Source organism: Oryzias latipes, chromosome 5 (assembly GCF_002234675.1).
Source record: "Oryzias latipes chromosome 5, ASM223467v1".
Lineage (NCBI taxonomy): Eukaryota > Metazoa > Chordata > Actinopteri > Beloniformes > Adrianichthyidae > Oryzias > Oryzias latipes.
The window spans coordinates 7,370,960-7,443,048 of record NC_019863.2 but is presented as its reverse complement, the minus strand read 5'-3'; the positions used below and the strand labels follow the sequence as shown (position 1 = coordinate 7,443,048).

General features: G+C 39.6%; 2 protein-coding genes across 6 annotated transcripts; both read right to left on the bottom strand.

Moving 5' to 3' along the window:
* Positions 1 to 12,273: 12,273 nt before the first annotated feature.
* Positions 12,274 to 34,535, bottom strand: LOC101163139 (RNA-binding protein 6). 4 transcript variants are annotated; one of them, XM_023954835.1, is made up of 23 exons: positions 34,399 to 34,535; positions 33,747 to 33,813; positions 31,441 to 32,920; positions 31,261 to 31,350; positions 31,087 to 31,156; positions 30,148 to 30,221; positions 27,500 to 27,574; positions 17,662 to 17,929; positions 17,423 to 17,577; positions 17,242 to 17,342; positions 17,084 to 17,150; positions 16,909 to 16,987; positions 16,752 to 16,810; positions 16,548 to 16,668; positions 15,339 to 15,436; positions 14,703 to 15,047; positions 14,481 to 14,630; positions 14,335 to 14,400; positions 13,992 to 14,219; positions 13,830 to 13,904; positions 13,649 to 13,746; positions 13,502 to 13,553; positions 12,274 to 13,407 (listed from the first exon to the last, which is right to left on the bottom strand). In XM_023954835.1, exons 2-23 carry the CDS (start codon positions 33,791 to 33,793, stop codon positions 13,315 to 13,317), a joined length of 3,891 nt encoding a protein of 1,296 aa, XP_023810603.1. In that variant the 5' UTR covers positions 33,794 to 33,813; positions 34,399 to 34,535; the 3' UTR covers positions 12,274 to 13,314. The 4 variants fall into 4 exon arrangements, with proteins under 4 accessions (XP_023810603.1, XP_023810601.1, XP_023810602.1 ...); XM_023954833.1 differs by having other exon boundaries at positions 12,274 to 13,410; positions 34,399 to 34,534; XM_023954834.1 differs by having other exon boundaries at positions 12,274 to 13,410; positions 16,909 to 16,984; positions 34,399 to 34,534.
* Positions 34,536 to 35,192: 657 nt separating this feature from the next.
* On the bottom strand, positions 35,193 to 66,202 carry LOC101175642 (caM kinase-like vesicle-associated protein). Of its 2 annotated transcripts, XM_023954832.1 has the most exons (12): positions 66,002 to 66,202; positions 57,168 to 57,460; positions 48,486 to 48,624; positions 48,267 to 48,398; positions 45,708 to 45,782; positions 45,457 to 45,595; positions 45,171 to 45,291; positions 44,957 to 45,032; positions 44,704 to 44,840; positions 44,526 to 44,604; positions 42,232 to 42,319; positions 35,193 to 36,573 (listed from the first exon to the last, which is right to left on the bottom strand). In XM_023954832.1, the coding sequence occupies exons 3-12, from the start codon at positions 48,578 to 48,580 to the stop codon at positions 36,259 to 36,261; spliced, it is 1,257 nt and encodes a 418-aa protein (XP_023810600.1). In that variant the 5' UTR covers positions 48,581 to 48,624; positions 57,168 to 57,460; positions 66,002 to 66,202; the 3' UTR covers positions 35,193 to 36,258. The 2 variants fall into 2 exon arrangements, with proteins under 2 accessions (XP_023810600.1, XP_023810599.1); XM_023954831.1 differs by lacking the exon at positions 57,168 to 57,460 and having other exon boundaries at positions 66,002 to 66,201.
* Between the last annotated feature and the right edge of the window lie 5,887 nt (positions 66,203 to 72,089).

The window sequence follows — 72,089 nt, the reverse complement described above, 5'->3', positions numbered from 1 at the left end:
AATTTTTTATATCACAGCAGCTCAATGTTGTTACCAAAGTCTTAAAGCGGCGACATGTACCGGGAATCACCATCCAATTCTGATAACTCTTTAGCTTGTTGCTGAGTCAGTATTGACTCCTGTCTTGTAACACCTCATCACAATAAACTTTCAGCCGCACTACATTAGCTGGACCTAAATGAGACCACTTTGGGGAGTAAAACCACTCCTGCTACGACCCCTTTGGCACGAGTTCACGCATCCTTCACATTCTGTCACGTCCTTGCAGTCCTTGCTAACAGACCCCAAAAGTGAAATAAAACACGTACTTCAGTGCCTGCTAGCATGTGTTTCTCATATCATTATTGTATCTATCTGCACACTGTAAGTTTAAACTGTGTTTTAAAGATTATCCTGTTTACTTAAGAAAATCTTACCAAAACTCTGTAATTATTTTGTAATAAGCTGTGTATTTGTCAAGAAAAATTAGCTTATGTTTAATTTGGTTAGTATGATAGATAACATTAAATAATGGTATATACGTTTGGTGGTTTAACTTCATATTATCATTCTGCATGATGTGGAATAAAGTTTTATTTGGTGCAAAAATGCCAAACTTTGCACATTAAAGAGCCTATTCAATTCTAAATCAATTTTTTGTGCTTTTAAGTGTATTAAAATGAGAAACCTAAAGGGGTATTTTGATCCATTCATGCATCTCTGAGTATTCCTCTAAAAACCTGCGCTCTTTTGTCAATGTTGAAGTGTGCCATGGCTCAAAAAAGGTTGAAAAACACTGATCTAAATTATAGATTACCAATGTTATTTGTCATGAAAAATGAATAACCATGCAAATGTTTCCATCACAGCATGTTTTGTGTGACACTTGACACTGTAAGGATGCCACAATTCTTGCTTCAAATCCTAACTTAGTATAAGACAACTAAACGGTTTTTCTACTTTGTTTGTTGCTCATTAGCAAATTAAAAAATGATTTTTCTGAAGTGATTGTCTTTTGCTGTACACCAATCATACTTCGAATTGAAACAAAACCAGGCCACAAAAATTAAGGTTTGAACCAAATGAAATAGAAGCGTTGCATCTCCAGTACCCTGTTCAGTCTTATTCTGAAGCAGACCCTAATGAAATAGATTAATTATAAACATTTCTTTTTCCACCTTCACCTGAACACGTTGTGTTTTTTCCCACATTATTCATAGCAGTCCTGAAAGGTTTATACGTAGAGGGCAGAAGTTCAGAGTCACACCACTTTCCAGCATGAAATGCTGATGAACCCACAGCAGTGAAGTCAGAGGCCAAGTGCAGGGTTGGCTGTGGAGAAGACTGGACAGAATCAGACACAGTTAGGTCGAGCCATTACTTCAGTTTTATTGCTTTTTAAGAGTGCATGCTGGAGAACACTGCACGTGCTTACTAATGAATCCCTGGTTAACAATTTCACCCTCAGTTCTATGTGATGAAAGATGCTTACAAATCTGGTCAAATCGGTCTTGTAAGAGTGAACAAGGCTTTAGTGCTTGGTGATCTGGAAACCTTCCTTCATGACTCAGTAGTTTGCTTTTTATTTTGTCAAACAAATGTAAGCTACTTCATGGAAAATTCATAAGAGAAGACCAAATCAAAATCTGTATTTTTTTATTTTTGGGGTTAGTGTGGGAGCAATTCATCATTTTTCTCCAGGAATGTAGATCAGAGTTAAAAACATGTCTGCTGTTTTGTTGCAAAAAGATGACTCAGCAGAAAATGTTTGTATGCTTAACTTTAAACTTGTAGAAATCCTGACTAAAGGGGTCGTTTTGCACTAACAAGGGCTTAGCCTTGGGTCTTGATGTCAGTGCTGCCTGCAGAGTCTTTGGTCACAAGCATGAGGACTCACTTAGCTCCTGCAGAGTTATATGGATGACCTTGCCAAAAATCTGTCCTCAGAGCCAGCCGTCCTTCATTAGCGAAGTTAACCTTCAAAATGCTCTGCTGTGTCTTGCTGTGCCCAGAGGTCTGTTATGGCTTTGAGGAAGTGGGTGCAAGACTTGTGTCAAATATGCTATCAACTCACTAACCAGGAACAGACTGTCCTGATCCAAGTGACAGAAGAGAGCCCGACAGGGATGAGAAATCTCTCTCTCTCTCTCTCTCTCTATTTATATATATATGTATATCAGATACCCTGCAGGGACAATAAGATGGGAAAAGGAAGAGATACAGATCACGAATGTTAAGACACGAAACCCCTCACCGTACATGCAAAACAGAGTGTCAGTATCCTGAGACTGTATGCTAGCCGCAAGGAAGGAGGCCGCGGACTAGTGAGCGTGGAAGCCACAATCCAGGATGAAACGTCCAAGCTACATGAATACATCAAGTTCAAGGCCCCAACTGACAGTGTGCTCAGTGAATGTCTCAGGCAATGGAGAGCAGAGGATATAGTGCTGGAGGACAGATCCTCATGGGAGGACAAACCCCTGCATGGGATGTACCACCTACCATAACTGAAGTGGCTGATATCAAGAAGTCCTACCAATGGCTAGAAAGGGCTGGCCTACAGGACAGCACTGAAGCCCTCATCCTGGCAGCTCAGGAACAAGCCCTGAGCACCAGACCCATGGAGGCTCAGATCTACCACACCAGACAAGACCCAAGGTGTCGGCTGTGCAAAGAAGCGCCTGAAACAATCCAGCACATAACTGCAGGATGTAAGATGCTGGCAGGGAAAGCATACATGGAGCGCCACAATCAAGTGGCTGGAATAACATACAGAAACATGTGTGCAGAATATGAACTGGAAACCCCAAGGTCAAAATGGGAAACACCTCCGAAGGTGGTAGAGAATGAGAGGGCAAAGATCCTGTGGGACTTCCAGATCCAGACTGATAGGATAGCAATGGCAAACCAACCAGACATTGTAGTGGTGGATAAAGAACAGAGGAAAGCCGTTGTGGTGGATGTGGCAGTGCCAAGCGATGGGAACATCAGGAAGAAGGAACATGAGAAACTGGAGAAATACCAGGGACTCAGAGAAGAACTGGAGAAAGCATGGAAAGTGAAGGTGACAGTGGTGCCTGTGGTAATTGGAGCACTCGGGGCAGTAACCCCCAAGCTGAAGGAGTGGCTACAACAGATACCTGGAAAGACCTCAGACCTCTCAGTCCAGAAAAGCGCAGTGCTAGGAACAGCTAAGATACTGCGCAGGACCCTCAAGCTCCCAGGCTTCTGGAAGAGGACGTATATAGACATACATATGTTTAATTTAAAAATATGAAAGGTCTTGCCCAAGGGCCATCACAGGATTTTGTGATCAGCTCACCATTGTTATGGTAATATCCCCATTAAAGTTTCATTCCGCCCTGCGAATCGAACCCTGGTTTCCTGAGCTATCCAGCCGCTATGTTTGCTGTATTTGCTCCATGCAGGTTTGGCTTAATCAGACGTTTTAATCAAAGGTTTCTGCCAAAAGATTTTTTTTGTTATCACATAATGATAAATAAGCTGTTATGTCCACAGCTTCATATACTTTGAACTACTTAAGAGGTTCCTTGCTCTAGCTATTAAATAACACATGGATCCATGTTTTCTGAAGCAACTCTGGCTCTTTACATAAGTAAGTATTTCAAGTCTTCTTTGTAAATCCTCACACACACACACACATATATATATATATATATATATATATATATATATATATATATATATATATATATATATATATATATATATATAAAAATATATATATATATATATATATATATATATATATATATATATATATATATATGTATGTATGTATAGTGAGTGATCATTCATCAAGTCATCATCAAGTCATCATCTTTAATGAGCGTTCATCCTGTACTTTTTATGGTTCATAAAGCTAGAGTAACTTCCGTTTCACATAATCCATCAGATTTTTACAGATTCTGTCAGCACCGTCTTCTGCTTTTGATTTTTCATTTACCCTGTCATTGTGAGTGCACACACTGCTGCATATACAAATATCTGTGCTCATATTCTCAAGTGCAATGAATGCATCCATACAAACATGAATAGGTGAGTAAAACTGGACTTCAAGGGTCAGGCATAGTTTGTTTTTCTGTGGTCACAGCAACTAATTTAAAGTCCAAATTGAACCGAGACAAATGTGATGGCGTGAGCTCCACTACAGTCGGATACTTGATGTTTATAATAGAAATTGTGTGAACCTCAAGAATATGTGGAAGCAACAAAACTCAAAATAAACTCAAAAATAGGCAAAAAACCTATATACCTGAGAGAAAATGACTTTGCATAACAGTTCAGTCATGATGATCCCACTGGTTATACTATTATTGGTGTAAAATTAGAGCGAAATGAGTGTCATTATTAAGCTGTTATCTCAGAACATTCAAATTTCATGGATAGTCTGATAATCGGGAAAACAGATAGAAATATGGATCATTTCTTGTAATTGCTTTGTGTTTCTTGTTTGTATTTAATTATCCATCACAGATCCCTTGACAAAAAAGTAATTTTACACAGTTGAACAGGGCAGCTGGGAGGCATGTGGTGTAATTTATCCAATTATCTTCTATTTGGTGAAATAATTCTCATGCGCCTTTGGGGAGAAACGGTGAGAGAAGACTATATTCCATAAGCTAATATATATGGATAGGTCAGTGAAATTGTAAAAGGGCATGTTTCCCTTCTCCATTTTATTCCCCACTCATTGTTTTATCAAAGGTTTATAAATCATGCCTGCTAGTATCACATGGTGGGGGTAAATAACATTTTAAATGTGGTTGTAGCACCTCATAACCCTCAGTAACTTGCTAAACAAAACACCATTATTTGCCATTTAATCCCTTGATGCCTGACTTTATTTCCAATTATATAAAAAATATTCGTCTTTGTTTGTTCCGTTCAAGGTGATGCTAAGTTAAGTGGAGTCCTAGATTTAATGGTAGGTTTCAAATTGGCGACACACGGCATGAAAGGGTTGAAACTTCAGACCACAATAGCCGCGGTTACATGTGCAAAATGTCTTGATCGGATCAATGGTCGGATTAGAATTCAACCGTGTACATGGGCCCAGAAAAACTTTTTCAAATAGAACAAACGTTTACATGCGCAGCACTTTCGGTCGGAATAAATCATTTGCACATACGCAGTTCTGTTTAAAATACCGGAAGAGGAAACGAGTCCCACTGTAAACAAGCCGAGCTGTCACATGCAGATATGTAGCAGCTCTGTAATATACCAGATGATCTTCTAAACATGCTTTTGTTAATGTTATAGTTATTATGAAGCGCCTGTTCGCTCATCATTTTATTTTTAATCCGTGTGGTCAGTGCTTTTTTGTGGAAGAACAGAGAACGAACGAAGAAGGGTTAGGAAAACACACACGCGCTAACAACATTTAGCCTGGATGAACTCAAAATCCATGTTAATGCTGCAATGTGCACCTTGGCTGAACGTAAATATGTGGGAATAACATCAGCCTTTATTTTGTCGGGACACGACTGGTAACACAATCCACGTGATTGTTTGAACGGTTTCTAAGGACTGAGCGACATTTCTGCTTTGAAAAGCTAACACACCGCCCCAAAGCCGCGGGGTGAGCTGGAAGTCAGAGTTCTGCTCGGAGACAGTTCTCCTGTATTCGGGTGCTCGTTCACTTAGAGCTGCAGGACGGATCACAGTCCGAAGCCTCCCACATGTAACAAAGCATCCTCCCCTATGCATGACGTTTAACCAGAGCAGTAGTGTGACACGATCAGAATGAACCGTTTACATGAACAACGATCGGATCAACAATTGGCATAACCCACCTATCTAAATCGGAAAGAAATTTGGATCCAAAAGAGTCTGATCAGGGTAGAGTATTCTGAACGGCGTGTTTTCATGACGCATTTTTCTTCCGATTACTTTTGTCCATGTAAACACAGCAATTGAGCAGCTTTCTGCTAATTGCTCAGTAAAATCAAAGATTTAGTCATTAGGATTTTCCTTTTACTCAACCTAGCTTGAACATATAAATAATACTATTAAAAATATAAATTTCAGGAGTCAATGCTCTGGTCACCGGCAGGAACCATCCCTAGACTACTGACTCACTACATCTCCCAGCTGCCCCAGCCTACCGTCCCCGGATGCGGCTCACCTCTCATTGACCATCACAAACCTGGGTCTTGAGAGCGCACCGAGCCTTGCTAAGTGCAAAGTATTGTTTGTGCCATCTTACCTGCATTACCAAGCGTTATTATTCTGACCTGACATTCTGTTTTCCTGCTCCGACTCAGTTTGTTTACTGCCTGCCCCGACCCACGCCTGAACTGTGATATCCGAAGTCTGATCCCTGAAACTCCTGTGCTTGTGATTGACTTCTGCCTGCCCAACCCTGCCTTAGCTTGACGGACTTTGATTTTTATCTGGCGCCTGCTCTGTCAACCCCTCTGTCTAATAAACCTGCTGCATTTGGATCCAGCCATATGCCTGCCTGTTTGTAACAGTAAAGTCTATGATCATGATCTCAGCTAGAGCTGCATGATATAAGGAAAGCTCGCGATTTGCGATGTCAATTATTAATATTGCGATGACGATGTAATTGCGACACATGAACAAACAGGAAAAGAAATAAATACATAATTTCCATTTCACTGAAACCATTTAATTAAAATAAAAGTCAACATACCTTAACTTATACTCCAAATGACCCTCGTCTACATATTAGGCAAGCATCTAACATGTAAGAGCTCCATCCGAATAGTCAACAACGTGAATGGGTCCATCCGATTGGTCAAATGCATAAAGGGATTAGTTTGATTCATTACATACTTCAAGCTGCAATAAGATTGTTTAAGCACATTTAAGGTTAGCATTTATTGCAATTTTTGCCGAATTTTGCGATATGCGTATTGCACAGCTATAACGATATAATTGTGATTTATTGTACAGGCCTAATATGCATACATACATATATTTACAATGTTAAATAATCATATTTTGCAAGCTGTTAAAGGAGGATCATTTTGTTTTTTTTATGGCTCTTTTGAGCTAAAAAAAAGGGATATTTTCACAAGGTTAAGATGGAAGAATTAAATAACTCCAACGTGAAGCTAAACAATTTTAGTTCAGAAGGCTGCCTTTGTACCATTTCTTTTGCTTTAAAGAATTTGAGCTAATAAAGGTTTTAATGGATCGTCTTTTTTTCAGAAGACAGTATTATTTCTTTTAAATTTTGTGTAGAAATCCAAATTGTTCTTTAGTGTTGGAGTGAAAAAAAATCATAATTCATGTTAACATAACATCTGCAAGTTTCAGATACTGGAGTTTGAGTTTGGAAAGGAAACTATACCTGGCTGTGCGTTTAAAATATTATTACTAAGAACTATAATAATAGTCAAAACAGCTTACGGCAGAGATACTTTACAAAACCACTAATTCAAGTTCCACTTTTTAAAAAAGGCTCAAAAATCCCATTCTGACTCATAAAAACATTAAATCTTTCTTATACATCTGACCTCTTTCAGCTGACTGTGTTTGAACACTTGTGATCCAAGGTAGAGCGGTACAGAGAGAAGAAAAGAGATAATTATTGGCTGTCAGAGGACATGGTGTGGATGCAGAACAATTACAGATGACATATAAATTGCTGTGTAATTTCACATCGGCATTTTTGCTTGAAGCAGACTCCTCTTGAATCACCTGGAAGATAGTTCTAAATGGAAGTCAAAACCAAAGGGATACGATGCTATTGTAGCTCCTCTTGACATGTTAAGGACATCTCCATTGTCCATCCCACTGAGAGATCAGAAACCTTCCAAGATCACAGGAAAAACACAGGAAGCCCTAAAAAAGACCCACAATCATAAACTCACTTTACAGGTTTTTGGAGATTACACATAATCTCCTAAAAGTTTTATTTTTCAAAGCAATTTAATTTGTGGCATTTGGTGTAATATTGAATTATGGGCTGTTTGTATATCTTCACTACTCACTACAGTGCACTATTGTGCATTCTCCATTTTGTAGTTATGTCCGAATCTACAATTCCAAAATTGAGTGCCCTAGAAATTTTTCTGCGAAAAACCAGTGTGCATCGATACTCACTAAATTGGCAAATATAGACCACAATGTAATAAGTTTGAAAAAATATTGCGAGAAAATGTATTAAAATGTTTGTTTGTTTTTTATAAACCATCAACATTTTCATCATCAGGACACATTGAATTCATGAATAGTCGTCGTAAGATGCTCATATGGATTAGATTTTCAATTCATGAAAAAAACAGTAGTGAGCATGGTGTCTGAATTGCTTTTAAAATGCAGGTCACTAGATTTTTGCAACGTACTTTAGAATTTTTTAGTATTTGAGGATTAGGGTGGGAATTTGGATGTAACCATTTTTTTTTTTACTTGATAATCTTGATCATGCAGAAAAATTAATACCAAATAACTTCATGTTCTATGCAGTTTTTATAAATAAAATCCTTAGTTATAGCATGTGGGGCCTTAAAGACATAAATATCTGTTATTGTTACTGGTTTGTGCCTCCAAGACAAGAAATAATTTCTGCTGCCGCTTCGAAAAAAAAACTGGCACCCGTGCAGGTGATTGTGTTACAACAATGCTGTCGTATGAAGAAAGCACAAAGTGTTGTAAAGCCAAGAAAAGAAATGAAAATATCCTGGAGCCAGTTGAGCGTGTATCGAGTGATGTTGGGTGAATGAGGAAAGAAAAGCAACTGCATGCATCCATGCATCCACCCTCTGATTCAGCACACATTTACCCACACAGAGGTAAAGGCTTTGAAAGCGTTGAGGCCACATCTGTCATTCTGTCAATAGCTCAAAATCTTATTTAGAAGGATCTGTTGGTTAACATTGGAGCAAAAAGGGAAAGCACAAGAAATATCCACTTAGGTCATTTCAATGTAACTCTACTGAGTGAAACATGGATCTTGGAGGCTTGATACTTTACTATAATGTTATGTCTAGGTGTCCTGATGGGACTGACAGATGTTTCAGTGAACTGGAACGTATGGTCCATGTCAGCAAGTCCTGGTACGGTGAGTGTTTTCTCTGCAGATGGTTTTTGCTATTGGCAGTGTCCTTGTTCCACTGAGACCTCTTGATGTGAAATTAGCATCAGAGTAATAATATTCTCACTGCACAATGTTGCTATTTCAAATGCAAGTAAACCATGCAGGAAAACGTAAAATTATTTCTAAAATGTCCTGCCCTCAAAAATGCAGCAACTCAAGTCATGAATGATGCCAGAAGAGCAGCAGAACAGTTCAAAGCCCCACTTATCTAAGTACCAATATTATACATGCTAAACTTTAATTCAAAATAATACAAATTTGATGCTTAGATCTACCGTACATTAAAAGTCTGCTTTTGTAAAAGGGGAAGAGCTGAAATTTAGCAAATAGATTTTTATTTCTTTACAAGATTGTAGTTTTTTTTTAAATCTCACTTTTACACATCAATGTAGATTAATTTGCTGCATATCTTTATGGGGAAACCTTTTACTTCTGTGTTGCTCCAGGTTTTGTTAAAATCCATTCATTTTTAGCTTAATATCGTAACCCTTGTGCTATCCTAGGCAAATTAACATTGGGAGTTGGGTCATCTAGACCCACTAGACAGTGCTATGAACCTTTTTTCTTCAATGATTTGTGATCCTCACTGGTGTCCATGAAATCTTTCCACCTTTGTCATGGTAGGGAGAACACGTCAATGTAAGGGTGGGGTCATCTAAGATAGCACAAGGGTTAAGGCTGATATCTTTATATTAGTAATATATATAGGAACGTCCCGTGCCACACCTTCCACGCCTTCAGGCTCTGTCCGTTCGGGTCGCAGTGCAGCTTCCTGCATATATATATATATATATATATATATATATATATATATACATATATATATATATATATATATACATATATACATATATATATATATATATATATATATATATATATATATATATATATATATATATATATATATACATATACATATATATATACATATATATATATATATATGCAAATTAGAAATTGCAAGTCAAAACTTTTAATTCTCTTTACAGTTCTCTCAAACAGATTTGATTTATGTTGTTTACAAAGACAATGAGGACAGACGTGCCAAATTCATTCAGATGGTGATTAAATGAAATTACTTCAAATTACACATAATTATGCAAAGAATTCTTTTAGTGTCTGAATGGAAAAAGAATGCAAAGAACGAACAGAAAATGTTGTACGTAAGTGACTGCCAACACAGCTGGAATGCAGTGTGGTTTCAGAGTTATTTAGGTTTACTTTCTGTGTCCATGACGGGTCATCTTCTGTTACAAATGCTGCTCCTAATTTCTTTAACTAGAGCTGTGGTCAGAAGGTTTCATGCCTGTCTGTCCTCAGAGACTGGAGGCTGGGTATCGAATACAGCCATCTTTTTTTTTTTTACCTCACACATGAAAGATTAAGCCAGATGGGGACATTTCTCAATGCGCTCATTCTGGCACCATGTCTTTACTTGAATTAGACAACCACAAAAAGTCCACTTGCATCAGAAATCTAGCACTTACCATTAAAAGATTTCATTTTACTCTTCTTTTACCTGTAGATTTCAAATAAATGCAGACAGACAGTGTTTCTCCCTCCTCTTCCTCCTCATCTCCCTTGTAGTCTGACAGCAGACCTCAACCTTTGCGAGTCCTTCTGTGTCCTTTTCTGTGCTGTCCCCAAGCTGTCCCCCCCCCCCGCTAGCTGCTAAAAGACCAAAGCTGGGATAATTGCTGCCCCTGTCAACTTCTTTTCTTTCCCATTCATGCAGCTTCCCTGTGCTGCACATGCACCATGACAGCTCTCTGAGCCCCGGCTTTCTGTTTGGGCTCTCATCTTCTCAGAGGAACTACACATCCATTTTCATCCCACAGACCATTAGCACTGAGTAATGATGACACCTGTCACTGGAAGACCAAGGTGTCTTTGGGGCCTTTAATTTAGACAGATGGAAATGAGTCCACCATAAATAAATGAAGAATAACACTCAAAATAGTCCTTTCTCTGCATCCCTTGTGATGTCAGTGCAAAGGATTGTGGGAGTTGGATAATCCTTCATCCAGTGACTTTACATAAGAGCCTCATATATCGCAATACTATTACTGTTGCTACTGCTTTATCATTGTTCTCTGTACATTTGGGACCAAAACAGAAAAATACACTATCTCCATCTGATAACTTACAGTAGAATGTATGGGAGCTTCAATAAAGACACTGCTGGAAAAAAACTACCTGCTTCCGTCTGTGCAAATCTTCAATTTCTATGTAAATACAGATCCTGGGTTAAATCCACTGCACTGAACACGTGTCACCATTAGACTGATGTCTCAGGATTGAGTGACCCACGACAATCTATCAGGGAAAATATGGGGGGAAAAATCCCAGCAAATTTGAAAACTTTCGGACTACTAATGATAATTTCTGTTTCCTTTTAGCCCTTGTGCTTTCCTAGGCACTTTAACGTTGGGAGTTGGGTCATCTAGACCCACTAGACAGTGCTCTGAACCTTTTTTCTTCAATGATTTGTGATCTTCACTGGTGTCCATGGATTACATGAAATCCTTCCACCTTTATCCACCTTTGTCATGGTAGGGAGAACACATCAAAGTAAGGGGGGGTCATCTAAGATAGCACAAGGGTTAAAATAAATGACTGAAACTTGTTCGGGACTACTAAAGACCACAAAAATGCTCATTTAAGGGCTGTCAATCATTTTCTTTTGGGAAGAATTTGCCTCGTTAAACGTTACTGAATGAAGAGATAAAAAAACAGAGTTTCTAATATGAGCAGCACTGTTTTTAACATCATAGTTGAGTTGAAGGTAACATTATTTTAGATAAATATTTGTCTAACTTGTCCTGTCCACCAGCTGAGTAAACATATGAGAGCTTAAAGCCTCTTTGTGTTAGACATATTTTAATGTTATGAATCTTCTGACACACAAGGTGTATATTTGAATAAACCCCTTTTGTAATTTAAACTTTATATTTGTTGCTGTATTTTTGTTTGACCGGACAGAAAAGAAGAGGGAAGAATTATATTTGGTACAATTTTCAATCGATTTAAAGAGATCACTTAAGACAACTGGATATTCAAGTAACACGTTTAATTTGCCAACATTTTTTTTAAATGTTATCTAAATTTTTTTTCTTTCAAAAAATGTTTTTCGAAAGATGTGAGTTTTATAAGGAATTTCCTAAACCTAAAAAAAATATTAAGGAATTTTCAGCCTCGAGTTTCATGGTTCAAAGGTTTATTGAGAGAGTCTGCTGTTCTGGATGGTCTATAGAAATATGACAGCGTTAAACTTAAGTTGCAAAAAGCCTAGAAACAAACAAACTAGTGGCTGGGAAACAAAAATATAATTTTGACTATGAGAATTACTGTACCTAAATGCAGAAAAGGTACCAAAATAAAAGCACATTTAGTTTTGGGTGAAGTGCCGTGCTCATTTCCTCGCGTCTCCTCAGATTTCTTGTTTGGGTTTTACGAGGACTCGGTTTGTCGGCTCATGATGCAATCTGTTTTATTCTTTCACCCCCAGGCGCTGGAAGCATGGGGACTTATATCTGCATTTCAGTAAAGGTCAAACAGAAGCACCTTAGGCTATATTTATAAAAGCAAAGCATCAAAGGAGCAGAACCCCACCAGGAGAAGGTTATTGAAAACCTAACATCTCTTTAAAAATGTTTTCCTCTCATTTACGTCATTAATACAAACATTAACAATGAACGTTTAGTTGATGGGATCTCTTTGTGGATACCAAATGTAAAATAATGTGGTTTTCTAGCGCCTTCTAGTGGCCATCTAGTAGATTTATTTATTGCACATTAAAAAACAACAACAAAGGTTAATTTTTCCCCCCTTTTTTACTAAAATGAACAGTTGATCCATGAAAATGAATACCTAAAATGTTTCAGTTACAAACAAAATGAGGCCAAACGTGATTGTACTGCTTGGAGAGGAAAACAAACAGACATTTCACAGTTAAATACACGGGCCACATGAAATTACTGACAAAAAAAAAAATAAAAAATTCAACATAATTATTTTCACTTTTTTGTACAAAGTTTGTGGTATAATTTCATTTTTTTTAACCAGTTTTAAGACAGCTTTAACTCACATAATTTGTCATTTTATGTGAACTGTACAAACGGAGTCTCTAATGTCAGAAGGTCCAAGGCAAACAAAAAGGGATTCCTTGTGTCAGCGCGGGCAAACATGTCACCAATATTTCACAATTCAGAAAACAAAAACAAAGATGAGTTCAGATGGTATCAGTCGAGCTCCTTGAACCGTGCAAACATGGCTTTGCGCACTGCTTGTTTGTAGGTGGCATGGTCCCAAACAACCGGCTCCTTCTTCTTCCTCTGCTAAAGAAAAAAAACAAAACAAATACAGCATCAATTTGGTTAAAAATGAAATATTTGATATTTCTTTGCATAAAATAAAAGTCATTCTTACTTGAACAGGTTCTGCCCCCAATCCAGGCCGTTCACTGACTTTGTTCATGTCTCTGAAAATGAGACAAAATGAACACTGGTTAACACAAAAGCAAATATTCCTCCCTTTGACTCCAGTCATCTTCCTTTGGGTTCCGTTTTAGCTCACCTAGAACTTCTCGCCCACGTGTTCTGATGCTGCACCTGCTGATGGTGGTGCTTCTTTCTTTTTGGTTCTGGTGATCTAGAGACTTCTCTGGCATTGAGCTACACAAGGTAAAAAAAAAACATCAAAGTAAAATATTTGCATATTTAAAAATATGGCAACAGTCTGTAAAGAAAACTCTTACTTCCTTTTCCTGGTTCTCCAAAGCTTCAAGCTCCTTCTTTGACCTCTTAATCTTGAGGTGGATCTCCATATTTTGCTGTTGAGCCAATAAAACAGGAATGAGAAGCCAGATAGCAGAGACTACTGTTGACTACTTTGAGTGTGTATTTTATAAAGGTAGTACTTTATGTAGGTCAGAAAGCTGCTGATGGCGAATCAGAGCATCCTTGTTGGGGAACTGTCTCCTGCACAGCAGACAAGCCATCTTCTTCCAGTCCGTCAGCTTGTCATCCTTCTCTTCAGGCCGGCAGGGCTGACTGACTTTTGCTGCTTCTTCATTATCTTCCTCCACCTCTTCATCACTTCCAGCTGCATAATCTGATGCCAGCAAACCCAAGGAGCCGATTGGCCGCTGAAGAACAGAGCACAGAGTGAATTCTTCAAATAGAAAATGTTTTTTATTGGGCCATGTAGTCAAAGACTCAGCTGCTCACATTGGTTATCATGTTTTCATCGTGTTAGCATACCTTTGACTTTTCGTCTTTCTTGGCAGGAGCTACAGGCTTCTTGAAAGGATCCTCACTACCTGAGATCTAAGACAGCAGAGGGACACATCAAAATGTTGTAGCTGCATATTCTCTAGGGTTGTGAATCCTGAAGAAGAGTCTCCCACCTTCCTCTCAAACACGGCAAAAGCCACATCTGCAGACTTGGACTGTCTCTTATCATCCTCCATCCCAGACTTCAGGACTGGAGATGGAGCACGACAGCTTTCCTTCTTTTGGTTCTGGATCTTCGCCCAGCGCTCCATATCTTTCATGATCTGTAAAAAGGCACCTAACATTTAATAATCCACCAATTGCATGTAAAAAGATCATGTTTTACTAAATCTTACCTTGACAGCTGCCAGGCTTTTTGGCTTTTCCTCTTTGTTGTCTCTCTCTTTATCCTTTTTAGCAGCTTCATCTTCTTCCTTCTTGTCTGGAGTCGCTGTGGCTGTTGTGCTGATCTCAGGAGGGGAGCTGGCAGCTACAACTGGAGCCAACAACGCTTCCGGAGACCCAGAGGGTTTCTTCATCTCCAGAGGAGCATCTGCTGCTGGGTTGGAAAGAATGGCCTGATCTTCAGCAGTCATCATCACAGGCTGGGTCTCTGCAGAGTAACCTCCAGGAACTGGGATGTAGGTCTTTGATGCCGCATCCCAGTACAGGTACTCCTGAGTCTGGGCGTTGTAGAAATACTGAAAAAAACAAAACAAAAGAGGATAAAGTAAACCACAACAATCTATCACTTCAAGAACAAAACTGTAATTAGAATCTCATTTGGAAGTACATCATATTTATCATCCATGTTTTATTTAACAGAACAAAAGACAAAACATAAAAGTGAGTGAAAGTTGACATAAACCCTGGAACTCACACATTCCTTTATTAAAACAAGGCCGTCAAAAAGGAGCTGCAGTTTAATCACACAAGCTCATTTTTTTCCATTGCTCCAAACAAGCATGTCTGAATCTGTATCCGACTCTCACCCTTGAGTGTGGATCGTAGTACAGTGTAGTTTCTGGATCGTAGTAGAAGCCTGAAGTGGAATCGTATAAGTAGCTGGACATGTCGGGGGTCTCTGAGCCTGGAGAAACAAGTTTCCACACACAGAAATAACTGCAAGGGCAAAAATAACCTCAAAGAATCTATTCTCACACACCTGCATATGTGCTAGTTTCTTAACTAAAGGCTGGGTTGATAAAATCAATTCATCGATCTGAATAGATCAAAGCTTGCTTGATCAATAATCCATCCATAAAAGTAGATATTGATCTCTTATGCCTTTCCTTTTCCGGTGACTTAAGGCATAGCAGCAGTAAAGCTAAAGTCCGCTAGCTTGATGCTAATGGAGTTTCCCATAGGACGGCTAATGCTAATGCTGGTCAACCTAAAAATACATTGCTGACTAAATGAACACTTTTATAGATTCACAGGCATGAATTTTTAAAACTTTTCAAAGGACCTTTTTCTTAAGTAGCCATTTGTCGTCTAAAGTGCCGTTTTTTGCTCAATAAAGTTTAATGCTGTAGCGTGAGCTCCACCTAGTGGCCAAACAGAAACTCTCTCCAGGAGAGGCAGAACGCAATGATCTGCAAATTTTTGTTGGAGCTTCTCCTTTTGAGAAACCACGTAAGACTGTATGGTGTTAATAATATCATTGGGTTTTTATTTGACTAATAATATTTACAGTGTGTGAGCTGCATAAGATTAATGTAAATATCACATCAAGATTATTATTGTGTTTCTAAGCAAATTTGTCTAAATGTGAAAACCCTGTACATTTAAAATTGAATAGAATCGAATCGAGTTGATCAAAAGAATAGAAAAAAATAGAATCGATCCAGGCTTTGGTTAATCGAATGAAATAGATTGAGGACATTATTAGTCATACCCAGCCCTACTACAGACTTACTTAAATGAAAATAATATTTTTAACGTGTTCTTGAGGTATTTTTCTGATAATTTAGTACATATATAAAGAAAACTGGAAAGTAGTGGTGTAGTGATGCTGCTAAAACAATGGGCAGGGCACAGGTTCCCTTCTCTGCTTCTTTCTGATGCTTCCACTATAGACAACTAGAAGCACGTACATGATCTTTCTCTTCAAAAGATGATCGGAGTAGGACTTTAATATGATGCTGAGGCGTTTACGAAGCTTCATCATTTCAACATGCTGAAAGTGAGGCTATTCCTACCGTAAATATACAGCTGCGATGCATCTGGGGTGGAGGCCACCCCAGCTGGGTCTTCAGGGACAGGAGCAGCACCGGCCTGGTAAAATGGAGCTACAGCTGCAGCTTCAGTGTAGCCAATTCCCTAAAAGTATTCAAGTAAAGTAAAAACTTTCAGATCTCCAATCCAATGTTCAGATCTCTGCTTTTTTTAAATGGGCCTCTTACCTGACTCATGCTGGAACTTGATGCCGGATCAGAACTATTGCTGCCACTCATCACATCGCCTGAAGAAAAACCTTTAATCAGTCATTAAGTAAAGTTCTTTCTTAGCTAGAGCTACTATGCGGTGATGGAGAAAGGTTCATTTCATAAGGAGAAATACCGTCTATTCTAGAAGTTGGATCCACAGGAGGCTGCAGAGGTGGCAGGAAGGGTGGAGGTTGTAAGTACGGCTGCTGCTGCTGAACCACACAAAGAAACATAAGATGTTGCTTCTCTTTAAATCAGCTAGATGAGATGCTACTGATGACATGTACACTACAGCAACATGCAGTTACCGAGATGCTGTTGTCAGGCGGGAACCCAAGGATGGAAGTGTTTGGTTTGTCTAACCCTCTTCTAAAACTGAAGGAAACCAAAAGAACAAAGTTCATGAGATTTCACTGCAAAGCATGGATTAAAGAAAAAAAAAAACATTTCATACACAACTCTTTACCTCTGGTTTTTCAAGGGTTTTGCTACCTCAGCATAAACTCGGACTCCGTCTATATAAAGGGGTTTGGGTTTTGTGAGCAGCTCTACCAGACGCGTCACTTGCTACAGAAATGAAAAGAGGTTATGGAACGAATTCAGCGGGTTTCAATGTTTGTGAAGGTTAACGGCTGTAAGGAGGTTACCTCATGGGAGTCCATGTCCACAAAGCAGAAGCATTTCATTAGACGAACGTTTTTCACCAGACGAACATTTCTCTCATCCAGATATGCAAACGGATCCAAAGCCTTGAGGATGGTCTCCACTGTGGTGGTGAACTTCACGTTCTTTATTATCATGGCTGTGATGACACATCAACAAAAATGCATCAGCAAAACCCAATGTTTATTGGAAGTGTTTTTTCTCTAAATTTTGGGCTGCGTACTTTTACTATCTCTGAATACCGACGGTGCCTGGTCTGAGCTGCTTTGAGGAAGGCTGCCGTCTGCAGTTTCCTCCAGCAGCTGCTGGTCCACCTGCTGCTGCCAGGCCTCCGGAGTCAAGTCAGAGCTCCGCTGCCACTGGTCCTGTGACGACTGCTCCATTTCATCTTTTGGGGCGGAGCCATTGAAGTTGTCATCCATCTCCTCTGAAGACTCATTTAATTTGGACAACTGGGGGTCCAGAGTTTGAGGTACTGCACGATTAGATTCCTTTGATTTTCCAGAAAGACAAAACAAAGGCATCAATGTCAAAGAGAAACAAATGTTAGAAAGAGACCAGATTAATGATTGACCTCTGACAAAACATCTCCACTCTCCTTATGAGGGTTTTTTATAATAATTTGGTGATGCAAACTGAATCTACGGTGGCCCTGAAGTGCAAATCACACAAAAAAAAAAATCACTCAACACAAAAGTATTAAAGATCACAGCGACAATTAAGAAAGCAAAACAAATAACATTTTAGAAATCAGAACTAAATTCCAGAAACCAAAACAATAAAAATAAAACAATGTTCATTTCCAGAAATTAACAAGAAATGTAAAAAAAGGAAACCAGTAAAACGAGGTACTCTGGGACTTCGCTGATTTGATTATGACGTTTGACTTTGTTGCATTTGAGTTTTCCAAATGCATCTTCAATAATAGTTTTATGATTAGTATGGAGCATATCCAGTATTGTTTCATGCCAATATATTTTGATTGAACTGATGGACAAACGTGATCTAATTAGCAATGCCTTACAGTATCTTTTTCGGTTTTCATTAAAAGAAAAACAAAAAAACTTCGGAAATCATAATTAAATGTTAAAAGTAAATGAAGCAAAAGAAAAACCAAGAAAAAAAGACGAGACATTGAGTGATTTGTTGATTTGCATTTCAGGGCCCCCATATGAATCCTCTCTGACAATGAGAGTTTAAAATGATTTTGTTAAACAATAATCTCACGTAAACTAATGGTCGACTATGCAGAGTTCCCTCGCTATATCGCTGTTTACTTTTCAGGGTCTTGTAGTTCTGTAGTTTTTTCTTCAGTGCAATTTTGAATGTTTTTAAAACAAAAAATCTTCAAACAACGCATTGCGTTTTGTTTCCTGATTGGCTGTTGACCTTGACACTCAATATTTTCTGTGGCATGTTTCCTGCACAGAGACGCTGCACGGTCTGCATCCGTGTTTTCATTCTATAGTCCTGGACTTATTTGTCAATAAAGGTTTGAGCTCAAGAGTTTAAACAAGAGAAAAGTCTGAAAATGTTCATGTCTGTCTGTGAAAAGTGAATAAAGTGTGTAGTGAGGAGTTTTACAGCCTTGATGTTTCCTTCGAGTTCATGTTTACAGCGGTTGGTACTTCTGAGTTTTAGAGCAGACGCCACCCACACGTCACCACTAAATCCAAGTCCTCCATTGGTCACAGTGCTGCGATTCAAACTGGAATGATTCTCCAGCGATAACAACAACGGTTACACCTGCACTGGAGCAACAGTCTAAACTACAAGAAGGAAATTCTGAGAATGTGCTTTCAGTTCCTAGCTTAGTCACAGGATGTTGATAAAAATGTTTGTCAATTTTATGTTTGTTCTGTAAAACTTGAAAACATGTGAATTTATTTGTAGAATTAATGTTTTGGTTTTAAATGAAACTGATCAAGCAGTTTAGCACTCTGTTTTATGTATGTTCTTTTTTGAAACTTGAAAGCTTTTGCTTTAATTTTGAGTTTAGTTTGTAATATATCTCCCTTTTCTCAGTTAACTAATAAATATTTAAATCTAAACAACCTCCTGATGGTTACACATTTCTCGGATGAGCAACAGAGGTTTCAAAATTGACAAATATAGTTATTTGGTTTATATCCTGCGTGATATTTTTTTCATGTCAGGCTATCGTCTGACATGAAAAACTATAATGTGATATCAAAAATTCTATATCGCTCAGCCCTATCCAGTACTATAGGATGGAAAAGACAGAAGCCTCAAAAGTAGCTGGTAGTAGATGAGTTTAATTTAGCTCCTTGCATCAAATAATCAGTATGTCATGCGATAATAAATCACATTTACTTTGACAATATTCCACTCATTTTGGAGAACTGTTTTCATGTTCCTCTACAGCAGGGGTCGGGAACCTTTTTGGCCGAGAGAGCCATAAACGCCACATATTTTTAAATGTAATTTCGAAAGAGCCATACAATAATGTAGTTTCCCTTTCCCACACTGAGGCACGGAGACTTAACCTCTTTTAAGGTTCTTTATTCTGGTGACTGCAGACCGCAACAAACGCCGAACAATTAATTCTGGTTTCAGGCTGTTACAAACTCTGTGAAATAATAGATAATAGTAAACTGAAAGTGCTGGCGCACATTTTTCTCTCCAAGCAACGCTACTACTGCACGCCTCTGGCATCGCATCGCGCCCGAGAGGGACTGGTCTAATGAAAAAAAAAGTATAATTAAAGATTTGTCTGCGAGCCACATGTGACCATCAAAAGAGCCATAAATGGCTCGCGAGCCATAGGTTCCCAACCCCTGCTCTACAGGAACAAGCGCTGAAACCATCAACACCACACACACACACATACACACGACTGTTAAATCCCATCCGTAGCCTTTAGCTGATGGAGCAGCTGGAACATGCAGCGATTTTTAACAGGATCCAGTCAGAACTGGAGGATAAAGCTGCTGTGCTTACAGCAGAAACCATCACATTTTAAAACGTGTCGTGACACTGCGTACACCATCATCCTGATCTAACCAGAGCCCTTCTGTGAAGTAGCTTTTACAATCAAGTAAGAATAGTGAAACTATGTCAACTAGTAAAAATAGTTAAATATTAAAACTGGTGATAATAAGTCATGTGGAGAAGCTTGGTCACTGAAGCTTTAGTATCCTCAGAGCAATCTTTCTGTCAAACTTCCATTCTTCTAAGATGGCGGCTGCTGCTGCTGCTGTGTCTGCCAACACTGGCGCGACTGCATCAACAAACGCCGACATACAGATCGCTAAGGTCGAAGAAAGATCTGTTGAATTCTTTGCTGGACCTGGCTCATGAACAGCCAATGCACATTGGCTCTCTGAAAGCAGCTGTGTGTGACACCGTTCATTGGGACCCTGACGCCCCACCATGGCCTTCCTTGAGCTCTAGACCCAAACCGCTTTGGTCTGAGGTGGTCAGCTGCAGGAAGAAAGCCTTGCACTGTGATGGCCTCATCCTCTCCAACTGTTTTGATGTTCTGTTGGGTCCAACATCTGACGGCGTGCTGGCAGCTGCTCCTCCACCAGGCGGTGAAAATCTTCGCCCTGTAGCTGTTTTTTGGACCAAGAGAAGGCCGCCCAGCATCTGGAGGTTCTTCTATTGCCCAAAACCGGTAGCTCCAGAGAGACGCACTGAGTAGACGCTTCTGACACTTGTCACCATCCGAACAAAATCCACACAATAATAGTCTACGGAGGAGAAATGACCTCAAGTTTCAGCAATCTGAGACCCTCAAGGACTTCCTCATCAGGACCCTCATCCACTCCAAGCAGCTAAACAGACTGCATCATCTGCGGTCTGCTTTCATCTCCCCGCTTTGGAGACATTGGAGACATCTGCTTCACATCTGGCTTAAAGGACAGTATTTCTAATAATATCCCATATGTAGACAATTTCACCACCTTTTACAACAAGACCATGGCTGAATTTGAATACTTCCTCTACCCCTCTGTCTTCTCCCTATCCCTCCAATTGTCTCTGAAATAGTTTTTTTGAAAGGGAAACCCTGCAGGGATCTGTATCCCTCCGCATGTGCCGTAGAGGCACATTTCTTTCAGTGGGTGTGGATGTAATGTAAGTACAATGTTTGCGCTTCACTATTTGCAGTTTCACGTATTTGCTGATTTTTTTTTCAGTCACGTGACTCCGGTAGTTCATCACAAAAACTCAGCTCAAGACGCCTGTATGACACTTTTGTGTCCGAAAGAGGTGCTGTGGGGGAGGAAGGGAGCGGGGATAAAGAGGATTTTTTATGAGTAGGGAACTGTAGCGGACATCCTCTGGCCATGGGGGTAGGGGTAAGGGGGTTCTCTGTGTGTCTCTGGTGCCACGACTAAAGGGGAAAATAATGTAGTGTATTTTTCATTGTATCACCGGTTTTACCCAACAGAAAGCTCCAGTGAGAACTGAGGACACAATACATAACTTATGATGTGGCTGCAAAATTTATCAATATTATACATCAAACTCCCACTCAGACTTACAGTGGTGGACAAAATTGTTGGTATCCCGCAGTTAAAGAAAGAAAGTCCACAATGCTCACTGAAATGACTTGAAAAGTAACAATAAATTAAAATTTATTTAAAATTAAATTAACTAAATCAGCCATTACTTTTGAGTTGTTGATTAACAGAATTACTTAAAAAAAAAACTAATGAAATAGGGCTGGACAAAAATGATGGTACCCATAACTTAATACTTTGTTGCACAACCTTTTGAGGCAATCACTGCAATGAAATGGTTTCTGTATTTGTCAGTGAGCCTTCTGCACCTGTCCACAGGTATTCTGGCCCACTCCTCATGAGCAAACTGCTCCAGTTGTCTCAGGTTTGACGGGTGTCTTCTCCAAATGGCATGTTTCAGCTCCTTCCACAGATGTTCAATGGGATTCAGATCTGGGCTCATAGAAGGCCACTTCAGAATAGTCCAACGCCTTTCTCTTAGCCATTCTTGGGGGGTTTTGGCTGTGTGTTTTGGATCGTTGTCCTGTTGGAAGACCCATGACCTGCGACTGAGACCAAGCTTTCTGACACTAGGCAGCACATTTCTATCCAGAATGCCTTGATAATCTGGAGATTTCATTTTACTTTGCACAACTTCTAGACACCCTGTGGCAGATGCAGCAAAGCAGCCCCAAAACAGAACTGAGCCTCCTCCATGTTTCACAGTAGGGACAGTGTTCTTTTGGTTGCATGCTTCATTTTTGAGTCTACCAACATAGAGCTGATGTGTTTTACTAAAAAGCTCCAGTTTTGTCTCATCTGTCCAAAGGACATGTTCCCATAAGCTTTGTGGTTTGTCAACATGCATTTTTGCAAATTCCAGTCTGGCTTTTTTATGATTTCCTTTCAACAGTGGTGTCCTCCTTGGTCGTCTCCCATGAAGTCCACTCTGGCTTAAACAACGACGAATGGTGCGATCTGACACTGATGTACCTTGATCTAGGAGTTCTTTAATGTCTTTGGAGGTTGTTCTAGGCTCTTTGGATACAGTTTGAACTATCTGTTTCCTCAATTCGTGGTGATGGTTTCCTCGCCTTTACCTTTACGATGTTTGTCTATCATTTTGTTTCTAATGTCCTGGGACAATTATCTCCTTTGCTTTCTGTTGTCCATGTTCAGTGTGGTACACACCTTTTCACCAAACAGCAACGTGACTATTTGTCTCCCTTTAAATAGGCAGACTGACTGATTATGGGTTTGAAAACAGCTGTGATGTCAATTAAAGGACATACCCGAGTTCATCATGATCCCATGGGCAATTAGTTCTCAGTCTTTTATGGAGGTACCATGATTTTGTCCAGCCCTATTTCATTAGCTTGTTTTTTTTAATAATTCTGTTAATCAACAACTCAAAAGTAATGGCTGATTTTCATTATTTAATTTTCAAAATGTTTTAATTTATTGTTACTTTTGAACGTTTCAAGTCATTTCAGTGAGCATTGTGGACTTTCTTTCTTTAACTGAGGGTACCAACAATTTTGTCCACCACTGTAACTGCATTATGTGATTTTTTTTTTTTTTTTTTTTTTTCTAACTTGTCCTGTCCAACAGCTAGGCAGACAGATGAGAGCTGAGGGCCTCTTGGGTTGGACATATTTTACTTTAACAAGAGGGGTTATTTATCTTCAGACAAACCAAAGGTATGTCTGAATAAACCCCTTTTGTAATTGAGGCCAAACTTTATTAATTTCAAACATGTCTGAAAATCTTTGGTGTTGGACCGGACGGAAAAGGAAAGAGGGGAAGAAGAGAGAGGGACGTTAGAGAGAGGGGGGGTAGGGGGTGATAATAGGAGGGGAAGGGGGATAAGACCATGAAGCAGCATAAAGCAGCAAGTTTACTGGTTGTTAATCATTATGGTAAGGTTCAAATGTAAAAAAAAAAAAAAAAAAAAAGGGCGGAGCCTGTCCACACACACACTCAAATGTTATAAACACACCTGTTAGTTGCAAAAATGTCCACCTGTCGACATGTACACAAAACAGATAGTGTTCACACGCATACTTATGCCTTAAAACCAACTAGTGTGAAATATTTCAGTCATTCAGTCTGTTGAGCTAACACCTGTGCTCAGGTGAGTGTTTATGTTCTTCTAAAATGGATGGTGGAACGTGAAAAGAAGGAGGGAGAGTGCCCAGCCATCCCCACCCCAAGACCCCCACCGCACCAGCAGCGGCAGCCGGAATCCCCCCAACGCCACACGGGAACCGGCAGGGAACAACCGCCGCCCGGGCGACCAAGCCCGCCACCCAGGCCAGGGCCAGCAGGGCCGCCGCATGGCCCCCAGAGCCAGAGAGCAGGGAGGCACGGAGGGAAAGAGGGCGCCGCCCCAGCCCAACCAGGAGAGCAGCCCCCCCGCCGCGCCGGGAGAACCCAACGCAGGGCCCCACCGGAGAAGGACGCCCACAGCCCCAGACGAGCACCCCACCACCACCCAGGAGTTCCGGGCATCCCCCCGCCCCAACCCCAGGTACGAGCCAGGACCCCCCAAGGGAGACCCACTCCGCACTCCAGGCAGCCATCCGCCCGGCCCACGGTTGGTCCAGGGAGGAGCGAGGCAGGGGCCCGCCGCCCCCGCCCAGAAGGGGGGAACCCCGGGGAAAAAAGAGGGCCCACAAGGGGTGTTGTAAATATGGCCCGACCAGGCTCGGCCACAGTTGGAAATTTGGCGGGGCCCAGCACTCAGGAGCAAGGACCAGAACCCACCCCCCAGGGACACGAACACCCCCGGCTCAGATGTAATGTGAACCCCCCCACCGCGCGGAGAGAGCACCGCCGGGCCCAGGAAGCCGGCACCCCGGGGACACAGCCGCCGTTGCAAAGGGGCCCGTACCCCCCACCAGGGAAGAGGCAGGGGACAGATGGTCCTAGGTCCCACCTTCCTTGCAAAATGTGTGTGCGTGTATGTGTGTTTGAGAGAGTGTGTGTGTGCATGTGTGTGTGTTTATGTTGGGATGTATATATTGAGGGGGGAGGGGTGTGTGTACTAAGGGGGTGCGGTTAAAATTGGCAGGTAGGGCACTAAGGGGACGTCTCCTGATTACTCACAGTGACGTCCCCTCACCCTCCCCACCAAGGGGCCCTAAATGTCTAAGGTGCGGTTAAAATTGGCGGGTAGGGTGCTAGGAGGACATCCGCTGCTTGCTGGCAGTGATGTCCAAGCACCCCCCCTACCAAGGGCCCTACATGTCTAAGGTGCAAATAAAACCGAAAGAGGGGGGGCCCACTCCATACGGCAACCACAGGAGGGGGGTGCATTATGTGATTTTAAGGTTGAACATGTTAACAACAAACTAAAGTCAACCAATCGATGCTGCAGCTCCACTTAAAACAAAAATGGTGAAAACTACAGCACCTTAGAGAAATGAAGTGATCAGAGCCATGAAATGTGAAGACAGGAGAGCGGAGAGGACGTGGAGAAAAACAAAATTAACTCTACTTCAAGAAAATTTTAAAGAACAACATATGATGTACAGTCTTGCAATATAAAAGAGCTAGAACCCTCCTCTTCTAAAATCTAATTATACAAAAAATATGACTTATGTTCTTTTTAAAAAATAGACACCAACTAAAAGAGATTCTTAGAAGGTCCTCCATAGCAGCATCAGATGCTACATGCAAGTTTTGCAGCCCACTTCAGGAGTAAATCAATGTTTTCAGATCTAATCTTTTCCTGGTTAAAGCTTTAACTTAGTTGGCTAAGAGGTTTGGGCATCTCTGAAGTAGAATCTCCATCCCCCACTACAGTATAGTTTTTAATCTATTCTAACTAATTAAAAAGCAGGGTTGTTACTTTGCTTTAAAGTGATGGATTATATAGTGTGGTGTCCTAGGAACAGACATTTTGATCTACAGGGAGAACAACTTGGCAAACTTGGAAAGAGATTTTTGTTTTCAATTTGAAAAGTTAACAACTCAAAGCAGATTGACACGGTCAACAGCCAATAAGGATGCAGAACACGGTGCGTGTTAAAATATACCGTAATGTCCGGATTATAAGCCGCTACCTTTGTCACACGCTTTCAACCCTGCGGCTTATTCAAAATGCAGCTAATTTATGCATTTTTTTTAACGACCGCTGGGTGCGCTCGACCAGAAAAGGTAAGTGTGAGACAGGGGGAATGCAAGTTTAATGTAAAGTCTCACTTTGAGAATGAATAGCACAAACAGATACGGGAAATTTAAGCAGAACAGCAGATGGTTCTAGCCGTCAGTCATCTGAACTGTCACTAATATCCATGAACCATACACCTCTTGACTACGAACAGTCTCAGGAGGAGGCTATGAGCGAAGCTGAATGAGTATTCCCATTTCCAGCATCATGCCCATTTATTTTGACACACCCACAAGCAGCCAAACAGCATGAAGGTGACTTCTGCTTAGACCCCTCAGTCATGGTGCGACAAAAAGAAACACCCATGCTCAGCCCTATTTTGGCCGCATCCCACAATCCCTTGCTGCTATTAGACCCAACGTGCACATGACCGCCACAACAATATGACGCAGCTTTCAAGTTAAAAGCAATCGTCAAAAGCAGTGTGAAAAAATCCACCATCACCAACAGGTTTGGAAAAGACAGTCTGCTGCGTGACGGAGAGGACAGCGCAAGCTCAGAAGTGAATTTTCCTCGGAGTGACACTGACAGCTACAACGAAGGAGAGACAGAGAGAGTCTGTGGCCAAGAATGTCTGACGCTATTCCAATCCAACACTGAGGAGGAAGACTTCCATGGTTTCAGTGCACAGGAGGAAGATGAAGAAAGCTCTCTGACTTTTACGTCCATGTTTTTTAAACCAACCCTGTTAGCGCTGTATTACGGTGTGTCACTGTTGAGGAAGAAAACTTCCAGCACACGCTGCGCCTATAAGCTACTGTTGCTCTCAGTGACTTTTATGTTCATGTTTTTAAACCAACCCCGTTAATACCATATTGCTGCCGTATTACTGCCGTGTCACAGGCACTGTTTGAAAAATAAAAAGCTCAGGTATATCATTAAAACTTTGAAAACTCTTTCCCGTGTACCGTCTTTCTTTGTAATTATATCATGTGTTGGACCTTTCCTGCAATTACTTTTTTCTTTCTTTCCTCTCCGCTGAAGGCGGATTTTCCTTCGGTTGTTCACTTCCCTGTTTGGACCCCCAGAGCCTCCAGAGTGGGTTAATAAAGAATTATCATCTTCTTCTGGGGGAAACCTTTTATTACAGTTCTCTTTCACTCTGTATGAGAAACATAAACACACACCCCCAAAAACACTCTCGCTGCTCTTGCTCTCACTCGCTGCATGCGCGCTCTCCCCTTCAACATGTTTGAACATGGGCGCATGCGGCTAATATACAGGTGCGGCTAGTGTGTGTATAATTTACCCCTTCAAAAATGTAAAGTGTGCAGCTTGTAATCAAGTGCGCTCTATGGCCCGGAATTTACGGTAATTAAAAAACCATGCAAAATTACACAGAAAAAATCTGATACAGCGAGGGAAAACTGCAATGACATCAAAGGCATTTAGGTTGATCGAAATTCATGAATGACACTAACCTGAAGACTTCTTTCACATTCTTCTGGTTGGGTATACTTCATGGAAACTGTTCTATTGCCAACTTTTAGAGAAGCCTGCAAGAAAAATAAAATTCCCAATCAGCAAAACATTAGGTGAGTGACCTCCTCCTAAATAGTATCAGTGCCACCAAACATGCATTATGGCAGGTTTAGTCTCCCTTCTTTTATTATGAGGACAAAAATGACGGTGTGCAAAATCCAACATTGGCCATTTGTCCCCTGGATATTTTCGTGGGAGTCAAATCTCAGGCAGCAACTAGGAATTGCTGTCATTAAGACCTGCCAACTACTGTTTCAGCACAACAACAAAAAAGACAAAGCATCTGGTCTGTACCGTGACAGATGAGAAGGAATAATACCCACCAGTTTTCTAGAGCCACAAGCGACACATTTCTTTGATTCAAACCAAAAAGAAAGAAGGTGCGCACCTCGGAAGCATCCGGAAAAGAAAAAATAAATCCTGAACTTAAAAGCTAAAAGTTAAATTTAGCGTTGAATTATTTATTTTCCACCTTGTCCCTCAACGCCTAAACCAACTTTTTTTAGAACTGAATGTGGTTGTGAATTGCAACTATTACCATGGCAGGTTCAAGTACACACACACCAACAGCCAATTCTTTGACATTTTTTTTTTCTACACCATGAACAACCCAATTTCTTTTACTATACACAAATTATATATATATATATATATATATATATATATATATATATAAATAAAAATACACACACACACACACCCACACAAGCATAAACATGTGTTCTGGTTTCATAATACAAAAAAGACCAACTAAAACCAAAACTGGTTTTACACAACTAATTCATCATCCAGTGTCTGTGCTGAACCATCATCACTAGTAAACAAACCCAACAGCAAACATAGAGCCAAAAAAGCACCAGACGATCAACGATCAATACAACAGATTTCAACCGTTTTGAACCACTTCCATCAAGGTCATGAAAGACAACAACCACTTCCATCAAGTTCTTGGAGCTGAACATCGTATCCTGAGAGCAACCGATTGTGTTTTGTCGAACCGTTTGTGTTTAGCCGTTTTGTCAAATGGCAAGCATCAAAAGTGAAAGTCAAAATGTGCAGGAAGACATGGTCCAGTTCAAGGAAGAGTCACAAAAAGAAAGGGAATTTGAGAAAATTCTGAAAGCGAAAAAAAAAAAAAAAAAAAAGGAAATCTTGCCATCAGAAGAAAACAGAGCAATCATGAAGAAATTAAGACTCAAAGTCAACAACCACTGTGAAAGCTGGACAAGAAGAAGGAGGGTTCACAATGAAGAAATCCGAAAGCCACTTGTTTGGTGCCAAAAGGCAAGTTGTGAAGGGACCAACTAACAGCACACCATTTGTACCAAGCCGTGCCGAAACTGAGGGGATGAGGTGGGGGTGATTGCTCGCCGTTTCAGGCTGAACTCATAATAATCCATTACCCTTTGTACCGGGGAATTGTTAGAAGGTAGAGTAGAGTTGGTGGTGGAGTTCACTCCTCCTGTCAGCTGTGAGACAGTTTGACTACAACCATATGTGACTATCCACATTTTTTGTCCGTTTGTGACAAGTTCAGAAGATTTTCAGTTTCAGCCAAAAACCAGAAAGACCCATCTTCATGTTTGCAAGAGGTTTGCCGCAATCTGACAGGTCTCATTCCCTGGAACTATGCGTTTTGTCAAGGTCAACTTCCAAAACACCATTCACAACCATAAAAAGCGATGCCGGAGGTAAACAGGCTTCAATCTGCATCAATTGGCAAGAATCCCCCACAAAGCCAAGCTGTTCAGGGATGCCCAAATCCAGGCCTCCAGGGCAAGCCTCCTCCTGGTTGTCCAGAAATCCTGCCTTATCTGCTGCTGATTACCTGGATCAGGTTTGTTTAGCCAGTAAGGAGCTTCAATGGCAGGTTGATTGGAAAACATGTAGGACACCGGTCCTCGAGGCCAGGATTTGGGCACCCCGTGACTAGTTAAAACTAACTTGTGCTGGAAAAATAAGTAAATAAAGAGATCAGCCCAACAATTTAACTTTAAGTCCCATCACAAATACTGACAAAAATGTATCGTAAAGAACTGTTCGCACTTAAATTCCATAAAGCTGATCAATCAATAGATCAATAATTAAATACATAGGTTGTACAGAAAACTCTACTTGAGGAATAAAACCAGTCGGACCCAGAACTATTAAGACATCAATCAAAAGATGCCAAAATGTGTCTTCTCTGAAAGAAGAAAGCCAAAATAGTTCAGCTAGTATGCTTTCCTTCAATCGTCTTATGAAGTAAATCCAATAAAGAGTAATTATATAACATTAGGGGGCTTACAAGTAAATGGTTAAAGGTCTGAGATAGTAACTGATTGGAAATTTCATCTGTCCATATGTAGAACTGCGTAAACGGCACTTTTGTGAAGCTACATGGATAGTTGCTAAAAGCGCTAGACTGCAATAACTTCCATCATCACACAATAGCTGACTAAAATCTGTCTTTAGTTAAGATGGGTTGAGGAAAAATAGCAGCATTCCATCCCAGATTCTCCCCCTCCCCGTGCTACTGAATGCCCTCTCAACCCCTCGCAATCCTGATGGGAGAGACGGCCTTCGCAGAGTGACGAGGATGGGCCACCTTGTTGGACTCCATGAAGTGGACTGCATCCTCGAGGTTTAAAAACTCCACATAGGCCATATCGTAGCTGTAACCTGGGGACAGCATTTGAAATACAAATGGGTTTTTGTTAGTCAATGCCAGTAATGACAGTCACCCAGTGAAACATTAAAAAAAAAGAAAAAAATGTCGTATTTACATTCAGATCAGCGGGAGCGAAGTTTCACACCTTCATTACAATACATACCATTTCATCAAAACGTTTGTTTGGGTTCTTCCTTGCCAGTACACCAATGACTGACTGAATTTACATTTATCACTCTTTTAATAAAGACAAGCCTTAATAGCCAGACAGCTGGTGGTAAACATTTGCATGGTGTGTCCCCTGCAGAGGTCCTGTTCATATCAAAATAGGAAATAGATCTTTTTGTTTTGTTGTATTTGTGGATAACCTGATGGCTCCTAAGAAAAAAACTTCAAAAGGCTTGGTATCATGTAAGTATCAGGTGTGTACAACGAACCTCTGGAAGAAAAAAACTCTGCAGCAGAAGTTTAGAACATTGTGATGGCTGGAGACTAGAAAGACGATTTCTGTTTCAGGTTTCAGTTTTTCTGTCAGAGTGGGCAGAAATAATGTCCACGGATATAAGACCAATTCAACTGAGTCACCTTTTCACAAATCTATGACCGACACTAAACGTCACCCTCCAAATATTTCCAATGTCCAGTCCGTAACCGCTGACCCCAAACAGCGCACAACCTCAGACAAGACAAGCGAAGGCAGGACAGAACCCCCCTTTACTGAGCAGGTTCACACAAACCACCAACAACAAAAGCAATTGGTAATAAAAGAAAATATATAAATAAGGCGGAGATTCGAACGCTGTTAAACCGAAACATCGGAGGGACTTGTTGGCGATCGAGTGCCTCAAATAAACTCATAGTGAACCCCAATCTTACCTGGGATGACTGTTTTGATTTTCATTCCCTGCATTGGCACACCGTCACGGACCGCAAAAGCACCAAGAATCTGCACAAAAACAAAGCCCACATTAATTTGAGTTCCACACAAAAACAGCAAAAGCACAGTACACTTGACTGTGACTAGTCAAAGCTGCTTTAGTGTTTGATTACCTGTTCCATTGTTGCAGACTTTGGAATTCCCATTACGGATATAATATTTGAAACTTTCTCCTTCATTGAGGCATTCCTGTAATCTTGATCCTTGAGCCAGGAAATGTTCATGAAACATCAAAGCTTGAAAACCCAAACAATCTTACAAAAAACAAATGAAGAAGAAAAGAAGAAACATACCTGGGAAGCAGAATCGGTAAACTCTGATGGCGGAACTGGTTTGGAATCTTTGATGAGACTCTCCGGTGCTTGAAGATCTTTGTGTTTGTATTCAAATATTCTTCCAGATTCTGTCCTGTAATCTATGTCCCTGTAGTCCTGGTCTCTTGCCTGTGCAGTGCTGCTTTGGAGCTCCTCTTTTAGTGTAACTGTGGAAGGACCTTGGCTGTGGGGCACATCTTTCCTTCCTTTAAAGCAACCACTTGGATCCTGAACTTCAAGAGAGGGCAGATTCTTCTTTTGATAAGGAGGCATTTCTGCACCGCCCACTTTATTCTGAGCATATTTGGGGTCCTTTTCTTCAAGCCACGGCTTATTTTCTCTTTTCAGATGACCACTTAAAGAGCTCATTTCTGGAAGAGGACAGCCTTGTGAACCTTTATTGCCAACAGGTGGCATATCTATTGGAGGAAAGTGATCCCTGCGTGGAAAACTAGCATCTTTGCCCGGGAAGCCTAAAGCTGGCTTTTCACTAAAAGGGGGTGGATCTCTTAAGGCCAAATTTCTGCTGAAATCTGGTGGGAACATGGGCTCAGGGACATTCCCAACGTCTTTATCCACAAATGGGTTCCTGTCTTTTTGACGGTTCTTCCATTCTTCAGCAAGAGTCAATTCCTCACCACTCCGATAATCCATAAAAGAAATGCCACTTGAATCCAGATTCCCTCTTCTGCTCACATCATCCTCATCAGCCATGAACTCCGATCTCTTAGGACCAACAACATCTGAAGGTATTTCTGGCTTTTCCCCAACCACGAGCGGAACATCGTTCTTTCCGAATCTTAACGGAGAGCGATCTCTGCCTCTAAAGTTGACAGGTGGACCTGGTCGATTTCTGAAATCCATATCAGAATCAAATCTCCCTCTTGGATTAAATGGTGGCCCTCGTCTGTCAGTGTCCATCGTTCGCCTTTCATGTGGAGGTAAGTCCATACTGAAAGGATCGCCATTCCAAGGGCCCATAGGGGGTCTGTCATACATCTCCCTAAAAGTCTCATTTCTTTCCATCGGAAACCCTCTTGTTCCATCTGCATTCCCAAACCTTGGCATGTCAGAGTGAAGCGGGTCTCTGCCTCTCACGTCCATAAACCTGTGGTTTGGTTCCCGTGAAGGCATCCCTCTCCCTCCCATGTTGTCTAAATCCCTGCCTGGTCCTGGGAATCCTGGTGGATTTATCGGTTTGTCTCTCATTGGCATGTCAAAGTGTCGCCCAAAACTCATGTCCGGCTCCTTCCTGGACCTGAAGTTATCTCTGTTTGCTTCCCTTTCATGCATTTCATCCCGCCCCCTCATAGGCGGCCCACCCATCCTCCTCATATCCATGGGTGGGAGAGGTCTCGGACCCATGTGACCCATTGGACCAAAGTTCATCCCATCTCTAGCTCTGAAGTCTGGCTGAAAACTCTCTCTGCCTCCAAACATTTCTCCACGGTGATCACCTCTGAAAAGAAAATGAATATAATATTACTGCCACTTTTCAACAACTTAATATATCAGAATATTTATTTTAATAACTCTCAATTTTTTTTTGCATATAAGTAGGCTACATTTTAAACCTCATATTTCTATTTTATCTATGGTAGAAAAAATGTTAAATACTTAATGATTACCACACAAATATAGCATTTTAAAAGTCCTGTGAATGTATTAATGTTCAGCAATAATTTAACATTGTTTGGTCAGTGAATCTTGAAAGGACAAACTGCTCAAAAAGACTTTTGTAGGAATCACATTAGAGGGTTTCAATTGATGTTGACAGTCTTAAAATTCCTGAGCTTTGATTGGCTCCATGTTGCCTTTGAGAGAAATAAAACAAAACACGTTTTCCAAGTTACAGGTCTAAAAAAGTTCCTTTGTCCTAAATGAAAATGTGCCAGGGCCAGCAGCACATTTTATTTAAACTTAGCATTGATATACATTAGTGAGTGATATAGATTAATGATTATAGATTGATGAGCTTCAAGGTCTCTCTCTATAACATGTAAATTATGCCATTATTATACTAATAAACATATTTTTAAGCATTTTTATACATTGATATACTATGACACATTTAATCCAGTATATGTAAAGTTTGTCAAAATTAATTGCTTGAAAAAGCAAATTCAAGGGCACTTAAATTTGTCCCGGCGAAATTTTAGGCACCTAACTGTATGTGCAGGCACATTTTAAGAAGTTTGTTTTGGGAGAAACTATTTATCCCTTACTTTTCTCCCTCTGAGATTTTTTTTCAAACCTGTGCTTCTTGAAAGACTAGAGCTCCATACCTAAACGGGGGTCCCCCTCTTGGACCGGGTCCTGGGCCATTCCACATGTTTTTAGAACTTATCCCACCTAAGAGGAAGGAACAACATCAAATGTTTCAATCACTATAGTGGATTTAGTGAATATGACAGATGTAAACTAAGTGGAAGGTACTCCATCATTCAATAAATAGATAAATAAACATTTGGTTTATGCAAAAATTGTAACCTCGCACTTAATAGGATTTATATAACTATGCCACGCTGGCATTGAAGTAAATTGTGTAGTTGATATTCGTAATACCAAAACGTAAAAATGGTGGTAAATGTCGTTAGAGCAGCGCGAGGCCTTAATCTACGCCACAACAAAAATCGCCCACGGAGGAATCCTAACTGACTTTGCGGCTCACAAATTCAGGGCAACAATAATAGACATAGAATAACAAGAAGAACCTAAATAATATAGTTAGCCGTTATTCTTCATGATCAACCAGGCTAACAATGTCAGAAGACGATTCGTTTAAAACTATCGTCCTATTATTACTCTCTAGCTTAAAAAAATAATTAAACAAAAACGTGCTAGCATCTTCGCGTTAGCTGAGGATGAGAAGCGTCTTTAACCAGTCTTATTTCCCACCACTGTGGTTTATGTTTGTTTTGTTTTTCTTTCACTGACCTTGGTACTCCTGAAGTTCGAGTCCAAATAGAGACAATTTTAACGGTATTATTCTTGAGCTAAAGAAAAAGCTGATACGAGTAGCAGCCGAAGTTCCTTTCTTTTAGCTGCTGAGGAAGAAGAGACGAGCTGCTTTTTCTTCTTCTCCTGGAATTACGCACTGTTGATGTTGACTGTTGCGCCGCCCCCTGCTGGTTGCTTTTGGTATTACTTCTGCTGACAGCCCGCTGCTGACAGTGGTTTACTTTTAATGAAAAACAAAACATGTAACCACTCATATTTTATTTCAAAACCTTGTCTTTGTTAAAATGTCATTGTCACAAATGACATTACACTAAATCAAATTAATTATTTCATTGTTTAACTAACAAAAATAATTGTTGCTTTTAGGATAGATTGTTGGACTTTAAGGAGAGTTTTAAGAAGTTTATCCACAAAGAAATTTGACAGTTTGATGGAGTGATTTTTTCGAAACATGTTTCAAGCCACATTTGATTGTATCTCATGTAATTTTTACATTGTGTTACTAGACCTCTTAGCAATTTTTAAGAAGTCTTGAGAAGACATGCATACACCATACATTTAAATATTTAAATGTTAAAGATTTAAATATTATACGTCCAAGGCTGACTTTCTAATCTGACAGTGATTATAAGAAGAAATTTGTTTTTTCCCCTCTTTTTAGTCAAAAATGTTATGCAATTTGCTACAACATACATATCAAACATAAAATCTGTTTGATGGCATTTTGGGAAAAAGGGATTTCACTAGATTAAAAAGAAAAATCAGAGCAATACCTCTATTGCTTATTTTATTTATTCACAAGCAGAGCAGCAATTTTTTTAGCTCAGCTAAATGTTGCTTTGTACACGAACAATAAAAAATACACACGTTTACACAAATATTCCAAATACACACTCTTACATACAATATGTGAGCTCAGCAATAAACTCTTAATTTATTCAACACGTTTTACAGCCACAGAGACGTCACATAAAATACGCCAAACCTATTCTTTTTTCTAATGTTTAAAAGAGAACGAAACACAAAATTCAAATTGCCAGCTGCAACCTTAAAAAAGATCTACTAAGTGGTTAAAACATTTATGACCTGGTGTGAAAACATGATTGCAACAAATGTTAATAAGGCACTTTAACTTAAAAATATACGGCCTTGCTGTGTTAAAATTTTAAGTTGTGTTGAACTGAAACATAACTCCCCAAATGAAACAAACTCGCCTTCATACTGGACAATTTTTTTGAACGAAATTGAGTAATTTTCCTCAAAAATATTTTCCATTCAGCACAGCAAAACTCTAATATTAGCATCTTTAAAATGCTATACTCACTTTTGCTTAACTCCTAGTAGCATACAATGTTGTAGTTTCTTATAACTCTATTTCTTGTTGGAGTACGTGTTTAAATTTGCAAAAACTTTGCCTATAGTGCCTTGATTATTTAAGGATGCACCAAAGTAATGTTTCAACCTAATCACTCAACTTAAAATTTTAGGTCGCAAGAAAAAAACTCAGAATTGTCAATTTTAAAGCTAAAAAGTAGCAGCTAATTGAGAAAAACTCATCCTATGTGTAAAACAACTTAATGAATAAGCTTTCACAAAACCACACCATGGGCAATGAATTGCTGGCCTTTTTACACATTTGAGAAGGAAAACTACAGAAAAGCTACTTTGCCACAAGTTTCAAAGGGAGCTGTACACAAAATAACAAAAACACACACAGGGGACAACACTATAAATCTTACAGATGACAAAAAGTGAAGTGTATTGTGTCATTTGTGATATAATTGGTGGCTGAAAATGTGCTTATTGGTTGGCAGAGGTCTTGTTCTTTATTGTATCCTAGTCCTCTTTTCTTTGTGGCAGCATTTGAGGAGCGTCTCCATTGCACCGCGTCTGCTGTTGCTCGTCCGGTCGGGCCGCAATGGGGAGGGCCGGTGCTGCAGGCGCTGCAGGCTGGGGGTCAGTAGTCTTTCCCTTTAGAACAGCTTTGATGCAAGAAGCCGCACCATCGCTCGTTCCTGCAGAAGGAGCAGAAGCCCCGGCAGGGGCGCCGGCGTCGGCTGTGGTGCCTCCAGCAGCAGCGGCGGCGGCCCCAGACTCACCCTGGTCAGGTGCTCTAAGCCTTTTCATCAGGGTGGTCACTCTTACAGCTTTCTGTGAAAAAAGATTACAAACAAGAGAGAAAATGAAAATTTACTAATCAAAGCTTTCTTACTATAAATGTAAGCAATTGAATGAAACAATGTCAAAGGTTTTTTGCTAACATTTATTGAAGTTAAATACATCAACTGAATGTGACTCAGTGCTTTTATGAGTATGCTTTGACATGTTAGTCACCATAAGATAACATAGTCCTAACACGTCTCCTATATAGTTTGGGTTATTTAACCTTTTTAAGGAGGGATAAAAACATCTTTCAGTTTTTAAATGCATATTTTCACTTTTTATTTTTAATGTATTCATAAATTTTACATTTACAAACTAAAAATTTAGTTCGTAAACTAAATATTTAGTTTTTTAAAGTAAACATTTAGTTTGCAAATTCAATATCTTGATCTCTGGGGCATTCCAGCAGAGATGACGGAACCAACAGGTCTCAAGAGTCTAAATGCAAACCAATGCAGGAGACGCTAAACTGAAACAATGCAGGAGACTTAGCTTTATTTTCCATGAGACAAAACTCATGGAACACAACAACAACAAAAAGTGACACAACAGAGCAGATGACACAGAGGAACTGAAAACCCGACACGTGTATATATACTGAGGGTCCTTAACTAAATGAAGACAAGCTGAGGACGATCAACCCGAACCTGATGAGACTGTTAAGGAAAACACAACATGAAAAAATAACACCACAAAGATACAGAATCCTCACAAAAAGTTGATTTACTAAAATGAAACCTGTTTTTTTCTGCTTAATCAGGCTAAATGACCAAAAATATTGCTGTTAATATGGGAATATGTCCCTTCACAAATGAGACGCCATGGTCCTACATCTGTAAACGAATGCGAGTTCATCTAAGATGAGCACAAAAGAATGTGCTCAAGGTAAACAAATAAGTTGATGACGACACCGTAACAAACTTCATTAACAGGATTTGCAGAAAAATGCAAGAAATGTGGAAAACTGAACCGGCAGGATGACCTCTGATCTACTTTACGAGCTTAAAAACAGAGAACAATCACATGAACAAATCACATGAGGGCAAATTTGACAGCTCATATTGTTTTTTGTTGTCTTGTCAAAATGGTTAAAAATATAATTTGCTGAGTTCAGCTAATTCTCTGCTTGCAGCCTGTCAAAAATGTGTTCATAAGCTTGACGCCCCAGATGCGTGTGGGAGGAGCTACCACCAAATGTTTTTAGCCTGGCACTGACAAGGAGCGGTGTCTGTCTGTGTATATCTCTAGGGGTGTCAAATTATCCCGTTGATCGCGATTAAATAATTTCAGACAAAATGAACACGTTCATTTTTTATTTTTTGGTGTTCACCTCATTTTCAGTCTATAACTATTGTCATGTTCTCTGATTAAAAAACAAGGGTCCAAGTGTTTCTTTGCCTGAAAGTTTTATTTGAACTCAGCTGAAAACGCGTCTTACGTTGCTTATGCTGCGTTCACACCGTCCGCGTGTGGTGCGTTCAATGACACGCTCCACGCGCTTTCATGAACGCGCATTCAGTTAGTGGTGTAGACACCAGACCAGACATGCAGGTAGCGGGTTTGTCTTCTTTTGTGTCATAACTGTTTACTAGCACTCATCCGCCACTTACAAATAGGTAGAGGCTCAGAGCAAATGTCCAAGCAGTGCAAATCACACACACCCAGCTCCAGGATTTCAGTTTTCACAGCTCTGTTCCTATAAATGTCAGTCTTGGTGTCACATTAATCCGACCAGCCACAATTATTAATTTGTCCTTCGTGATCATGCTTACATGTTTACAACGGTTGGTACTTCTGGGTTTTCAAGCGGACTTCACCCACACATTTCTACCAAATCCGAGTCCCTGATCGGTCACAGTGCTGCGATGCTGCGATTCAGCGTCAAAATGTTCCACCGGTTGAACTTTCAGCGGACTTCAAAACTTGCGGGGCCATGCGCGATCAGCAGTGACACGGAAGCCTGAAATTCTGGTCGACGCACGTTTGCTTAGACTTTTTATATGGCAAGCGAAAAGCTATAAAGTGATATTTATGCCGCCACATTGCAAATAAAACCTTTAAAGTTGCAAATGAAAATATTAAATATTTGGTTTCAATTTTTTCTTTTTGCTTTCAAAAACTTTTTTTTCAAGATTTTTTTTTTGCTTTCCCATTTTTTTTGCTTTCAAAAACATTTTTTTCTTTTTTTTTATTTCAAAAATTTTCAGTTTCATTTTAGCTAACAAAGCTGCCATCAATCAGCCTGCTGATTGGTCTGGATTCTAACCAATCAAATCGCCATATTTATCTAACTTGGTGTCTGCTACAGAGGCTCAGGAGCTGAATCAGCTCTTTTTACCCTCGATTTTGTCTCTTTGGCTGAAGAAATTTTCATTTTTAATAATTTGAAAAATAAATAATAATTTTATTTTTTATTTTTTAGTATAGATTATTTTTTATTCAGTCAGATTTGCGAATTTGGCTGAGGATCTCTTGAAAATGTAAAAGAATCTGTAAGGTTTATCTGCTGACATTACACTAAACCAACAGGCTTGTGTGTTATCTGTGAATCCTTCAGACAAAATATTGGTAAAAAGTTTGATATCTTTAAGGTCTGTTAGAAAAAAAAAGAGAGAGAGATTTAAAGCACATATGATATTATTTTCTGCTGCACAAGTGTTTGGGATTAGATTCAGTAATAAGGAAAAGAATAATGGCTCACCAAAGTAGACTTCATGTATGTAACAACGCTGAAGTTAGCTTTCAATTCACAGCTTCTGATTGGAGAGGGCACTAAAGGAACATTTCACTGCATTTTTCGCATGTGCGTTCGCCACTTTGTGGTGCTGTCCGAATCTACAATTCCCAAATGGAGTGTCCTAGAAATATCTCAGAAGTCTCTGCGAAAAACCAGTGTGCATCGATGCTCACTAGATCGGTGAATATAGACCACAATGCATTGCGTCAGATCAATTTTTGCCAAAAAATTGTTAATTAAAAAATAAATCATTATCGTTTTTATCTTCAGAAGACAGTGGGCTCATAAATTATCGTCGCTCATATCAATCAATGTATCATTCAGTTTCACCATCTTTTTATATTAAAAACTTTCCAGTCCCAACAAATTCTTGTGTTTAGAGGACACGATGCAAAAGAGAATTTAGCTGTGAATCCCAACATAGAACAAGAGTCACATTGGATACAGCGGTCAGGAACTGGAGGCGTAGGAGCAAAATGCAGGAAACCTGGCTTAGTGGCAGAAACATAAACATTTGATGAATAAATTTAAACAGGACACAATCCGTGGAGAAACAAAAAGCAGATGACCTGACAATTTAGAACTAAAAAACTGAAGATGCTTCTACTCAGTGAGGACAATTAACAGAAATGAAAGCAGCTGTGCATAATTAACATGATCATGGAGTGACTGATAGAGGACAGAACATGATGAAAAACACTGACAGATTGAACTAAACTCACAGCAACAGTATGATAACAACATTAAATATTATCAACAATTTCAGCTTTCTGGGGATGAAGGTTGTAGGATAGGATATACTGAGTTCAGATAATGGATGAAAAATAACAAAAATCATAGCTAAATCTGAGATTAAGTAGGCTGACTGGTAGTCGACCACAGTGGTAGTTGGAAAAAAAAATGAAAGAAATATAAAAAAAGAAAGAAAGTTCGGTATTCTGATTCTATTTATTTTTAGCGCATAAGAAATAAGAGACATTTTTTTCATAAACATAAAATGATGTGCATTTTACCACAAACCAAGTGGACCACAGAGTCAATTTTTGATATTTTTCTGTTACACCGATGTCCCAATGGGTTTTTCTGGGTTCATTTGATCTTTTTTACTGCAGCAACTGCAGACAGTTTGCCTACTTTAGCTCTGAGTTGGCCTAGCTGTTATCCTCTCAATAAGAACCAATTTTGACGGACTTGCACCTTTTTCATCAATGTTTTGGGACTCAATGTTTACGCCTGTGACCCCGGGACGTATTGTTGACACCTAATGAGTTGATTTGATGCCAAAATATGTTTTTAAAAAGCTATTTGACCAGTTATTTGTGAATTAAATGCTATTTCATATATGTTAGAAATTTTTTGTATTTTTCTTTTTTGGGGTGTTTTCATCATAGTTTTTGATGGCACAATTGCTCAAGAGAAAATTTCGAACTGGCACTTCATATCATAAACGTTGCTGACCTCTGCTCTACTCAAACACCAATTACCTTCATGTCCTCCTTCACTGCATCCACAAACCTCCTCTTGGGTCGTCCTCTAGACCTCTTGCCTGGAAGCTCTAGACTCAGCTTCCTTCTACCAATAGATTCACTATCTCTCCTCTGGACATGTCCCAACCATCTCAGTCTGGCCTCTGACTTTATCTCCAAAGTGCTGTCCCTCTGATGTCCTCATATCCATCCTGGTCACTCCTGAAGAGAACCTCAGCATCTTCTTCTTTGCTACCTCCAGCCCTGCTTCCTGTCTTTTCCTCTACTACCTCTAGACCCAACAGCATGGCTGTTCTCACTGCAGTTTTCTACACCTTTCCTTTTATCTGAGCAGAAACTCTTCCATCACACCTGACACTTTTCTCCACAACCTGCCTGCACTCGCTTTTTCACTTCTTTTCCACACTGGACTGTTGATCCCAGATACTTCAAATCCTCCATCTTTTGTCCCAGTAACCTCACTCTTCCACTTGAGTTCCTCTCATTCACACACATGAACTTCGTCTTTCTGCAGATAACCTTCATTCCTTTCCCTTCATACAATATCACAGTTCCTCTCTGTCGTGAGTTTTCTCCAGATGTACAAAGACGCAGTGTAGCTCTCTCTGACCTTCTCTGTGCTTCTCTATCAACATCCTTAAAGCAAATATAGTATCTGTCGTTCTCTTTCTTGGCATCAAACTATACTGCTGCTCACAAATGTTCACTTCTGCTCCTAGTCTAGCTTCAATGACGTCTAGCCATACATTGAAGTATGGCTCATCAGCTTTATTCCTCTGTAGTTGCCACAACTCTGCACATCTCTCCTGTTCTTAGAAATTGCCACCATCACACTTCTCCTCCATTCCTCGAGCATCTTCTCACCACCTCAGATCCTGTTAAACAATCCAGTCAAAATCTCCACTGCCATGTCTGTAGGCACTTCCATACCTCCACATGTATATCATCAGGACCAAGAGCCTTTCTACTCTTCATCCTCTTTAATGCCCCCCTCTGCATCATGTCAACTACGGTAACTCTCTACCTTTTCCTGTCATAGTTCCAACATTCAAAGTCCCTACTCTCATTCCAACACTCATGACTTTCTTCTTCTCTCTCAACTTCAAATGTGCCTTCCTCCTCTCCTTCTTCGACCACCGGTAGTCCACCCCCAGCCTGTCGGTGAACAGCACCAATGGCGTCTTTGTTAACCCAACTGATCTGGTCTGGATTTCATATGTCTGATTTGCATATTTGGTAGGGCAAAGATTTTACGTTGGATGCCCTTCCTGACACAACCCTCTGGATTTGTCCGGGTTTGGGACATGCACAATAAGGCTTTAGCTTGGGCCCCCTCTTTCCTTTCGTTCATTAATTTCTGATCATGGACACCTTTTGGGGGCATTATCCCATACATAACCTACAGTTGAAATATGATTTTACCTTCCACTTGGCTTTAGCAAAGTTCTTCTCAATCTGTGCACAGACGCCGTCTTTGATGTTTTTGTCTGAAGCAGCATTTCCAGAAATCCTTGGGGAAAGAACAGAGTAGCACTTAGTTAATCAACCTTGAATCAGAATTAAAACAGCTCCAAGAAATTTGCAAGTTTTTGGTTATTCTAACAAAAAAATTAGTGAAAAAAAAGGAATTTATCTGTATTTTCCAAGTGTTAAGTCTTGGTTTGTTTGCTGATCATGAATTTTTTGGGTAAAGTTAATTATTTTTTCCCTTAAATCTGTGGGTTTCAGTCACTTGTGTCTCTTTTTCACAGACCAGCAACTTTTACCTCCAAACATCAAGATTAGATCAAACAGTGCACTGGCCTCACTATTCAATAAAATGTTCAAATGTTGTAGCAGACTCACTCAAAGCAGATCATTTTGAGCTTCTGCCCCCTCTTTTGTAATTCACACGTTGCGTCTCTGAGCTGAAAGCTCAAAACAAGTCTGATGGCAGCTGTGTTTGGCTCAACGATGCACACATTTATTTCACCGCTGTCACAAGATCTTCCACTAAAGTGCGACAGATTTGAAAGAACATCCACTTCTGTGCCTAACAGCAGTGTGTGGAATGAAGAAGTGATGGAGACATAACGAATGGGACTTCTGTTGACTTTCTATAAAAAAAAAGATCAGCAGTAAGAAGAGAGCAGCTCATTGGTTTACTGTAATTCAAAGACGGGCACTTTAAGGCAGTCTTGCATTGATGCAGCTTCTGTGATTCAGAGAGTTTTTAATTAGTCTGCAATGATGTGTGATAAGAGTCCCTTCTGCAAAGTTGTTACTTTATTATAATTCATCATTAGTCGAGGAAAAGAGGAAGAGCAAACTAAGCTTTGTTATCAGCATCCAGGCTGGAAACGGAAAAAGACTTGTTCCTTTGTTGAGCTGTTTTCCTTTGACTTTCAGTTGACATTTCCTTCCTCATAAAGTTGATTTGACAACATTTTTTAACACCTTCATTTTACATGTCTGCACCCAGACTCCAAAGCAGAGACTTGATGTTGTTGTGACTAATGCGTTAACACTGACTTTTCCTGCAGTGATTTGAGATTTACGGCTTGGGACTTGGTGTTGTGCACGTCAGAGGAAAAAAGGTGTGATCTTGAAACCTTGAATGACCAAAGTGTGGGAAATGTGAAGATCCTAAAGACTCAGAAAGTCTAATCAGTCATTGTTGTCAAAAAAATAACAAGATCTATAGAATCTCAAAAAATTGAGATCAGAATTCTAAAAAAAAGTAGTTTTCTATGAATAACATTGGAAAAAGTATGTAGTTTTTTCCACTCAATAAGGTGCATTTAAGATCCAATTTTTTTTTTTTAAAACAACAGTGTACCTTATAATCCGGGTCGCTTTATAGATTAATTTTGATTGTGCTTACTGATGATGAAGTGACTTTGAGAGGTACACTGCACTCTGTCAAAACGTCAGCCCGAGTTCCAGACAAGATTGTGAGTTTTTGTGAATGCTAGTGTAGGCTAACATGTGGCATGAAGCGGTGTTCGACTGCGTAAAGCTACATTCACACTGCCCTCTGCAATGAGCATTCAAGCAGCCACTTCTAATGAAAAGTATGTAAACGTGCATAATTTTAAATCCACGGAAGTGCCGGCCGTTTGAAAATTGATGATGGAGCAGACGTTAATATGTGCTTCCTCTATCACAAACATAGCTTTTATCAAAATACAGCTTAGTTATATTTACTTATCAGACATGATTTATATTTTTTAGCAGAAATCTCAAACGTAGTTTAGCTGAGCGAGATTTTAAGTCCCTCTGTTTTTTTCATTTTTACCCATCATGCCACTTGCTGATCGAGTTTCTGTCTTTTATAAAGTTTCTGTAGTGTTATAGTCTCAGAGAGAACTCTTCTCTCTTGGACTGCAGGCGTCTCTGTCATTCTTTATTGTACCAAAAACGGAGTGGGAGGTTGAACCTTCATCTGTCAGGCTTCTCTCTAATGGAGCCTGCTCAAAGTTTAGCTTCAGGAACAAGCATCCCTCTCAAATAAATTCCTTTTTCGTTTTTTTTTTCTTTTTAGTAAAGTTACAGGGCTTCTTTAAGTCACCCTGAGTCACCTATGCAATTAACTTTTATCCAAAATCTGAAATTATCCTCCAACTAATTTCCACAGATCACTGCTTTCTCTGAATCTGCTGAGGGTCATATCCTGTTGAAAGGGAGTTCTTCCTCAGTGACTTGCCAAGCTAAAATGAATCTAATAAAATCCTCACCACTCATGGGCTATAGCCTCCTGTGCAGTCAGCCGCTGGTCTTGGTCCACTTCCATCAAAGATGCCACCAGGGTTTTGGCTTTAAAACACAAAAAGAAGGGGACAAGTGAAGATTTTTCCTTTTTTCTTTTTTTTGCACCACAGACAAATCAATGGAATGGAAATTACAATCTCTTACCAGAATCGGAAATATCATCCCAGTATGGGGAATCAAATTCATAGTCTCCCGATAATATCTTTAAGAAAAGGTTCTTGTCTCGATTGTCGGAGTCCTCTTCTTCAGAGTCATCATAGAATGGAGGGTTCCCAGACAAACTGTTGAGGTTAGATGCAGCAACATGTGGGAATGTGTTTTGTATTTGAGTAAATCCTTCATTCTTTTGTTATAAAAATAAAGAAAAAGACTAGAGATGATGTTAAGAAGCACGTACAGTATATACATGATGACGCCTATGGCCCAGCAGTCCACAGGTCTTCCATATCTCTGTCGTCCAACCATCTCAGGGGCTGTGCATAGAAACATTTCAGCTTTTCTGTGTTATAATGTCAAATGAAATTTCACATGTTCTGCTTTCTTTCCAAGTGTAATGTCCTTTGATTGACTAAAAAGCATTTTTAAAGGAGGCAAAGTTTTGTGTTGCTCACCAAGATACTCTGGAGTCCCACATGGATCCTTAATTAGTCCATTTTCAAGCTTTGCAAGCTGGAAGTCACTGATAACAACTTTGGAGTGCTTCAACCGATTGAAATAAACCAGGTTCTCCAGCTGCACATGTGAAACAATTTATTTCAACAAGTCAATGGGATTCCATTTTACGGATGCACTATTTCCACTCTTTTCCTATTTCTTTCAAAGTTAGCCACACATTTACTTTTTTCAATGTTGGTGAAGTATAGCTGTTTTTCACTAGGTGTCAGTAGCACAGTGTACCTTTAGGTTTCTGTGGACGATCTTCAGGGAGTGTAGGTATGCTACAGCCTCCAACACCTGCCTCATGACGTTGCTGGTGTCCCTCTCTGAGTAGTAACCTTGGTCTAGGATCCAGTCAAAGACCTCCCTTCCTGTAGCTCTGACAACAGTTTGCATCAAACACATTAATGACACGGTCAACATGAGGCTTGTGACTCCTAAACATGAAAAAGCAGAGAAACAGCACAGTAGCACCACTCAATGTGACTTACAGCTCCAGGAAAATGAAGTACTCTTTCTTAGTTTCAAACGCATCAACTAGTTGAAGGATGTTTTGATGCTTCACCCTGTTGAAAGAGAGATTAGAGTCAGGAGTAACTTGATAGGAGGAATGTTAAGCAGAACCATATAAACAGCAACAAATCAAGACCATTAAGAAAAAACATCTTAAGGCATTTGGCTAATGTGTGACTTTATCAGTGGCATGTCATGGAAATAAGGCTATAAACATTTGGTAATCTGACATTCACTCATTTAGGGCAATAGCCTACATATTCATTTATATTATCCTTTTTTATGGGTTGTTGATGTTGACTTCACTTACAACTCAATTTCCCCCAATGATTTGGACGTTTTCTGCCTATTTACTGTATTTATTTCACAAAAACATGCACAAACCTGTGTACTCATGGTGTATCTGCTGACTGAATTATCTGCACTTTTACAAACAATACATAAATAAATACAAAATAACTTTAAAAAAACGTAAAAAAAAATACTAAAAGATTTAAAAACCAAAAGATTTTCTGGTGACAGATGAGCATTTATTGAAGGCTTTTATTCAAACACTCCAAAGAAAGGATTGTCACATTGTGCCAAGTAAAAAAAAATTAACCCATCAAACAAAACATAAATGAAAAAAAGATCATCCTAAATGCAACTATGGAAGATTAAATATTTTCATTCTAGTAATTATTTGAAATATAACTTTGACTGAAACATAGTGAGTCCTACAGCAGTTTGTCCTTCATGGTCAGCCGCAGACATGTCACTAACTAAGCTTGAACCTGGGACAATACAGAAGACGATGGGAAAACACATGGGAGTACAAATTTGAGTGCCCAGTGCCATTAACAATTCTTCATGGTCTGCATAAATATTATACATTTATGCTTGATTGGCAACAACAACTGAACATGTAATTTTAGCATCATTATGCAAATGAGCGGACACAGTTTCAATTCCAAAAGAAGACGACAAAGCAGTCAGATTTACCAACCATATGATGAACATACATTTTCTATAATTCCAAAAACAACAGTTTTTATAAAGCAGAAAAAATGAATCGGTCATTAAAGGGAAATTAGATCTTTGTCACTTAGAAAGCAAATCTTCACGCTAATGCGGTTCCTGTGGGGTTTGTGCTTGAGCTGCAGGAGAAACTTGTCAGTGGTTCCAATGTCCTGACTAACATTTCCTCTTTTTAAATAGATAGTTGTTTATTTAACTGCTGAGCCTCAAGCAGATGTTTTCATTTCAACATTTTCATTTATTTTCCTTGTTCTAGTCAGGAAACTTTGAATAGATCTGATGACTGATTGTTTAATAGCTGAGCAATGTACAGTGAAGCACTATTTTGTTTATAGTGTTAATTAGCAGTTAATAACTAAGTTAAATTATTAAAATACTTAATCAGATCTGGACACTAAAATGCATTGAGTAGAAATCAAATTATTAAGTTTTGGACATAAAGATGAACCAGTTCATGATAACGTTGGGGTTCTTCAGAACCTGTACTCAGCAGATCCCATTGATGCAGACTGTAATTTCTTTTCTAGTTGTTAATGGAAATTTAATTTAATTAAAGACCCACTCCAATCATCTTTGATCTATATTCAAAGTGTTCCCAGTGATCTTTTAATTATGATTATGCTGTTTTTAGCTAAAATAAAAAAAAAAACATATTCAGGAACATAGTTTCTACACAGTTGCAGAAGTTCACTGGAAATTCACCTCTGAGTTGTGACTGTTGGCTCTCAGAGTAAGCCTGCCTCTGCTTCCCAACATCCTTCTCTTTACCTATCTTAAGGCATTTGCCCAATGTGTGACTTTATCAGTGGCATGTCATGAAAATAAGGCTTTAAACTTCTGGTAATCTGCCATTCACTCATTTAAGGCAGTACTTCTCAAATAGTGGGGCGATGTGAGTAGTAGCTGTTTTGGGTACAGATAATACGGGCAATTGCTCGGGGCACAAATGGGGGGGTGGTGACAGTGGCTCAGTGCTTGGAGAAAAATCTGCGCCGTATTGGTTTCCTATTATCTGTTCTATCTATCTATCTATCACAGAGTGTGGAACAGCCTGAAACTGTGAACTGCCATCTCTGCAGCTGCAGTCCTGTCTCCTGTCACACACGCAGCTCGCGTGTGTGAGAAAGAGAGGGGAGGGGTGGTGGGCTCAGGAACTCGGATGCGGAGCGCTCCCTCTGTTGCGCAACAACAGGATGTCATAATTCCTATAAAAGTACATGATCACATAATAATATGACAAGTTTCAGTGTTTTGTTGTAGTTTCTGGTAGAGGACTTTGTCCCATATGAATTCTAACTTAAAAAATAAATTAAAAGTAAATCAGATTATTTTTTAAACAAGCAAATTTAATCTACTTTCCTGTTTTTAAAGATTTTGAATTAGTAACTGTTGGTATAGTGTTGTTTTTGTGCAACTCTAGTGTATTTCTCGTAATGAAAATCTGCAAATATATGTATGATCAAATCGACCCGTCTTTCTTCGTCTGTCGGGTTGCCCCAACGAAAAATCCTCTTACTTACATCTTTAGGATCATGATCTCATTCTTGCCAGCTTTCCTCACTTTCCGTCCATCCTTTTTGTGGAATTTTTTACACGTGTACATTTTCAAGGTGTTCCTGTCCTTTGCTCGGAAAATCTCACAAAACTCCTCTCTGTGAAGAAGACAGCGAGCACACGTCATGTTACAGGACAGAAACCGACCCGGCTGGAGGTGTCTGAAAGCACACGGACGCACTCACGTTTTAACAATTTGTCCAAGGTCATACTTGTCCGTCACTTCTGAGGGACTGTTGTAATCCTTCTTCTCTCCGAGTGTCAGACAACCAAAGGGCATGGCAGCTTCTGCCCTTGCTGGGGAGTATCCTGTCACAACACAACCTGCCAACACATAACATCCTCTTGGTTTCTACCTGAACAGTGAACCATCAAGTGCAGTTTTACTTATGACTTGAACATGTGGTTTAATAAGGACGATAAAACAACAAGAATTTTGTAGCATTCATCCTTCATTATTCATGAAAATATGATTAACAGAAGAAGGTGTTGTTGTGGTGATGCACTAATAGAAGCAATAAATCAGTGCACACATTTGCAAAGCACCTGGCACTTTTTCAGTTTCAAATCCGAGAAAAATACAAAGTGAGAGTTTTGAAAGCGCAGAATTTACCAACACTGCAGAAACAACAACAAGGTTGAATAAAATCACATTAAAAATAACGTCAATATTGTCTATAGCAAACTCGGTAAGACTGCTGGGATTCAGCCCGCAGTGAGCCGGCAGCACTGCAGCAACTGCTGCAGCATTTATGATTTCATTGAGGAAAACTCAGAGGAAATTTCCCTGTATTATACAGGTAGCTGTAACTTTTGTTGAAGTTTATAATGAATCCTGTCCAGTTTCTACGAATCTATTGATGTAAAGTAATTACACAGAATGTCATGTGCATCGTTCCATTTCCTCACTAAGCTTTACACGCCGCTGCACATAAAGCATCAAACGTACCTATCAGTCAACAAATTCATGCTTTTTCTTTGAATTTATAAATTAAATATACTATTGTAAAGTTGTGCAATCAGCTTGGAGATACAATCTTCATATCAGTCTGTATATAATACAGTCAAAAATTATTTGAAAGAAAAATTCCAGATCAAGGTGAAAAAGTCTAATAAATGTCTTAAAATTGGATAAAGTTTTGTACTATCAGAGGTTTTAAAAGAGGCTGATGTTATGTGCTTATATTCATGTGCAACCAAGCACAAAACGAATGGAAACTTATGTAACACTTGCAGCCAAGAAGCAGATTGCTATAGTGCAGACACATATTTAATAATAATAATAATTGATACTTTATTTTTTCCCACAATGGGGAAATTCTTCTCCGCATTTGACCCATCCCCTGGGGAAGTGTTGAGCTGCAGCCTAACTGCGCTCGGGAGGCAGTAGCGTAAAGGGTCTTGCCTAAGGACCCTCACTGGGTGATGTTAATTGCTTGCCATTAATATGGTAATTGACCCAGTACCATTGTTTATCCCCCTGGATTCCTGCTTTGTAGCCACTTACCTTACCAAACGAGCTACCTAGCCGCCATTTCAAGCGAGTCCGACGCTAAATGTTGTTGTTGGCCGGACCTATGAACCTAACCCTAACCGTTACTCTGCCTCTGGGTCCGTGCAGTCAAGAAAAAAAGTTCAGCACTTGGCCACACATATTCAGAAAATTACGTGTGAATAATCAATTTCTTCAAACATAGGTGATGTATCTGGAGCTGAAAAGAGGTGTGCGTCTCAGAATCACACTAAACAGCCTTTTTAATGGAACACAATACAGATTAAAATTTGAAAGCTTGATTACTCTCAAGCTCTGTTAAGAAACAGTTCTGGAACTCTCAGTGTAGCCAAACTCTCAGAGTACCAGGAGTGTTTTACTAAAAAGAAGTAAAACAGAAACTGAGAGGCACTCTGACAAGAACAGGGTTCGCAGATCCAAATGTCAATGCTACGAAAGACACAGGGCCACACTCAGAAAACAAATTCAATACAAAATACTAATGACATTTGGATAACAAACAGTGTTTTGTATATTTGTTTCAGTTTTTAAGGAAGACACGCCTGACAGGGAGAATGTAAAGTGCCTAGGGTAGGTAGGACATCTACTTTGTTGTTGAAATACATCTCTCGACCCACACTCCGGACCAGGTGGTGGTGGTAATGCCCCACCCTGTTGTTTGCCACCTGCCATTAGTTAACACCAGAAGAAGAAGAAGAAGAAGCACACAAACGTTACTACAAGTTTAAGGTAAGTTGTTAATCTTAAAATTACGTTTGCTCATGTGTTTAATCATCGTTTATAGGTTTAGATCATTCTGGCTAATTGAATATATTTCCATTAGATAACACTATAGTACTCAGACGTGTTTGTTAACCAAGGCGCATAACAAATTAGCTCGCAATGTGCTAACAGATAGAGCATGAGGATTATTCGAGGATACAAAGCTAAATTTGCTAAGCTAACGCAAAGAACAAGCAACTAACTTTATGTCTAAAGCTGCAATGGCAGGAGTCTCCAACATCAGACTCCGGAGCCACATGCTGCTCACCTTTCCCCTTATTGTTGCACTTTAGATTTGAAGAAAAATGCAAATGTATGTTGGTTATGCTTATTTATTTCAGTTTCAATTTGTAATGTAATTTTCATCTGACCTCCAAAATGCACATGTGAGATAACGGAACTAATATGGTTAAAAGGTTAAATGTAATGTCAGAACTGCTTTTTAGAATAAGTGAAAAGCACACGTTCTTATCTTCTGCTTTGTTCTGGTGCTTTGTGATTTTTCAGATTTTTCAATGTCTGATCTTTTTCTCAGACTGCATGTTGTCATTTGCTTTTTTTTCTGGTTTGATAATGATCCCTCCAGCACCCTAAGGCATATTTTTGGCATTTTGTATTCAAAGTCCTCAGTTTGTCTTGGGACTGCATTATGTGGATTTCAGTTATCAATCTACCCCAACATGTCTTTTTTAGATCTACAAATAAAACCGTGCAGATGGAAAGCAGTTCCACCCTTTTGCATCAGTGACACCAATCAGAACCTCAAGTCTACATTTTATTGTGTATTGTTACTGTAAAGGTTACATTTCGTCTGTGACAAGTCCTGCATTTATCAAAAAATGGATTTAAGGTGCAATTTGTTTTTCTTAAGGCATTTCACTAATGCCCTAATGGCCAAGCTGAACATGAAGGGGAAAGAGAGGCTATACAAGTTGACAAGTGGATGCACAAATAGCATCCATATCTTTTGCTTTCAAATTCAAGCTGTGCAATACGCATATCGCAAAAGGCTGCAAAAATTCCAATAAATGGTTACCTTAAATGTGCTAAACCAAGCTTATGGCAGCTTGAAGTATTTAACGAATCAAATAAATCAGTTTATGCATTTGACCAATCAGATCCACCCCTTCACATTGTTGATCAATCGGATGGAGCTCTTTTTTGTTGTTTGTTAGATGTTCGCCTCCTATGTAGACGAGGGTCATTTGGAGTGTAGTTTTTAAACTGTTTCAGTGAAATGGAAACTATGTTTTTGGTTGTTTTACTATTTGTTCACATACCTCAAGTTATATTGTCACCGCATTATTGATCACTAATATTGCATATTGCAGGTATTCCTCATACCGTGCAGCCCTAATATATATATATAATATATATATAGATCCATAGATAGATCGATAGATAGATAGATAGATAGATAGATAGATAGATAGATAGATAGATAGATAGATAGATAGATAGATAGATAGATAGATAGATAGATAGATAGATAGATAGATAGATAGATAGATAGATAGATAGATAGATAGATAGATAGATAGATAGATAGATAGATAGATAGATAGATAGATAGATAGATAGATAGATATTCATGGAGTTGGAGTCATGAAGTTTGAAGTGACAACAACTAAAGACTTCATAACGATGCAGGTTCCACATGGAAGTGGAGTGTCTCTTTTTTTGGCAAGTCTTACAACAGGAATGGAAGTCTGTACAAAGGAGTGGGTGTAGAGACATTCTTATTGTCTGTGGCCTCCGTCAAGACCAAAGGCAAAGATTTCTCAGAGCTATCTCATCCAGAGCTATTTTACAAATTACTGAATAGCAGTTTTTATCTTACTGTGAGGCACAAACAAATCCATTTTTAGAGCTGCGGCTTTTACTGAAGAGTTAAAAAAAAAAAAATCACAACTTACTTATACTATGTGAATAGTAATACTATGCAGATTTCATACCCTAATATTTTATTCATTCAATTTTTGGAATATTGGCAGTTTCACAGAGTACTAAAAATGGTAAGTTATGATAATGAAATCAGTTTTAAATGATTATTTTCCTTGTTTTAAGGAGGTGGACTGTGTGTCTGTGGACCAATTTTTAATAGTTTCCCCAGTGTCGTCAGTCCTCCTGTGGGACCAGTGGAGCGACATAGAATCAACACAACGCACAACAAAACATGCATACAGATACATGCAGACCCAACGATTTCAAACCCAGCAATATCCTGACACAAAAACTGGTCTGTTTGATAGAGGAATGCTCTGATCTTTATTTTGAGGAAGCTAAAGAAGTCATCCACAAAAAGATAGCACAACACTGAGGAGCCAAAAGTGCCTAGCATGTCACTTAGACCTGAAGGAAAGAGGAAATTCCTTTGAAGACAAGAAAGGACAGATTCTGGACTGAAAGAACAGATGGTTAGAAACAGCAGCCCACTCTGTAAAGCCCATGACATCCAAGAGTTGACAGAAAATTCAAAGTTTTGGGAATTGGGATGTTTTTTAAACTCTTTAAAAAAAATCCTTGAATAGATTTTTGCAGAATCATATTTTTGAGAGATATGGCTCATATCAATGATGATACGTTGTTTGATTTCATACGTTTTTACTCACAACATGTGTTTAAGATGCAAAAATATTGACATAATTGTTCAGGAAAAGAAAAAGCTCATTTATTTTTTTATTTTTTTGCTACACTTTTAAAGCAGCAACTGAAGAAGCTACTCAGGTGAGCAGCAAACATCTTCTAAATGCACATTTAAAGTCCAGTTAATCTGAAGAAAAGAATCCTGTGATAACATGACCCAGATGACGGAGAACCTTCACTGACATAATGCTGTTAAAGTAAACTTAAGGGTCAACTAGCCAAAAGGACTGCATCTCTTCTATTGCATTCCTTTTAGGTCAAGCACAGACTGGCAATATTGTCTTTTAGACATGCCACATCCATATGGAGGTTTTGTTGATACGAGCGAAAGGAGACAGATGGATACACTAAGTTTCTGAAACCAAATGTCCTGCTGCAGTTGTCCTGCCTGAAGGATTTCTGATTACCATTTACTCGTTCAAAATGTCCCTTCTCTGTCCTGAAGGGGAAAGCTCTCAACTCTCCATTAGACTGAAGTATGGGGGACATTTGAGAAATGGAATATGCTTCAAGGACAACAGAAAGATGAACCATTACTGCTTTAGCTATAACCTAGATTTATCTTAATGCACCGTCTGGGTCTGGAATTCTATGCCTTAATTGTCCAGGCCTCAGTTCAGAGCTGTGTCCAAAACCGGTTCCCATTTGATTTGTTTAAAAACATAAACTATCTTATTTCTTTCCATAATGGTTTGTGAAAATTAATTTTGTTCCACAGACATTATGACGAATAATCCCTTCAAAATACAAACTAAGTAAGAAAGTGAAACCAGACCAGAGTACTAAAAAACATTTAGAATCTGCGTTGGATAAAATTTACTTTTCACAGTTTTTGACTTAGGGTTAGGGTTAGAGTTAGGGTAACCCTAACCCTAACCCTAACCCTAACTGCAGAAAATACCACAAAGACTACATTAGCTCACACAAAGTGGAAATAAATGTTGTGATTATTATTAATCCCATTACTATATTTATCTTATGCATTTGTACTGCTTAGTCAAAAGTTGCTGTTAAATAATAAACATTAAAACATATTTTGTTTATTAGATTCAATATTTTAAATCATATTTATTCACACAATTTATGTTTGCTTAGATTTTACACATGACAAGGAGTAATGCTTGCCCAAATTTAGCAGATAAAAATTAAACATTTTAATTTTAATAGTGTTATACAGCATGCTGTATAGGCCAAAGGAAGACCTGAATACAGGTCGAAACACTGCCGCCAAAGCATGCTAATTTTGTTTCTATTGAACACTTGTCTTTTTTTGTCCTTTTTTACCTTTTTTTGATGTTTTATTTTTTTTGCTCTAATTTGGCTTTTTTATTCTCTTTCACAAAATTAAAAAAATATATAAAATTATAAAATTATAATTATAAAAACAAACAAAAACATAGTTTTCCATTACGCCTTATTAAATTATAATAACAAAGGCAAACCTGAAAAATAAAAAAACATGGATGGCGAGTGGAAAATTCTCCACATCATGCAAGCACAACAAGCGGAAGGTATCACAAATGGCCAGGAAAAGCTGCATAAATAATACATACATGTTTTAAAAGTGGCACATAATTTATGCTGTCCTGTGTTGTCCCAAGACGGACTTAAAAGCAGCATTTTATCGAATGCAAAACCTCACAATAAAAACACTGTTTTGCTGTGTCACATAAAATAGCTAAGGCAGAAAGCATGTTTTAGTTAGTTGCTATAGCCTAGTGGTTAACACAGGAGCACTTTGTATTTTTCTTGTGCTGAGAAAATGTAAACTCCAGGGGATGCACGATGGATTCTTCACATTTGTTATCTTTTTCTTTTTCTTTGACTAGATTTATTTGTGTTAACTATCTAATAATTGGTAAATGGCAAATACTTGTATGCATCACTTTTATGCTGGTCTACCTTTCTTAAAGGCCCAAAGCGCTTCACAGCCACAGTCACATTCACACACTCATGCTGCCGAACACTGGTGCCAACCTGGTGCCAACCTGGTGCCAACCTCGAGCCCCCTTTCAGAGGCACATCCACTGAGGAAAGCCACACCTTGTCCCTCCGGAACACGTGTCTGGTGGCAATTGGCTGCAGCAGTGAACCTTTCTTGGTTCCTCAACAACATTGACTGGTCCAAGTGCGTTGGCAGCATTGCACAAATGCTGCTGGTCCAGATGTGGAAGCTTACTGTTCTTGATGGGGAAAAAGAGAAGGTTGGTACCTTTAAGCGGCCGGAAAGGGGAAAAAACCAGAGGAGATGACAAGGGACTTGTGGGCATATTCAGTCCACAGATGTTGAGAGGACCATGTGGAGGGAGTTAATTTCATGAACTCTTTTCATACCCAGAAGTAAAAAGACTCGATCTCTAAGGCACCGCTTTAGAGATGCCTCTAAGGCATGTGGGTGTCTCCCATTTCATGACGTCATCCAAGACCTGACAGAATGGCTGCGTTTCTCCCACGAAAATAAACAACATCCGCATGTGAATACTGTATATTTGCCTTTAGTTCCGTCACAGACAGAATTGTGATGGCTGAACATTTCAGTATTTACTGAAATGATGAGAACATTCTATTATGTTCTCTGTATCAAAAATCCTCTTCACTTTCATGCAAATCATTTTCCTGGAGACACCTTTCCATCTTTCTTTAATAATCCATGTTCAAACCAGTTCCTCGAATTCATTGCTTACTTTTTTTGCACCTCCAGCAGGAAATAATTTGCTCCTTTTTCTGCAGCCGTCTTCTCAATATCACCCATCTGCTTGTGCCATTCTCTAAAACCTTTAGGATCCATCCCTAAATGTAATTTAGATTCCTCAGTAGAATGTTCTTTGGCGTACGCCACCGCACAAAATCTAAAAGCTAAATCGAATGAGTGTTTCCTGGCTCTCTACGCTGGTTCACAAAATAATACACCTGCAAAAGACACAAAAGATACCTGCACAATTGTGCACAACCAAGGGAGTGGGGGTGTGGTGGGGCTGGAAGGGGACTCTTACTGGAAGGGGCTGTTCTCACTTGTCTACATCAGCTCATGAGGACCCACTCGTTTTCATAGGTTGGGAGGGGCTGGTGCTCAGAGCACAGGTATTTAGAGGAATACTCAGAAATGCGTGAATGGATCAAAATATCACTTTGGGAATATTAATAGTAAGGAACAAACATTAGAATTTACTTAAAAGCTCTAATTTTGCATGGTATAGGCCCTTTAATGTCAGGCTATCAGATTTGTTCAGACACCAAAAAAGCTGCCTGGGTGATTCCTGGATGACAAGTCAGGCGAGAACAGTGTCCCCACTTTAACACCTGGGGACCTAGACTATAAGAGACAAACAAACTCTCCGTGGGACAACCAGCAGGTGTAACAGACTTTACGGTCATTGAGTTCTTGATCTTACGCTCCAGGGCCCAGCGTGTAATTGCCAGCACAATTGTTTCTGGGAGTTTAGTGGCGCATCCAGCAATTTCCGCCCCTTCCTTCTAGTGCTGGCGGGACAGCGCATCCAGCGTGATGTTTCTCTGTCCGGCCTGTAGGACAGTGAGAATCTGAACCTGTTGAAAAACAGGGCCCAAAGAGCCTGGCAGGAGTTAAATCTTTTGTCGGTTCTGATGTACTCCATGTTCTTGGGGTCAGTCCACACAAGAAATGGCTGTTCAGAACCTTCAAGCAAATCCTGCCACTCCTCAAGAGTCAACTTAACTGCTAGGAGCTCTGTTCCCTATGTCATAGTTTCTTTCCACAAAAGTGAGCTTGCGGGAGAAAGAAGCGCAGGGGGAAATTTTGCTATCAGATGCCCTCGAATAACACAGCTCCCACTCCGGTATCAGACGCAGCTGCTTTCACAATGAATTATTTGGAAGTGTATGGTTGAACTAGAACAGGAGCTGTAGAGAAGCGTGTTTTTAGCTCACAGAACACTTTGTTGACCACCTCATCCCAGACTAAACTTACCTTAGCAAATTCAGTCTGTGATGAGTTGCAGCAATGTCACTGAACCCCCTGAAGAAACGCCTGTAGAAGTTGGCAAAGCCGACAAAATGCTGCAGTTCTTTGTGGCCAGTTGGAGTACGCCACTCCTGGACAACACAAACCTTTGTGTTGCCCATTTGGGCAGATCCAGGAGACACCAGATGGTCGAGGAATGTGATTTGGGCAGTATGAAACTCATTTTTTTTCTTTGCAGAACAGCTGGTTTTCCAGAAGACCTAGTACGGCTTTGACATCCTGCACATGGGTATCATGGTCTGTGGAAAAGATCGTCACACAAAGGGACACACAGAGACAAACTTATTAATCATTTCCTTCAGGCCATGAAAAACTGCCGGTGCATTGATGAGCCCAAAGGGCATAACCAAATACTCGAAATGTCCATTGGGAGTGTTAAAGGCATTCTTCCATTCATCCCCTTTGCACATGCGAATCATACACATTATGCAAGTCCAACCTAGTGAAGACCTTGGCTCCCTTTGTAAGATCAAATGTAGTTTGAAGTAAAGGTAAAGGGTAAGTAAGTGTTGCGGACTGTGATTTTGTTCAATTCTCTGCAGTCTATGTAGAGTCGTAATCAAGCATCTGACAAAGAAGAAAGCAGCCCCTGCTGGAGAGGAAGAAAGGCGGATTATGTCAGTTTGAAGACTTTCCTGTATATATTGTTCTATGGCCCCCTGCTCAGGAAAGGACAAGGGATACAGGTCCTTAGGGGAATTTAGCTGAAGGTCTATCGCGTAGTCATAGAGACAATGGGGCACAAGTGATTTATCTCAGGTTTTACAGAAAACATCTCTTATGTCGTGGTACTCTGGAGGAAAAGTAGTATGATCAGGGGCCTCAGGATGGGGTAGACTACGGACCGATAAGCGTATTAATGCAGCGCTCATGAGAAAATAGGGACTCCACGACAACACCCAACCAGAAACCCACTCAATATGGGGAGGATGTCTACACAGTAATGGAAAGTCTAGAATAACAGGAGGACTCATGGCTTCAACTACATAAAAAAACAAAAGTTCAGAGTGGTTCCCAGACACAGTCAATTTTACAGGAACGGTGCGTACAGAAACTTTGACCGTTAGATCAGAGTCCAAAGGCTCCACAGGAATCATTAACCACCTCCAGAGATATTAAGTCACCATCTGAACCTGAGTCTATGAGTGTGTCAAACTCTCCCTGCTGATGATTACGTGATAGCAGGACTTTGGTTGGTGGTCTAGAGCAGTGTTTTTCAACCTTTTTTGAGCCACGGCACACTTTAACCTTGACAAAACTCCCGCGGCACACCGGCATTAAAAAAAAAGGATAAAAAAAACAGTCTGTATTGATCCACAGTCCCTCCATGATCTCACAAGCATTTTTTTGATAATTGTGGCAGAAAAAGCTGGAAGTTGCGGCTGTTTTTTCTAATAGATGTAATAAAAGCTAAGTTAGAAGATTTGAAAACTTTTTGATTTGTGTTCGCTGTTGTTTCAAGACGTTAAGAGGAGAGACTCGTGCGCCGACACGCTCCCGCTGTCACTTTTAACCCAATGCATCATGGGAGATGTAGTTCAATAATCCGGCGAACGCAGAAAGACAAGCGTCTTTGAGCTTCATTGTTTTGTTCACTTGTTCCACGGTCCGACACCGGATTCTGTGGAAAACTACACCGCTAAAGACGAGCTTTAGCTGGTACTTTTTTTAGAACTGTGCGACTTTTCCAGCAGAATTCAGAACAAGGAAGTGAAGACTTTGACCACTTCTGATTGGTCAGACTGATGACATGTGATTAAGATCCCAAGAATGATTGGTGGAAACAGTTAAAGGGGCGGAACTTTTCCTGACACAGCTGAAGCTGGGGCTAAATCGTGGCATCGTCATTCTTATCAAAATGTATTTAATAGAATCAAATAAACACAAAGAAAAAAGTATTTTACGATCTTTCATATTCCTAACTACTCAGTGTTTTATCAGGGCCTGTAGGGATGAACAAAGAACTGAAATCCTGGAGATGGAAAATGTTGTTAAATCAGTTAATGAGGGCAATTTACCACGGCACACTTGACCATCTCCCACGGCACACTAGTGTGCCGCGGCACACTGGTTGAAAAACACTGGTCTAGAGGACCAAATAACAGACCAGCTCACCAGCTGACCTTCTCCTGGCGAGCCCTGGGGTTTGTTGGACAGCTTCTGATTATGTCCCCAGCCTACCCACAGTAAAGGCACAGGCCCCCTCCCATGCATCTCTGCCTTTCAGCAGGCAAAAGATGACCCGATCTCAGCTGCATGGGCTCTGGAGGCGGCATGGAGGATGACAATGTGCTGGGGCTGCAGCGATTGTGGAAGCCAGAGCTGTTGGTATAAATGGGTAGATTTCTGCCATCCTACGATGTTCTTTAAGATCATACGTCTTCTGTCTCATCTGACGATGAGACTCCAGGTCATCAGGTATGCCACAAGCTGCAAGCTCATCTTTGAGAGAACTGGAGAGACCTTGATAGAAGACATTCACACATGCTTCGTCGGTCAATACCGTGCTGGCAGCAAAACTCCAATCTGGCACAGTCTGAGAACATTCTGAAAGCCAAAGAAGTTGGGAAGCTGCAGCGCAAGGAGTTGTGGATGGGTTGAAGACACTCAGAAGCTTGGCCGAAAATGCTTTGAAGGAACGCCGATGGTCAGCCACTCTGCTTCACTCAGTTAGGCACTAACGCATGGCTCTCCCCTTTAGATGTTATGATTCTGGGCCACTCCACCTTGGCAGCTCATCTCAGCAGTGCAGTCAGCTGATTCACTCCGCCTTTATAAGGCCGGCACACTGCAGCTGCCTGAAGCTACAGCACTTCAGTCAGGTCGCCTTCTTCACCTCTGCCCTTTTGCTAGGCCCCGAAAGTCTCATGCTTCTGAGCTGTCTTCTCCTTCCTCTTTCAAGTTTGCTTTCTACTGGTGCCGACCTGTTGCCTCTCTCAGTAGTGTTTGGAGTTGTGAATCTGTTTTGTTCCCCATGGGTTTTTAAGAGGAAAGACTTTCTTATGTCAAGCAAAACTCCAACAAGATGATCCTTCTCAGTCTGTAGTTTGGCGTCACACAGTCCTGCAGTTCCTCTCGCCTTGGACTCCTGCTGCCATGAGCTTTCCTCGCACAAGAAAGTAAGCCCCCTGTCATTATCCATTGTTGTGGTTGGAGATAATATAACTTTTTTCTCTTGTGCAGCAACTGCTGCTCCACCTGCTGGCCTATGACCGTGTTGCTCCCAGAGACTCCTTTTTCCTGTCCAACCTGAGTCCCAAAATAAACCGTCTTGTGCTTTAGCCTGTTTGCTTTCTTGGCATCCATATCCAAAACTCTGACATTAAAAAACTCAGAGCATAGGGAAACAAACATTTATGGAGCTCCAAGATTCCAGTCATAAAGTTGCGCATCTCTTGGCCCAGAGAAGCCATTTCTCCATTCAAAATATCCTCCTGTGAATGGGGAGTGGGACCTCACATGCTTGTGCTTGCCCTCCTGGGCCTGTTATGATTGGTTTGTGGTGTCATGGGCTGGTCGGCGAGGACCCAGATGCAGGGAAAGAGGCTGAGTCGAAAAGTCTAATGATTTTCTCTATCAGAGGAAAAAAGTGAAACAAAGAGGAACAGAGGAACTGACAAACACAGGGCGAGCATACAAAATGAACCAACACTGAATACAGAAAGAAGTCAACTTAAACAGGTAGAAAACTTAATCATGTAAGTGCAGACAGCTGTACGCTCCTCCACAGAGACCGGGTGAGGGCGCGGATCAGCTGGGAGGAGTCACAGTCAGCCTGCACAGAAAGAAAAGGTGAAACACCAACAAAAACCAAACACATGCGGAACATAGATAGTACGTGTTATTATCACGACATAACGAATTACGTCATGTTGTGATAACGAGATAAGAAAGAATGTTTTTGTTTCATTTTTTTTTACAATCCTCTGAAAAACAAAGCAGTTTGTCTGAGAAAATGTCAAACATGAGAAAAACATATAATTGATTACTTTAATTGTGCTGATGTTCTTGGTCATAAACTTTGTCCAAATCAGCCATCATCATTGGAGGAGAATGCTAGTCTAACTACAGGTGTACAGGCAGCTGCATTTCAGTGATTCTACAGTTTTTGTCCATTTCATCATTGAACAGATGAGGGGATCGGGTTCTCTACATGGTTACAGATTGATGCATGTATGGTGCGTGCTGCGTGGAAGAACTGCGGGTCAGAAAAAGATGTGTTTCTTCATGATCAGGGCTCCAGACTGCGACCAAATGGTTGCATTTTGCGACCAAAATTTGAGAGTGTGCAAGTAAATTTTACATCCAGTCGCACATGTGCTACCAGTAAATTTGCCTCCCCCACCCTTCGTATTTTTAATACATCAAACGTAAAAAGGACAACAGGAAATTGGAGTTGTCCTTACCATTCAATTTAGTTTTAACATTCCTCTCTCCCTCAGTATGATCTGTGTTATTATATATTTTATACCTATTTGAATGTTTTGTAATGTATGTAGCCTTTTTTAATCAACTGGTATTTTACATTATTTTAATTGATCACTGAACTACAAAAACCCATCAGGACACATGTCCCATAATGCATTGTTTTGTAGTCATCAGGGCAGCTTTCAGTCAGTGCAGTACTAAATTTCCAGCTGCGTTCGCTCAGGTTGGGGGCTTGCTCCCACCCCTTTCTCGTGATATTTTTGTCTTGATTGACAGGAGATGTTGAAGCAAAAACAAAAATATACGTCACACACCAGGTGATCTGTGCAGCGTTGAGTCCACCTGGGTGATCTCAAACACGCTTATTGTGCATCTTGGCTGCACTTATTTGGTGTCACCAACATAAATTTCCATCAGTTTTCTTTACTATTTGTACTGTCATGACAGCGATGGTGCTATCAGTTTACCTTGTTGTTGCATCTTCAAAAGTGCAGAATAAAATGTGACACTGAATTAGAACAGCACATTGTAATTTTTGCATCTATTATTAAAGTATTTATTAGTAATACAGTGGAAATTAGTAGATTTGGTTAGCATGTTGATTTACGGTATGCGCCCCTAAGTTTTTTCTGGTTGTGCCCCTAAAATTTTCAGTTAGGGGCCACAGTGCTCCTAGTGAAAAATGTTAGTCTGGAGCCCTGATGATAACAAAATAGTAGATTTCAATATCACAAGAACATAGGTAAAAAAATGTAAAAAGCAAGACAGGCCATTCTCTGCTATTGTATTAATGTTTTAAGGCAAACATTTAAGTTTAAGCGTTTGGGTGAATTAAGGTAAACAAGATCAAACAACAACAAAAAAGTTCCCTTTATTCTATGTTTAACTTTAATAGGTTGAATCAGTGATAACATTTGCTGTGCATGGAAACAAAGCTCTATCTTTCTGTCGAAATACTTCTTGAATTGATAAATATTACCGTAAATCAAAATGCTTGATTGCTGTGATTGCTGGAAGCTCTGAGGATTCAAAAGGGCCAAATGTTTGTGTGGGAGAGAAGTCCCTCAAACTTGCTTCAGCTCTGCAAATGCTGTCTGAGGAAAACGTTTAAGAACATTTCAAAAGTTAACTCTTTTTGAGTGAGGACTGGTCACTAATGGTACTCCGCTGCAGCCATCTCTCTGCAATCAAGCTTCTATTTTTCAACCGTGACCACCACATGCTTTCCTTCATGGTCTAGCTTTGCTTCAAGTGCGTTCTTCTCATTGCTGACCTGTTTTCTGGAACTTCATCCTGTGTTTCTGTCCAACACACGAGTTTCTAAACTTTTTTTGCTTTGGTTTGGATTTTGTTTTTTTCTTGCTCAGTGTTGTCTGAGCTTGCACCTTGCTTTTTACATTGATGCTAGGAGTCTTAAGTAGCACATGTATGAGATAACAGAACAAAGAAACACAAAAATAGCAGAAAAGCTTATTGAAAAGGAAATGTCACCAAGCATCTCTCACGCTGCTGATTATCATCTTTACCTGTTCTGTTGTCTGCTCTGCTGCTTGGAGAGTTTCTGTTCTCATTGCAACTTTTCTCCACCTCCCATCCATTGACTGTAGATGGAAACTGGACGAAACAATCCCTCCCCCTTCACTTTCCCAATAGGAAGTACCTGCTGGCTCCAAGAAGCCAAAATCCCACAGACTTCTATAGAGAAATACTCAGTCATTATATTTATCAGAACAACCATTTTTGCACCTTTTTCTGAACACCTTCTTGCTAATCCTAATTTTTTTCATAATATTTTTTCTTCATTGCAAGTTAAAAAGTTATACACTGACAATCAGTCGCCTCAGTGAAAGCATGTGATGCCCACTGGCCCCCACCTCAGCTGTTTGATTGACAGATTATCCTGAGTTTTGAGTGGAAGAGGTGTGGACTTCAAACACGCTTACACACGATTGACGACTATAGTTGTTACAGAAACGTTGACTCAGACTACTTGGACCAATCTCTGTTGTCTGGCTCCAAAATGGTGAGGTCCGAATGGTGAAAAAATGGCGACTGAATTGGTTTTGTTTTGCTTGAGCCGGAAATAAGGCATTTCCTATAGGTGGCGTCATACGCAAGCCGTCTAGTTCTCTCCTATACAGTTAATGCTCCCATCTGCAAAAAATTACTGATAATGTTACTTTAACATTGGCCTCGGCAACACAAGTTCAAGAGACCACTTCCGATGCAGTCTATGTAAACAAATGTAAATGCGTGTCAGACTTCCACGTTCAAATCTCTCGCTTTCACACATCACTACGCACATTTTTGCAACCGTTTTCGGGCTCTTCATACAAAATATGTGTCTATTGAAAGTTAAAACCAGTTGAACTTTGACCATGTGTCGAAGTGTCCTTGGGCAAAAGACAACCCTAAATTTTTTTTTGGACAGCTGAACACTTGCCTCTCCACAAAATTTGTATCCTGCCGTAGCAACTGACAATGTGGCCTTCACAACGTTCTCATCTCCTCTCATCTCAACGCAGTTCTGTGAGACCTACTTGCCTGCAGATATTTACCTTTTCATGGCTTTACTACTGCTACCTAAAAATGTGGTGATCCAGAGAACTTATAGTTGTGTCATCATGCAACTGAGACTGGTTCTTCTCCTCCCTGTGGCCTAACTTTGAATAAAACGTATCTTCTGATTTTAAGCTATTTTGTGTGGTGTGCTGTTAACCTATGTAAAGGCTTTAGGTGCTAACCTTCCTTAAAAAGAAATTTAATCTTGATTCTTTCTCATTTAAAATATTTGTGTTAGTCTTTTGGAAACTAATGCGTGTGCTGATTTGTGGTCAATTTAATGAAAAAAACAAATGACTTTCTTCCAAGGCACAGTCTGAATGTGAGATTGTGTATTCTCAATGGAAAGGAAAAGCAACGTGAAACAGTGGAATCAGGCCAGATCTGCGGATTTGGCCACAGCTGAGCCTCTTCAAAGAGATCTGCGTGATGACAGGGGGCAGATGGTGGTGTTGCATGAGCCAAATTCTATAACATAAAAATCCCTCTTTTTTTTCAAGAATGGAATTGTTACATGGGGCTAGAAAAACACTTTTGCTTTTCAAGGGTATTGCACAAGAAATAAGGTTACTGGGTATTTGTTTTCTCTTTAACTAAAAGGTCAGATTTGAAGATCTAAATTAGATATAAATCCATCTTTGTGTTTGCGTGCTTCTGCTATGCAGTGTCGAGTCTACCATTCATCCCTTTCTCAAGCATCACTGGCTCATTTGACCAGGTTCTTATGATGTTGTTTAGTTGCCATGGTTTCCGAGTGCTACACTATGCACCAAGGTACTGTGTGCAGAGCAGCTCTGTGTTCTTGTTGCCGTCACTGTCCAAAGACTGCTCCCACTTCCCATGACTGCGACCAAAATAAAAGCCAAATCAACAAAACCAAACCCCCCGGAGAAGATCTGTTCAAAAACAAGGGCTATCCGTGATGCCTGGCTCACGAGCACATGTAAAAGTGACCCAGTTATCGGACTTTTGATTTCATGACCTACATGCAAATGTCCGGTGCTGTGAGGCCACAACAATATTCACATAAACAATTCAAACTGGTTTTGTAGTGAGAAACTTCACAGATGCACAGATCGCATGAATATAAATCACCACGTCTACATCTGTTTTCTTTGGAAGTTGGGCTAGAATTCAGTATGTCATTTTTTTGGCACGAAATCAGTTGTGCAGAAAAGCTTGTGAATCTGTAATACATGAAATTGAATTATGAATGTGACTCTTGAATGTTGACATCCTCAGGTATGGAACAGGGCTCATCCGTTCTGCAGAAATAACCAGCACCTAAAATCCATTCCTAAAATAATCATGGCTGTTTCACAATTTATTGTGATTCATTTAAAACAAAAGATAAGAACACTTCCAACAAAGTCCTGCATCTGCATGGGGAGCTTTTCATTCACTCAAGTTGGAGTCAGAGGTGATGACAGATTGTGAGAGACTCCAAACCAAAAGCTTTATCAACAACTGCAGGTTTTCTGTGTGTTTCCACAAACCCAACAGAAACAAATGTGACAGAAAGCAGCTTTCTTTTTTCTTTTTCCACAAGCGTATCTGTTCTGGAAAAGTACCTGAAACATCAGGAGCTCAGTCAGATTGACAGTTCTCCTGAAATATTTCTGCATGATCATGATCTGCTTCCAAACTACTTCAAACTTCAGTTTGGGCACAAAATAAACCAAACGAAAACGCTCCCAGCCCAAATGTTTCCCGATTTCAAAAGTTTGAAAGAAAACCTTTTATCCCTTTAAAATAAGAACGAACATTTAACGTGACACGTTTTCACTTACCTCTAATCAAGCAAGCCGATAAAAATCCCCAAATCCAGCCCCTGCGAAGCCACAGGCAGCGCGTTTTCAGGAAGATGAGAGATCCTCAAGTATTTCCAACAAGTCAGCTTATTCTCGAGAGTCAGCGATTGCGTGGATGTGTGATGGGGAGAGCGAGCTGTGATGCAAGGAGGCGGAGATGTGTGAGACGCAAGCTGGAGCGCTCTAATGTTTGATTGCAGCATTGCATCAAATGTTACGACATCATCATCCTATGGACAACTTTTGACGGTGAACGGACGCGGTGACGGTCATGCTGCCTGCAGGCTGACCGCAAAAAGGATTTTAAAATTCACAATCAGAGGTTGTTGTTTTTTTCAAATTAAATACAAAAAAATGAAACCACAATGTGTATTGAATGAGAAAATTCTGCGTAAAAACGCATACAGATGAAAAATAAAAACTTTGCACAATCTGATGCAGACACTAACTCTGTGCTTTCACAACTCACAAGGCTGATAAACCCTCACATCTCTTTTTATCTAACTTAAGAATTTACTGCTGTCATAAGATCTTTTCTTGCCTTTTTTTAGACCCTTAAAACACTTGAGTTATTTCTTTAACTTACTTTTAGGGGTTTTCATGTTGGGATGTATTTTTGGGTTACTTTTTGGAGCAATACAACCCCCCCCCCCCCTTGGTTTTTTTTTCTTCTTCTTTTTCTAGTTAGAATAACCCCAAAAAAAGGATAGCCCTCTTTAACCTCTTATTAGGTTAAAAATAACGCAACTTTGGTTCTTTTAATTAGAGAGATTTTAATCTTTTTCTTTTTTAAGCATTAGGTATGACATTTTTTTTAATTTGACTGCATAAAGCAATCAAACTATTGTTATTGTTGCGTATCTTCAGCATGCCTCAGCTAATTTAAATTATTCGGCTTTAAAATGTTTCGCTCATTGAGGAAACATTAGTCTTCGTCAACGGAAGACTAATATCGAAACATGTAAGATATGTGAAAACACACAACCGTGTCTGATAATAGAACAACCTAAGAAGTCAGTTAACACATACAGACTCTATGAACTTTATTGAACAATACAACTTATCTTTTGTTTTGCGATCAAGCTCACAAGCATCATTTGTAGAAAACATGAGATGTTTCAAACTGTTTTTTGCTAACTGAATAACAATTTTGAAATTTGTTAGAATGTCTCAACAGTTAAACTTCAACTCAAAGCCATAAATGGTCAAATAAAATAAAGTTAAATGATAAAATATGTTCCATCCACAAAATCAGCATTATGCATATTACGTATTGAAGAGGAGGCTGTCAGACAAACTGAGTGCAGTTGAACACAAAGAAGCAACAAATGGGCCAGTTAAGAAAAATCCCACAACAAATGTTGAACATCACTTAAATCTTACTAAAATTATAAAATTATAAAAATCCTGGCAACTGTTTTTAACCTAACCAATTCAAGATTGACTTTTTTTTAGGCTTGTACAAGTATTTGAGACCTACTCCTATTTACTTTTCATTGCAGACCCTTTGTCTGTTATCATGTGCAGCATTAAGTAACCATTGTGCTATCCTAGGCACTTTAACATTGGGAGTTGGGTCATCTAGACCCACTAGACAGTGCGCTGAACCTTTTTTCTTCAATGATTTGTGATCTTCACTGGTGTCCATGGATTACATGAAATCTTTCCACCTTTATCCACCTTTGTCGTGGTAGGGGGAACACGTCAATGTAAGGGTGGGGTCATCTAAGATAGCACAAGGGTTAAGAAGTAAATCCTGCTCTTTGTTGTGCACTAAACATGTTTTTAAAGCAGGAACTTGTCTTTCATGGTGTCCTGTTTTTTGTTACACAATTATTGAACCAAAACATATAAATTATATTTATATATATATATATATATATATATATATATATATATATATATATATTTGCAAATTTTAAACATACCACAGCATATTGCATTTTAAGATTTTTGATGAGAAATACAAGTTATTGTCTGTGATCATTCAAAGTTCAGAGTGAATGCATTACCTGAACATGAACGCTTTTTAATATAGCCGTGTAGCGAATCAGTACCCCCCTCCAGTCTATGGAGTTGTGACTAAAGTAAGGTAGAAGCAGCATGAACTGTAACAACACATTCCCAAAACAGGTGCTATCAGCCTTTTTACGATGTGGGTGTTTTTATGACACTATCCTCTGTATTTTTAATTTGGCTCGGACTGTGGAAATTCGCCACCTGCAAGAGCCCACAGTGTGCAGCTATTGCTCATATGATCTTCAGTAACGTTGCAAACACAAGAAAGAGTGTCTGCAGGGAGATTTGGACAGTAGGCACATTTTGTATCTCTGCTTTATGTAACAGTGATGTCTTTATTTTTTCCAAAATGAGTGCCGCTATGAAGACACCGGGATAAGAGGAAGAGTGCATGAACCTCTTTAACCTGCTCAACACCCAACTGTAAAACCTCCTACTCTGTTCTCTCTGCAACACAGCCCTGCAGAATTCCTGCTCCATCATGGATCCCACTTTGAAAAAGTCAGGTATCCGTTATCATTTCTTTATTATTTATTCGTTGTCAAATGTAAAACGTTCATTTTTTGCTGCTTCCATGAGCAACATATTTCTTTTTTTAAGGTCTTCTAGAAAGATTATGAATTTTTTAGTGACAAATTTCCAGAAGATGCTGAAAAATCTAAGAAAAATCTCCCAGAAATATCAGGGTCAAAGAAAAAAATGTGAAAGTGTTAAATTTATAATTATGTTACAACTGCCAAAGTAACATGCTTTAGTATAATCTACAGATGTAATGCGATAGCACTAAATGACTATATTACAGTTTTTTATTGTTGTGGAGCTAAATGTAACCCTTGCCTTTGAGTTCCTGGGTAGCTTCAATTGCTGAAAGAGAAAATAAATAAAAGATGGTGTTTTATTTTGTTCTTTCATCAACTGTTAGTTTGTGAAAAAAGTTTTTTCAAAACATTCAGGTCCATTCCCTGACTTTACAGCAAACTAGCAGAAGTAGGATGCACGATTTATCCTCTGGTTTCTAAAATGGCAATTAAATGTATTAGTGGAGATTCAAAGTGGGATGTGAGGAGAGAGGCTTTGCGACCGACCACTACCTGTTAAGAGTACACATGGAAGATTTGACAACAATCCCTACCACTGCACCATAGCTATTAGAGCTGTTGAATTTAAATTTACTATGGATCAGGATGAATGTTAAATATTTTAAGAGTGATCATTATCCATCACATCTGAAGGACTTATGCCAACATGCCAGAAAAGCCAGTTAAAATTCACAAGAGGAGGTAGATTGCCAGTCTAATGAGCAGTTTGCTAACCTAAGACAGCAGGTTGTAAATGGCATAAATAGTAAAGGCACGGTGGAGTAGTGGGTAGCACTCTTGACTCACAGTGAGAAGGCCCCCAGTTCAACAGAACACCAATGGGGGACCTTTCTGTCCGGAGTTTGCATGTTCTCTCCTGTGAATGCATGTGTTGTTGTTTTTTCCAGGGACTCCGTCTTCCTCCCACCGTTTTCAGAGAGAATTGGTCACTCCCATTATCTATAGGTGTGAATGCGAGTGTGCATGGGTGTGTGATTTGTGGCCCTGCGACAGACTGGTGACCTATCCAGGATGTCCCTGCCCTGGCCCAGGATAGGCTCCAGCAACAACCCTGAGAGGGACAAAACGGTTTAGAAGATGAATGAGTAAAGGCACATTAGAACTATGGTGCTTGCAGTTTGATCTTTTGCAAGGCTTACTGTGTCCATAACTGTCTATGATATTTCTATAGAAAAAAACAGAGAAATTGAGGAGAATGATCAGTATTTTCATTACCACAAAGCATGAGTAGTGTGACTTTCAGTAGCTTGTCTAACAGAGAAGCCAAGTCTGGAAATGATCTAAACATTGACCCAGGGCACAAAGCCCAGATCCTGGAGTTTCTGCAGGAAGGAAGCCGGATGAGGCAACGCTACAGGCTGAGGCATAGGGATGTTTTTGGACAGGCGAAGCTTGGACATATTGGCTTCCATGTTGGATAGATGTGGTCGTCATGGTTCAGAGCAGAGAAGATCAAACTGATTGTAGATGAAATATAAAAGCAAAGAGTAGCTTTGTCAGTTTATAACTTGAAAAAGTTGCTATCAAGAAAAGCTATCATGAAAAAACATTACAAGAATGGTTATTCTGACAAAGAGAATGACTGAGTAAAGCTGTTAATTTCTTAGTAGAAGTCTATGGAATTTTGGCTTCTTGGAGCCAGTGGGTACTTCCTGTTTGGAAAACCAGGGGGGACAGACATAGACATAAACATTCTGAATTTAAGTCCATTTTTAAGATCTAAATTACACATAAAAAAGGTTTTTAGAAGTCTAAATAATAGTTGCCTTTTCTCAGCTTTAAATTCTGAGCAAAATACAACTTTGCTTAAACTAACTGTTTTTTTAAATGACAGAAATATGAATCCAAAGAGCAGAATTTTCTAAATTTTCATTTTAGAATAAGGACAACACAATACATTTTCCTTTCCTCGAATTCCTAACAATTTGATAATTTTAATCAACCATTTCGTAGCACCTGACAATGAAAATTTTAGCCCTGATGTAAAATGGATGAAGTCCAGAAAAAGATTTTCATTAGTTGTTTTTTTTCTAAAAATAAAGATTAAAAAGATGTGATTTTTAGCTGCACTTTCATGTTTCATCATCTGCAGCTACTGAACTGCAGATGATGTTTATGATCTTGATGATGTGTCACCATAGTACCAGCCTGTTAAGGACATTCATCCGTGCTGCAGTTCCCGATGACGTGAATTTTGACATCATTACTTTTGATGGAAACATTTTCTTTATCCTTTGCTCATTTTGGAGGTCTTTTTTTTTTAGTATTTATTCAATTTATTCAGTTGTAGATTTTAGCCAGAGTGCAGATTTTTAGCAGAAGGAAAATCTGCCTCACAGACCTCAGAGCTTTGCTCATCCTTATGTTTCCACAGTAAGTAAATTAAGTTCAGTAAGTCTATGAATGGATTTAAGTCCCCCCCTGTGGTTTAGACTCTGTGTGTCCATTTCAGTTCTTTCTTCCTGACAGATGTTTTACTGGGTAATAAGGATAATAAGTGACAGAAACCTCGAAATAGATCAGACATAAATTGGTTTTTAAATTTTACATGCTGTTAGGAATTTGAGCGTTTCAAAATGGTCCTTTAATGCGTTAGCTTCAAACTAATTTTTAGTTAAAACGAATTCTCTGCACAATTTTGCACTCATGCCTGTAAAACATGAGTCAACTTATAGCTCAACTTAGTTGCCATAGAAACCAAAACCAATAGTCATGGGGTCTCTGGTAGAATTCTTTGAAGGGCTGAAGGCATGCTTCTCTAGCTTTAGTGAAGACCTTGAAAGCTATTACAGCAGTCTCTGAAGTCATACAAGATGGTTTTCTTATACAACAGTGCCATTAATTAATTTGATTTGTAAGCATTCCAAGAAGAGAGAAAAAAACTGATGACAAATTTACTACATAAAAGCGATCCATGTCTTTTCGAAGTGAAAAACATGGAAAATGACGCAAAATGATTTGCACAGCTGAAAGCGAATGATCTTTGATAAAGCTGAAGGCACAATGCCACTGTTTTCAATTCTCAGATGCACTCCTCACATTGGCTGCTCTACAAGATTTGATCCATTTTATGTACTTGCCCATCTCATGTAGACTGGGGAGTTCAAACAATGCTCTGTTGCATTGACTGCCAAATATGTCTAAAACAATAACCTTTCACATCTTTAGAATAGATGCAACAGTTTGACTCATAGATTCAAGGCAGGATAGATACAATTTCCTTTATTTACACGAAAATCTTTGTTCTTTTGCATTTCATACATCTTATATCGTTTTCCCCACTTCAGGACAAAGCCAGGTCTCGACATTTCGAAATTCCATCATTTTATGATGTGCGTATGTGTGTCTGTGTGTGTGTGTGGGGGGGGGGGGGGGGGGGGGGTTGTCGGCACTGTTTGTCTTGTCATCTTGTTTTTAAATTTTATTGTATTTAATGCACAGCACTTTAA

What these genes read in the sequence shown, in the direction of transcription:
- LOC101163139 (XM_023954833.1), bottom strand. Translation starts at nt 33,793, where the DNA reads ATGTGGAATGGCCCAGGACCCGGTCCAAGAGGGGGACCCCCGTTTAG. An exon ending in GGTATTCAGAGATAGTAAAA is followed by an intron (nt 17,578 to 17,661) that starts GTACGCAGCCCA and finishes GTGTCATCACAG; the next exon opens with CCATGATAATAAAGAACGTG. An exon ending in TCCAACTTCTAGAATAGACG is followed by an intron (nt 16,811 to 16,908) that starts GTATTTCTCCTT and finishes GTTTTTCTTCAG; the next exon opens with GCGATGTGATGAGTGGCAGC.
- LOC101175642 (XM_023954832.1), bottom strand. Translation starts at nt 48,580, where the DNA reads ATGCCCTTTGGTTGTCTGACACTCGGAGAGAAGAAGGATTACAACAGT. An exon ending in CTTGGACAAATTGTTAAAAC is followed by an intron (nt 48,399 to 48,485) that starts GTGAGTGCGTCC and finishes TCTTCTTCACAG; the next exon opens with AGAGGAGTTTTGTGAGATTT. An exon ending in TACTTCATTTTCCTGGAGCT is followed by an intron (nt 45,596 to 45,707) that starts GTAAGTCACATT and finishes AACTGTTGTCAG; the next exon opens with AGCTACAGGAAGGGAGGTCT.